The sequence below is a fragment of the Gadus morhua genome, chromosome 15, assembly GCF_902167405.1.
Source record: "Gadus morhua chromosome 15, gadMor3.0, whole genome shotgun sequence".
Lineage (NCBI taxonomy): Eukaryota > Metazoa > Chordata > Actinopteri > Gadiformes > Gadidae > Gadus > Gadus morhua.
In genome coordinates this window covers 12314044-12374991 of record NC_044062.1, presented here as the reverse complement: position 1 = coordinate 12374991, position 60948 = coordinate 12314044, and the positions used below count along the sequence as shown (strand labels likewise).

At 44.2% G+C, this 60948-nt stretch overlaps 4 protein-coding genes across 9 annotated transcripts; 2 read left to right on the top strand and 2 right to left on the bottom strand.

Annotated features, from left to right (window-relative positions):
• The first annotated feature begins 1625 nt into the window (after positions 1-1625).
• Positions 1626-4106, top strand: LOC115560468 (uncharacterized). 5 transcript variants are annotated; one of them, XM_030379902.1, is made up of 8 exons: positions 1626-1759; positions 1989-2318; positions 2428-2712; positions 2898-2949; positions 3117-3214; positions 3396-3427; positions 3650-3742; positions 3859-4106. In XM_030379902.1, the coding sequence occupies exons 1-8, from the start codon at positions 1714-1716 to the stop codon at positions 3919-3921; spliced, it is 999 nt and encodes a 332-aa protein (XP_030235762.1). In that variant the 5' UTR covers positions 1626-1713; the 3' UTR covers positions 3922-4106. The 5 variants fall into 5 exon arrangements, with proteins under 5 accessions (XP_030235762.1, XP_030235761.1, XP_030235760.1 ...); XM_030379901.1 differs by having other exon boundaries at positions 2868-2949; positions 3117-3202; XM_030379900.1 differs by having other exon boundaries at positions 2868-2949.
• Positions 4107-8381: 4275 nt separating this feature from the next.
• vdac2 (voltage-dependent anion channel 2) lies at positions 8382-13116 on the top strand. The gene is made up of 9 exons (XM_030379314.1): positions 8382-8538; positions 9970-10041; positions 10131-10180; positions 10414-10566; positions 10664-10716; positions 11113-11340; positions 11535-11685; positions 11780-11837; positions 12078-13116. The coding sequence occupies exons 2-9, from the start codon at positions 9975-9977 to the stop codon at positions 12167-12169; spliced, it is 852 nt and encodes a 283-aa protein (XP_030235174.1). The 5' UTR covers positions 8382-8538; positions 9970-9974; the 3' UTR covers positions 12170-13116.
• A 1006-nt stretch (positions 13117-14122) lies between these two features.
• Positions 14123-27827, bottom strand: LOC115560361 (titin-like). The gene is made up of 3 exons (XM_030379760.1): positions 26906-27827; positions 26482-26606; positions 14123-26349 (listed from the first exon to the last, which is right to left on the bottom strand). Exons 1-3 carry the CDS (start codon positions 27758-27760, stop codon positions 14343-14345), a joined length of 12987 nt encoding a protein of 4328 aa, XP_030235620.1. The 5' UTR covers positions 27761-27827; the 3' UTR covers positions 14123-14342.
• A 670-nt stretch (positions 27828-28497) lies between these two features.
• Positions 28498-32691, bottom strand: comtd1 (catechol-O-methyltransferase domain containing 1). 2 transcript variants are annotated; one of them, XM_030379361.1, is made up of 7 exons: positions 32368-32691; positions 31674-31795; positions 30719-30824; positions 30505-30623; positions 29910-29964; positions 29462-29595; positions 28498-28820 (listed from the first exon to the last, which is right to left on the bottom strand). In XM_030379361.1, the coding sequence occupies exons 1-7, from the start codon at positions 32420-32422 to the stop codon at positions 28668-28670; spliced, it is 744 nt and encodes a 247-aa protein (XP_030235221.1). In that variant the 5' UTR covers positions 32423-32691; the 3' UTR covers positions 28498-28667. The 2 variants fall into 2 exon arrangements, with proteins under 2 accessions (XP_030235221.1, XP_030235222.1); XM_030379362.1 differs by having other exon boundaries at positions 32413-32437.
• Between the last annotated feature and the right edge of the window lie 28257 nt (positions 32692-60948).

Sequence of the window (60948 nt, the reverse complement as noted above, 5' to 3'; positions counted from 1 at the left end):
CTGTTGGTCGTCCCCACTGTTGCACCTGCTCCAGTTGAGACTTGGAGGCCTTGTTGTTGACTTTTCCTCTGTTGAGAAGCCTCCTGGTTCTTAACATCCACTATGTCAGCAACAACTGTGTCAGCCCTCTCCTTTGCTGGTGAGCTAATGCTTGATTCAGAACTTAATGATCTGTTATCTCTTGATCTCTTTGCCTGCAAGGCTTTTTCTGATTTGAGATAGGATCGAAATGAGGATCTATCAACTTTTGAGGTACTTCCAAACGAGTTGGATCGTTGACGGTTTGGCCTGGTGTCCCTTTTGACAGTTTTGTTCCGTCTTCCCTCGTTTATTTTCATAGATTCTGTAGCTTGCATCTTCTTTTTCCTCCAGTTGTTTTTTTCCTTGGTCAAGGTTTGAGCTTCAGGAGGGGACTCATCTCCTTTTCCCTCCGGGGTTTGGGAGATGATCTCCTTCACCATCTCAGGCTCTTTTTCCTTTGACCCGGTTTGCTCTTTTTCTTTTTCTTCTGCGTCTCTTGCTCTTTTTCTTTTTCCTTTTGACCCGGCCTCGACCCCCGCTGCGGCGGCCTCGACCCCCGCTGCGGCGGCCTCGACCCCCGCTGCGGCGGCCTCGACCCCCGCTGCGCCTTCCACCTGTCTCTCTCTCTCTCTCTCTCTCAGGGCGTTCCGTGCTTCTATGCGATCACACAGATCCTGCCTGTCCTCTGCTAGCCCTAGCTCCTCTTGAGGGGAAAAACGGTCTGTCTAGTTACTGGACCAGATGAAATGAGACGGAGAGGTAATAAAGTCTGTCGGCACGAGGACCTTGGATTTATTAAGTAAAGTAGCAACGGTTATACAGAGTCATAAAGCGTGAGAAATCGAATATGTCTAAGTCCCTAATCAGCGCTGATGGTTCGTCCAGAGCTTCGCCTCCGTGGAAGGTCTGCTTCAGAAGAAGATCCAGAGTCCCTGTGTGATACAGTTTTATGCTGTATCCTCCTCTCGATGAGGTGTGTGCATTTGAGGTGTGTGTGGTTCTGTGTGTTTTTGCTTGGCCTTGGCTCCCAGGCCCTGGGAGAGCTTCGAAATGTCTCCTGTGTGATAAATTAAAACGGGGGAGCGCCCCCCCCGAAGTGTCTCCTGTGTGATAATTTAATGTGGCTCTCACGTTCTTGAGGATGACTGGTGCATTGTCTGAGTGTCTACCATTTGCCTGCTTGGGAAATGGGGCCTTGGCTCTGGCCTTGACCTGACTATATTATCATGTTTGTGTTATGTGTTAAAAGTTGACTATATTGTAATGTGACTGCTGTTACGTGTGTGCGCTCATGTGATGTGCTCATCAGGCTAGGGTAGGAGTTAGCTATATTTGTAATGTACATGTGATGTACTCAGCAGGTTATTTTTCCCAACACTCTTCCAACTCCAACCTCCCCCGTCTGTCGTTTGCTACCTCCTTTAAGCCCAAGCACCCCTGCTTAATGATCCCCAGGCTAGCCTCGTTAAGGGGAGGAAGTCCATATATGGCTTGGGGGTGGAGCCAGCAGGTGGCCAGACCTACCACTCCCCTCACTCCTCCCTGGCGTCTGCCACACTACGTACTTATATAATAAGGAAGTTGCATCCTGGCTAAAAAATTAGGAAATAGCACATCACTAGCCACTACTCAAATAGCTCTGTCACAAACACTCGCAAAGGCAATCAGTTCCAATCTACCGTCTTTGTGCACATGGCTCCTTTTCTTGTTATCGTTGTTACCCTCTGTGGACTCACAGGTGAGTCGCATTTCTTGAGTTTGATACAGACAGTTGATAAATCTCTTAAGACTATTTTAGATCATGATTAGATCAGATTTAGATCAGATTTTAGTTCATTGTGATCTTCATCAAAAAAGGTAGGCCTATTAAGCATAGACAGTTGTCTGTTTGTAATCTATTTTTGTATGTTTTTGTATGTATTTTGTATCATTCAATTTGAAAAAATACATGTGTGGTTTGTGAACAGGAACTCACAGCCTCACTACGGTGAGTGAAGAAGTGTCTGTGAAAGTAGGGGTCAGGGTTTCCATTCCATGTCTATACCAACCAAGCCATAAGAACCATGTTAAGTACCTTTGTAAAGGAATGGCTTGGTTGTTATGTGATATAATAATCACAACCAACTCAGGGAGTAGTTTTCCAGAAGGCCAGTACACAATCTCTGATGACCCGGACCAAGGGGTCTTCACAGTATCCATCACAAGCCAAGAGGAGGGAACGCAAACCTACTGGTGTGCTGTGGAGATACCTGATGCCTTAGATGAGGGAACACGTTTCCAACTTTTAGTGTCCGAAGGTGAGTGTGTTTTGGATTAAACACTTAGAAAAAACAACTAGGATTTAAATGTTTTTTTTCGTAAGAAGGCTATTTGAATGCTCTCTGATAGAAGTTATTTCTCTTTCAGGCGACTCCAGTCTGTATGTGGATCAACAGGAAATAATAGGATTTGATGGAGATAGTATAAATATCAGTTTTCACTCTAAAACACACGGCAAACCAGGATGGTGCAAACTGGGCCACTGCAAGGAAAAACAGGATGGCTTTATTGAAAGTTCACAAGTCTCAATTGATGCAAGCAAACAAGACGTTTTTGTGGTGACTATGAAGGACCTAGACATGGAAAGCAGTGGTTGGTACATTTTTTTCCAAGGGCAACTAAATATGCCAATACATCTAACAACGAATTCAAGTAAGTTTAAAAGTGTAGTGTAAAGGGATTAAAAAATATATTTTGCCAAATTGAAACATTTCCACTTGAATACATTATATATGTTATCAACAACAGGAAGTTGATTAAGGGAATTTAGTAATCTCACTATGTTGTGTTATTTCCACATTATGTAGTCACCTCAACAACTGTGAGCACTTTGTCAGGTGTGGTGTCCACTAAAAAGATTACAGAGAAGGAACATGAACTTGTTCTCAGGTCAGTTCCCTTTTGCTCTCCTCGGCTACCTCAGCCAAATGTATCTTACATCTGACCGTATTTCATTTACATGGGTAGAAATGTGTGATGGCTGTAAAAAAAATAATTGTACTTATACACATATTCTTCAAGTTTTGTCAATAAAGGGTGCTCTATTTTTTTTACAGAGACGACCTAAAGATCCTGCTCCTTCCTTTCGGCATATTGCTGTTCATTATAGCAGTGGCCCTGTTGGTTTTGTGGATGTTCCACAGTATGTTGAAACGTAACTTCCGATCTCTTGAAATTAAAATGCAAATGCAAATGCAAATATAAGTTAAATTAAATTTGTAATTTTTTTTTTATTTGTTTATCTGTTAGTTGCGTTCATATTATACAATGTATTTCTTTTACACCCATTTTATTGTTGGCTTGTTATTTTTACAAAAATAATTATTTTCTTTCAGGGCGAGCCGAAAGAAAACGTATAGCAATCACAGTAAGATGAGGCTACATTTTGATTTCCTCCCCATACCAACCTTAAAGGGTAAAACAAACCCTTGAACCAAAGCTCTGGCCCAGAGGGGGCAAGTTTGGATTCTACCATAAATATGTAACATGTAAAATGCAATTTGAAGTCTATTCTTTGACAAGAAAGTAATACAACAACATCTAAACGAATGTAACACGATCTGATAATGTTGTCTCTTCTCTGATCAAGGGATCGTCTGAGCCAGACGTTTTTTATAGTAGTGTGATGCCGATGCATTCCAGGGCAGCACAGAATAAATCTACTGGTGACATGAATCTCAAGGTAAATCCTCTTCTGTCGATTCATTTAATCCATGCATTAATTTATTGAATCATGCATTCTTTCATTTGGACTTCCATTCTTTTATTCCTTAATTTTTTGTTTGCTCATTTATTCAGAATAACCCAAACGAGGATGGAAATATAACATACAGTGTTATTGGCCCCCATCCAAGAATATAAATCATCCATGCCATTCAATTGATCATACGCTTGTGACTTCAACACTTAAGATGATTTTCATTCGCATTTTGAGTAGGCTACTATTTATCTTACATGTATACAATATAAATGTGTCCTCCCTGTAAACTATCCACACACACACACACACACACACACACACACACACACACACACACACACACACACACACACACACACACACACACACACACACACACACACACACACACACACACACACACACACAACACAATATTAAACGCACTATTACAAACACACACACACACACACACACACACACACACACACACACACACACACACACACACACACACACACACACACACACACACACAGCAAGGATTTGCCCCAGAAAAAGATGAGACATAATGGGTTTCTTCTTAAACCCAAATGTTTTACAGTTTTGATAGTTTCATAACTTAAGGTTTTTTAATGCATCTTCAAAATGTATTTGCTATTTATTTTCGAATAGGCCTATGTATTTAATAGTATGTTAATTAGGTGAGTGCTGTATGCAGCGCTCAACTATTGTTCTTCTTGAGTGTTATTCTTTCTTTCTTTCTTTCTTTCTTTCTTTCTTTCTTTCTTTCTTTCTTTCTTTCTTTCTTTCTTTCTTTCTTTCTTTCTTTCTTTCTTTCTTTCTTACTTATTCTCTACAAATCTTGGGACCTATCTCCTTCCTAAAGTTTCCATAGAGAATCCCTCCATTATTTTAATGTTCAGAATAGCTTGGAATCGTGCGTTACTTTTCAGATTTTTAAAATATTTTATACTTTATTCTATATTCTACTTTTAAAATATTATTTTTTACAATGGAAGTCAACGGGAGATCGTTCAGCTCTTTAACGACATGATGGCTATTTGTTCAGCATTTTTCAACTCTTTCAACTTTTTAAACTATACAGCTTTTTCCACATTTTTTGCATGGGAGCCATTTCCTATGGTACTTCAACTGTTTAAGACGTAACTAAATCAATTTTCAACCGTTTATCTTTGTTCATTTAAAAAATCTACACACTTGTATCTTCAATAATATCCAAACGGAATTTCAATATAATTTATACTTTCTTCAGAATCACTGTTTTAGTTTCATACCGGCTTCGATTTCAGCTGTTCTCATTGAAGACGTCTGTCCATTCTGACACTCATACTTCTTAAGACATCGTAACTCAATCATTTAATCAAACATTTACCTTCGTTCAATCCATTTAACAAATCTACACACTTGTATTATCAATATTATCCGAACGGAATTTCGATATCATTTCAACTTTATTCAGAATCACAGTTTTAGTTTCATACGGGCTTCTAGTGATGGGTCGTTCACGACCGAATCAGTTTGAGTGAACAAACCTTTAACAAGATCGACCCAAACTGATTCTTCTCTCTCGTCGTTTTGTCTTGTTCGTTCTCAGATTCAACTCCTCCCAGACCCACTGACTTGCTGACTCGCTGTTCGTTCACTGACTGTGAGTGGTGAAGGGGGAAGAGGCTTAGGCTACGTTTACATGATAACGGTCTGAACAGCAAAAAAAAGACGTAAAAGTGGCGTCTTCACTTTTTATTCCACGTTTAGACAAGCATTTTCGGGAGGAAATCTGCATGCATACGGTGACGCAAAAGTGTTTGGATTTCGATTGGGTATGGATGTCAGGCAGCTAGGTGGTGCTGTGATGCACTATCACACAACACCACCATGTCTGTGCGCATGCGTAGAATCTTCCTTTTTCATATCTGCGCCTCGAAAACCAAAGCATAATTACAGATCCTTCTCTGTTCAGTAATACTATCTGTACATATCCTGTACATTTCGTGGAAAGACTCCTGTAAGTTTATTAGAGCTTCCAGAGCAGCTTTACGGTCCGACTCATTGAAAGAATCCAACTTGTTAGAGGTTTCAGGGAGGGGGCTATAACGCCCCCTCCCTACCGGACTGAGGCGAACCGAACCATACCGCACCCTGCAGTGGAAACGTGGCATTAGTGCGTGATTAAAAGTAGGCCAATAGAGCGGGAAAAAACGCCCAATCTGGCAACACTGCTGAACGTCCTCACACTCCAGCGTCAACGTAAATCAATGAGACCTACTGAAAACGAAGATTGGAATCAATGATTCTTTTCCTTGATTCAGTTCGCGTCGGTCAGTTGCCAAGAAGAGTCGTTCAGAATCGTTCGTCCATTCGTTCGTTCGTTCAGTCGAGTGTCCGGTAGCGGAGAATCGAATCATGTAATAATGCCGCGTGGAAAAACAATGGAAAAGTTGAACGCCACACATTAAACGAAGAGCTACCATGGAAGTCGTCCAGCAACAGTTCCTGGCCTTAATGCTTTTCATTTGGCAGTTAATCAACTTCGAAATGCAATCTACTGTTTCGAGGCTTCTGTTTGTTTGTTTTTATCCCCACGTCGCCCGGAAGTGACGATTCTGTCAACCAATCACGGAGGAGGTGTGTAGCCCGAATTTTCCGGCACCCTTTGAGGCGTCTCAGTACCCCAACGGAGGAGTACTGAAGACGAGGGCAAAACGAGTCCGGCTCAGTCCGGGTCACGCCCACTTTTGGCGGTGGAAACGCAATCCGTACCGCAACTTTGCGAACCGAACCGTACCGCACCCTGCAGTGGAAACACGCGATTACTCTTGAATCTTATTTGTTTCCAACCATTTTAAAATTTTTAAATGGTGTGAAAGTTTACATTGATTACTCCATTTAGACTCAAATTCAAATTGAAGTTCAAATCCCTTCACTTGATCCCTTCACTTGCCATTTAACATTTCTCTACGTCTTAAACTATCTGTCTTTATTATAACAGATTTTCAACCTCACATTTGCGCCACAGCACTCACCGCATTCTCTGCAGGAAGTGCATTTTCAGTCATTAATTGTTATCTAAATGAAAAACATGTAAGCAGTTCCAAAATAAAGTTGTTATTTTCTTCAATACTCTACTGTACTATATTCAATAATCAATAATTAATGATTCAATAAATAACTATATACATTTGTGATTATTATTATGAGGCATAAAAGCATTAAAACATTTCGGGAACCTAAATGAGCTCGCTTTGCCCTTTTGTTTAAATTCTATTCTAATTTTTTTTGTCTTATTCCTCAATTTATAAATTACCTAGCTATTTAGACCTATACATTGAGCAGCATAGCCTATTTCCTACAAATCTGTCCTCTGTAAGGCTAAAGTAAAGAAAAAAATATGGGGGCCAATAGCATAGCACAAGTTGGCATATTATATGCAACTACTACATACTTAACATACACTAGTTTGAATAAGGTTTGACATGACGTGTTGTGTGATCATGGAGTGTCATGTGATCACTCAAAAAATTATTTTACATTTTATCGGTATTATGATAAAAAGATTAACTACGGATGAAACAAGGCCATTGAGTATGCGCTGGCGTGCGTGTGTGTGTGTGTGTGTGTGTGTGTGTGTGTGTGTGTGTGTGTGTGTGTGTGTGTGTGTGTGTGTGTGTGTGTGTGTGTGTGTGTGTGTGTGTGTGTGTGTGTGTGTTTATTTGTGCGTACATTTGCTTTGGAGTTGTGAGTCATTCTGTTAGTGATTTGTTTGTTCTAGAATATTTTTTATTTCAATATAGCTATTTTCAATGACTTATTATGAATATAATTATAATACTAATAATAATAATAATAATTATTATTATTATTATTATTATTATGTATTTACCCCTATTTTATATTGTGATTATGGCCCTCAGTAATCTATAGTCCTCTAATATAGTCTCCTATTGTACAATATTGTTCCATGCACAAAATAAATAAATACAATACAAATACAAAATGTAAAGGCGTAATTATCTTGACTGAATTGTACATATATTACACATCAGAATGTCAGTGTGGTTTTAATGTATACAACACAAGTAATATTTCTATACAGGCACATATTCGGCTTGCCTGAGATAGGGTGTGACACACGTGGGTGTGACCCACCACAGGGTGTGACGTGTCCTCGGATGATTACTGATTGGTTAGGATTCCAGCGGAAGTCTCCTGTGTCAAGTCAATGTAAATTAGCTTCAGTAAGACTTCCTGTTAGAGGCTCTGGTGCAGTCAGATTTGGGATTTACGCTGTACAAAGATTAACAACAAATTATTTCCTAACACATCCCAATTGCCGATTCAAACACGGCATAATGAAATAGCGCATTTCTTAATCATCCATAATCAAACCATTACATATGATATGCCGTGCTTAATTTACAAGCTCTTCTGTTGCTGTGTTTCTAGGTTTGTAATATACATTATTCCGTCAGCTAACCCTATACAATCATAAAACAAATTAACTTGGTTTTCCTCATAAATGAATGAACAATAATTTTCTCTTAAATATCTACAATAATATTCTATGCAATTAAGAAACTTGAAACCAGAGGACTTTTACTTTGAATAAAGACAGCCTTCCAGAAAGGAAGGGCTCATTTTCTGATTTAGGGAACTTGACTCGGCTCAGTCTCCTTCAGCTCGCCCTCCAACCCTGTGAAGTCTGCATTGGCCGTGCGGTGTGAGAAACATTGTATTTCAAAGTCACTTTAGTACCCTGCTAGCACCAACGCTTACCGGTAAGAAACTCATGTATTGGTCTGCGTGCGTTGACACGTAAACATGACAGATCTACGGATAACTCTGGTTTATGTCCTGGAGTCCCGTCTCCACCGGTAGGCTGCAGGCTAGTAAAAATAGCTCGGCTAGCTTTGCAAAGCATGCTGCAAGACTTACACATGCCGCTCTTTCCACAAGTCGGCCAACCATGTTGTCTAAATAACCTATTGAAGTACACGTTTATACTATTACAATTATGCACCCGCTGCTGTATATCTACCTTGTTTAAAAGCTGTTAAAAAAAACCTGGTCCTTGACTATTAGCTCCAACTCTATCCGTATTGTACCCTTAGCCTAACAATAGTCGACTTTCACGATATTGTTAGCTGATGACCATCAGAAGTTATTCATCAATGCTTAAATTATGTTGTTATCATTATTATAGCACTTTGTGTGCATTCCTTGGTTACGTAAGCCAACCGAAATGTAAATCGGTTTAGTTAGCAGGGGGACCTATGGGCAATGTCGACCAGTGCGTCAAAATGGTTTCTATCGGTTAACCTTGTCCACCTGCTCGCCTGACATTTAGCTACACTGTTCCCCTTAGGATAATGACTTGTTTATGGGAATTATTTGTCGCCAAGAACCAAGTGGTTGAAAAAGTGTTGATCATACTTTTAGCTATTGGCATGTTCCTTAACTTCCTTCTGACTCGGTGCACATTATTTGGGTGGCGTCAACATGCACATTCATGCAAGATCTTATAAACAGCGTCCTGACAGTTGGCCCCGTACTAAAACGTATGATTTGAACCCTCCCATGAGCTGGCGAAGTGCTAGATGGATGACGTTCAACATTGTCAAGCCTATTCACCACCAGCCTGTTGTATTAGGGATTCTGCAGTTGGACAACTAATGATAGCATTGGAGCCTACAAGATGAAACCTAGAGTTCCGAACATTAGTGCCATGTTTACTACAGGAAGTAATATTTTATCCATTCTTTAAGGAAATGGTCCTAGGTGTATATCCTTTGATATGAGGATAACGATCACAGGGTGGCCAACTGCCAACTTCCCTGGACGAACCAGATTCAAACTATACTCTATCAATGTCGCTTGCTATTGGTGTTAATAAAAAATACATTGAGAATTGGAAAAACATACCTACATTAGTATTGCTGATCATTTTAGTTTGAGTATCTTAGTCATGGAAGCGCAGGTACAGGATAAACTCATTCAGATTACTTCAAGTACCTCTGAGAACCAACATCTGTAGTCCTCAATGTACACATAATTTTTTTGCTTCACCCGCCAGAAAGGAAATTGAAAAAAAATATTTACACATCAGTTTATCGTTTTTTTTCTTATTGCATTTATTTTGTTTTGTAAAGTTGGTAAGCAAATATGATAGATTTGTATCGTTGGTATTATTATATTTTCTTACTCCACAGCTAAAATGGCCGTGCCTCCCTGCTATGCTGATCTGGGCAAATCTGCCAAGGACATTTTCAACAAGGGCTATGGTATGTCATCTAAATGTTTAAACCCGTAACTTTGGTGGCTCATGGCGGTTTAAGAGTTGGCTTTTAAATTAAATATTTCTGTTCTTTAGGATTTGGCCTGGTGAAACTGGATGTGAAGACCAAGTCCTCAAGTGGAGTGGTAAGCATGTTTGTTTATTTTTTAATTGGTAATAATATGAAGTTGATTACTTGATGAGGCGCAAGATGGGGGTCACCAAGTGGAGTAAATCCCTTAATTTGGGTTCTTCTTCCATACATCAGGGGCTTGACATGGTAGCGCTTTCTTCTAGCCTGCCGTTACATTCATACGTAACCAACACCCCACCCTCCCCCCTCTTGACACTTGTTTACATCTGACCGCTGACCTTGCAGGAGTTCAAAACAGCTGGTTCCTCCAACACCGACACCAGCAAAGTGGCCGGCACCCTGGAAACCAAATACAAGAGGTCGGAGTACGGCCTGACCTTCACAGAGAAGTGGAACACTGACAACACCCTGGGAACAGAAATCACTATTGAAGATCAGGTAACCAGCAACGCATATTCATGCAACGTACAGTAAACAAAAAGTTTGAACTGAACACATGAATTGGTGATTGTCTAACTTGATGGTTTTCTTCCAGATTGCCAAGGGACTGAAGTTGACCTTTGACACAACCTTCTCACCAAACACTGGGTAGGTCCAGGTCCAAATCCATTGTCTGGTTAGCATAAGCAGTTTTTAACCTGAACACTGGTAAAGGCAGCTTGGTAGAATCTCAAAATGTCCACTTGGGGGTAGGGCATTCACATTGCAAATACGGTTATGTATTATTGTGCCCGAGTTGAAAATGGCCTCCATCTGCGCTGTGATTATCTTATTGTTTATGGTTTCTCTATTGTGCCTGTTCCACATTTTCTTTTGTGCTGATCAACTCACTGCATATGCAATTTTGAGTCTGAAGAGAGTCGTTCTTGTAAAGTCACTACCAACTAAATTCAAGCTCTGTGGACTGGGGAGTCTGAAGAGAGTGGTTCTTGTGTACAGATTCATTACTTAATTCAAACTCCTTTCTTCCCTTTTCCTTAAAAGGAAGAAGAGCGGAAAGGTCAAGACCGCCTACAAGCGCGAGTTCGTCAACCTGGGCTGCGACGTGGACTTCGACTTCGCCGGACCCACCATTCATGGTGCCGCCGTTGTCGGCTACGAGGGCTGGCTCGCCGGGTACCAGATGACCTTTGACACAGCCAAGTCCAAGATGTCCCAGAACAACTTTGCTGTGGGCTACAAGACGGGAGACTTCCAGCTGCATACCAATGTGTAAGTATAGAAGACTCCTCTGACATGACTGTTTAGTGTTTATCTGTAGGGTACCTCTCGGTACACAGGACGTACACCTTCCGATATATTGTGGACCTACCTCCCAATATACTATCGTTTTTCAAATGTGCTACTGAAAGATGTAGTTTTGGCTGCGATAATAATCTCCTCTCATCCCCATTTGTTTTCCAAAGCAATGATGGTGCTGAGTTTGGAGGCTCCATCTACCAGAAGGTGAGCGACACGCTGGAGACATCCGTTAACCTGGCCTGGACCGCTGGCAGCAACAGCACGCGCTTTGGCATCGCCGCCAAATACCAGCTGGACAAGGATGCTACCCTTAGTGTAAGTCACTGCCGCTACTTCTGCCAAGCTCTGATTTGTATGATGGTATTGTGGTCCTGACTTGTGGTTTTGCATTTTATTTTTCCCTCTCTAGGCTAAAGTGAACAATACCAGCCTTGTTGGTGTTGGCTACACCCAGACTCTTAGACCAGGTAAGCCGTAGCCCTTTTTATTTTATTTTTTTTACTTTTGGTCGGCCTTTAAAATTATTCATACAACTTCATACAATTCTTTTAAAGTGATATGCCACTTAGAACCAATGAAATCTAAAATATATATTTCCCTTTTTTTTTCGTCACCAAATTGATTTTTCTTTTAATGTAGGCACTTTCGTTTAATGTTATGTCTTAAGGTTTAATTCATAAGCTAATGGCTTCTCTCTTTGACTGCAGGTGTCAAGCTCACCCTGTCGGCGCTGGTAGATGGCAAGAACATCAACGCTGGTGGTCACAAGCTCGGCCTGGGTCTGGAGCTGGAGGCCTAAGGCTTTTTTCAAACATGGGGAGAATAGGGAATATCAGAAGAATCTGGCCTTAAATGTATTTCCACCTCAAACCAGCAAGGGCATTTCTTGAAGGGATTGGTTGAAAAGGCTAGGACAATGAACGGTCATTAAAGAGTACCACTTTTCCAACAGGTGCTCCCCTTATTGGGAAAATTCACCTTTCTTTTGGGAGGCGGTGCTTTTTACTTTATAGTCGTATCCATTAAACTCTGCACTGTTTGTGGCGAGTGTTGTCTTTTGACTTTTAAAATACTTTCTCCAAGTCAAAAAACTGCTTGTGATGTTTTTGTCCCCTCTGGCCCTCCTTGCCTTGCGCTAATCCCTCAAAACTTGTAACCTGGCGAGCCAATCGGCGAGTTTCAACGCAACCTGTCCTTGGGTTTTGTCATTCTGACCGTCTGATATTCCCCCTCGTCATCTGAAACGTAACCTTTTCGTACGCAAACCATATTAAGTACTCTAGGCTTGTTCCTCTTCCTTTTTATTTAAAATGCTGTTATACCTTCCTTCATTATGCACTTGATGATACACCTAACACTCGAGTTGTGTTCTGCTTGGTCCTGGCCAATGAGGGTTGGAGATTTGATTTCTTGTGAAGGCTATACTTGTGACCCTCCCTTGAATAGGGCAATTTTTGGGGGGTATAAACAAAAATAATGTATCTGAAGTTTGAGGAAACCCTTTTAATAAACGTTGGCTGAAACAGGCAGGCTTTTTCTTCTGTTTATTCACTTTAGCAGGTACCCGGGCGCATACTTGAGGTTCACAGTGATGCCAAACTAGTTTGTTGTCCTGTTTGGGGGGTTGAAATTGTGGGCCCTTGGTCATGTGCCTTGAACTTGGCAGTAGAGACCACCACACCCACAGGAAATCTGGAAGGTCCTAATGTGTGTTACTTTTGAATAAAGTCTTTGAACTCAATTTTGTCCCAAGTGAAGGCCTACTTTATTTATTTTTTACTCCAAACTTATGCATGATTGCTGTAAGAATATTGTTATTGCAAAATGTGCACATATGTTAAAGTAATTCTCAAGCTTGTAATTTGTGATCCTGGTAAATTTGAGGCAATTGGGTGTAACCGATCACAGCTCCAAATAACGCACCACAGTGCCAGCACTACTACCATGGACCTATTAAAGAAGCAGTTAGGGCTAGGTCTAACCAGCAGTTCAGTGACTACCACTCACCCAACTGATGGTTCCAGATGATGGTAGAATACATTCATGTGTATAAAAATGTGAGAAAATAACCGTAGCAATTCATTTATTTTGCATCATTTAATCTTAGACCCTTAGTGAAAATATAGGCTATTTGTACTTCACGTATGTAAATTTGACCAATTTCAGTCTTTCACTTGACAAAATTGTGAGGACTAGGCTTGGCGGAATCTTCTGATGGTACACTTGTTTCCGACAGATGGACTAATCTGAAACACAAGTAAGCCTGACAGTTAGCCTGCCACCGACCAGGTTAGTTTGGTCGGATAAATGGCCATGGTTACTTAGCGGAGATCCCAAGTCACGTTAATGGAACGGAACTCCAAACTGAAAGTAGCGAGGTTCAGCAAAATAAGCCCAGTTTTGCATTTAGCTAGGTTGATGGATTACCCCTCTGGTCTTCCAGGTTCACATTGTTTATGAAATATATTAACTTTAATATCTGCATGGTCTCACAAGGCTGTGTTTAGCAGTTGCAGTATGAAAACACATACCTTTGACTGCATCTGTCCTATTTTGTTTGACATCCACATTCAAACCAAATAATTAAACGTTATGTAATTCGGGTGATTGTTAGGCTTCAGTTGGCAGCATGTCATTCAGAATTAATGTTATTTTTTAAAAGGCTCACATTGGGGTTAAGTAATGGGAAAAAACTATAAAACCTTGAATGGAAAACACCATGTCATTTTGAATTAGTTTTATTGGTATTTTTTTCAGGCAATGTATAATTTGCTTCAGTTCTGATGTAAAGCAGCCTACATCCAGCATTTGATTAATAGATTAACATCATGCTGTTTAAACATTAATATTTTCACAGTGTTGATGCATATCATCAGGTTTCCAAAGGGCTATTGCAAAACATTGTAAGCATTTGACCATGTCTTGTTCACCGATGACATGGTCATGATGTTTAATTTTCATCTTGTCTTTGGTCACATCTGGTCTTTTGCCTCAACGACATCTATTGGTTTAGTTTTCTCATCTTCAGCCTTCCCATAATCACCACCATCCAAACTGGAGGTTGAAATATCTTGATCATGGCCTGAGGGTTTGATCTTCTCGACCTGAGACGATTCAGTGGTCCGGCATTTAGAAGGCTCTTCACTAGACTTGAGGTCTAGTGAGCTTGGAGATGTTTCTGTTTTCTGGATTGTGTTGCTTGTTTCTTCACTAGATTTTGGCAGCCCTTGGTAAGCTTCGTTTTTTGGGATTGAGCTACTTGTTAGACCCTGCTGTGATTCTTTGACATCTTCTGTTTTCTCCACCTTCACCTCAGACCAACCACTGGTTTGGCTTTCAGTAGCTGATCCACTAGAAAAGATTGGTACAACAGGCTTTTGAGAGGTTTCTGCCTTGCAGATTGTGCTGCTTGGTATCTCCTGTTGCAATGCTTTGACATCTTCTGTCTTCTCCACCTTTGCCTCAGAGTTTTCAGTTTCAGTTTTTTTGAGCGTGGTGCTTCTTTTCTCTTGCTCTGATTCTTTGACATCTACAGGCTTCTCTGCCTCAGACGCCCCAGTGGTTTGGCTTTCAGAAGGTTCTCCACGAGATTTTAATGGGACTTCAGGCTCTTGAAAAGTTTCAGTTTTCTGAACCGGGCTTCTTATCTCCTGCTCTAATTCTTTGAGATCAGCAGTTTTCCCCTCCTTCACATCAGAAAAACCAATGGGTTGGCTTTTAGAGGCTCCTCCACCAGACTTGGGAGGTTCTTGAGAAGTTTCAGTTTTCTGAACTGGGCTGCTTGTTATCTCCTGCTCTGATTCTTTGAGGTATACTGTTTTCTCAACCACTATATCTGATGTCTCACTGGGTTGAATTTCTGATAGCTCTTCAACACACTTGACTGGGACTTCAGGGGCATGAGAAGTTCCTGTTTCTGTTTTCCGGACTGGGCTGCTTGATATCTCCTGTGGTAATGCTTTGAAATCTGCAGGTTTCTCCACCTTTGCCTGAAAGATACCAATTGGTTGGTATTCAGAAGGTTCCCCACTAGGCTTGAGAGTTTCTTGAGATGTTTCTGTTTTCTGGACTGTGCTACTTGTTACTTGCTCCTGCTGTGATTCTTTGACACCTTCAGGTTGGTCCACCTTTACCTCAGACGATCCACTGGTTTGGCTTTCAGAAGATTTTCCACTAGGCTTGAGGCTGTCTTTAGGCTCTTGTGGTGTTTCTGTTTTTTGTACAGGGTGGCTTGTTATCTCCTGTTGTAATTCTTTGTGATCAGCAGTTTTCTCGACCTCAGAAATATCATGGATTTGGCTTTCAGAAGGATCTCCACCAGACTGCCGGGGGACGTCAGGTACTTCAGATATTTCTGTTTCCGTTTCATGGACTGTGCTGCTTGGTATCTCCTGTTTTAATGCTTTGGCATCTTCAGTCTTCTCCACCTTTGCCACAGGTGATACTATGGGTTGACTTTCAGATGGTTCTGCACTAATCTTGAGAGGTTTTTGAGAAGTTTCTGTTTTCTTGAGCAGGTTGTTGGTTTTCTCCTGCTCTAATTCCTTTTGATCTACAGTCTTCTCTGCCTCAGATGCCCCACTGGTTTGGCTTTCAGAAGGTTCTCCAGTAGACTTTAAGGGGACCTCAGGCTCTTGCAATGTTTCAGTTTTCTCAACTGGGCTTCTTATCTCCTGTTCTAATTGTTTGAGATCAGCAGTTTTCTCCACCTTCACATCAGAAAATCCAATGGGTTGGCTTTGAGAGGGTTCTCCTCTGAACTTGGGAGGTTCTTGAGAAGGTTCAGTTTTCTGCACTGGGCTGATGGTTTTCTCATGCTCTGATTCTTTGAGATATACCGTTTTCTCTTCCTCTACATCAGATGTCTCACTGGGTTGAATTTCAAACTGCTCTTCAACAGACTTGACAGGGACTTCAGACGCATGACATGTTTCTGTTTCTGTTTTCCGGACTGGGCTGCTTGATATCTCCTGTGGTAATGCTTTGAAATCTGCAGTTTTCTCTACCTTTGCCTCAGAGATACCAATGGGTTGGTATTCAGAAGGTTTCCCACTAGGCTTGATAGTTTCTTGAGATGTTTCTGTTTTCTGGACTGTGCTACTTGTTACTTGCTCCTGCTTTGATTCTTTGACACCTTCAGGTTGGTCCACCTTTACCTCCGACGATCCACTGGTTTGGCTTTCAGAAGATTTTCCACTAGGCTTGAGGCTGTCTTTAGGCTCTTGTGGTGTTTCTGTTTTTTGTACAGGGTGGCTTGTTATCTCCTGTTGTAATTCTTTGTGATCAGCAGTTTTCTCCACCTCAGAAATATCATGGATTAGGCTTTCAGAAAGATCTCCACCAGACTGCAGGGGGACGTCAGGTACTTCAGATATTTCTGTTTCCGTTTCATGGACTGTGCTGCTTGGTATCTCCTGTTTTAATGCTTCGACATCTTCAGTCTTCTCCACCTTTGCCACAGGTGATACTATGGGTTGACTTTCAGAAGGTTCTGCACTAATCTTGAGAGGTTTTTGAGAAGTTTCTGTTTTCTTGAGCAGGTTGTTGGTTTTCTCCTGCTCTAATTCCTTTTGATCTACAGTCTTCTCTGCCTCAGATGCCCCACTGGTTTGGCTTTCAGAAGGTTCTCCAGTAGACTTTAAGGGGACCTCAGGCTCTTGCAATGTTTCAGTTTTCTCAACTGGGCTTCTTATCTCCTGTTCTAATTGTTTGAGATCAGCAGTTTTCTCCACCTTCACATCAGAAAATCCAATGGGTTGGCTTTGAGAGGGTTCTCCTCTGAACTTGGGAGGTTCTTGAGAAGGTTCAGTTTTCTGCACTGGGCTGATGGTTTTCTCATGCTCTGATTCTTTGAGATATACCGTTTTCTCTTCCTCTACATCAGATGTCTCACTGGGTTGAATTTCAAACTGCTCTTCAACAGACTTGACAGGGACTTCAGACGCATGACATGTTTCTGTTTCTGTTTTCCGGACTGGGCTGCTTGATATCTCCTGTGGTAATGCTTTGAAATCTGCAGTTTTCTCCACCTTTGCCTCAGAGATACCAATGGGTTGGTATTCAGAAGGTTTCCCACTAGGCTTGATAGTTTCTTGAGATGTTTCTGTTTTCTGGACTGTGCTACTTGTTACTTGCTCCTGCTTTGATTCTTTGACACCTTCAGGTTGGTCCACCTTTACCTCCGACGATCCACTGGTTTGGCTTTCAGAAGATTTTCCACTAGGCTTGAGGCTGTCTTTAGGCTCTTGTGGTGTTTCTGTTTTTTGTACAGGGTGGCTTGTTATCTCCTGTTGTAATTCTTTGTGATCAGCAGTTTTCTCCACCTCAGAAATATCATGGATTAGGCTTTCAGAAAGATCTCCACCAGACTGCAGGGGGACGTCAGGTACTTCAGATATTTCTGTTTCCGTTTCATGGACTGTGCTGCTTGGTATCTCCTGTTTTAATGCTTCGACATCTTCAGTCTTCTCCACCTTTGCCACAGGTGATACTATGGGTTGACTTTCAGAAGGTTCTGCACTAATCTTGAGAGGTTTTTGAGAAGTTTCTGTTTTCTTGAGCAGGTTGTTGGTTTTCTCCTGCTCTAATTCCTTTTGATCTACAGTCTTCTCTGCCTCAGATGCCCCACTGGTTTGGCTTTCAGAAGGTTCTCCAGTAGGCTTTAAGGGGACCTCAGGCTCTTGCAATGTTTCAGTTTTCTGAACTGGGCTTCTTATCTCCTGTTTTAATTGCTTGAGGTCAGCATTTTTCTCCACCTTCACATCAGAAAATCCAATGGGTTGGCTTTGAGAGGGTTCTCCTCTGAACTTGGGAGGTTCTTGAGAAGGTTCAGTTTTCTGCACTGGGCTGATGGTTTTCTCATGCTCTGATTCTTTGAGGTATACAGTTTTCTCTTCCTCTACATCAGATGTCTCACTGGGTTGAATTTCAAACTGCTCTTCAACAGACTTGACAGGAACTTCAGACGCATGAGATGTTTTTGTTTCTGTTTTCCGGGCTGGGCTGCTTGATATCTCCTGTGGTAATGCTTTGAAATCTGCAGTTTTCTCCACCTTTGCCTCAGAGATACCAATGGGTTGGTATTCAGAAGGTTCCCCACTAGGCTTGAGAGTTTCTTGAGATGTTTCTGTTTTCTGGACTGTGCTACTTGTTACCTGCTCCTGCTGTGATTCTTTGACACCTTCAGGTTGGTCCACCTTTACCTCAGACGATCCACTGGTTTGGCTTTCAGAAGATTTTCCACTAGGCTTGAGGCTGTCTTTAGGCTCTTGTGGTGTTTCTGTTTTTTGTACAGGTTGGCTTGTTATCTCCTGTTGCAATTCTTTGTGATCAGCAGTTTTCTCCACCTCAGAAATATCATGGATTAGGCTTTCAGAAGGATCTCCACCAGACTTCAGGGGGACTTCAGGTACTTCAGATATTTCTGTTTCCGTTTCATGGACTGTGCTGCTTGGTATCTCCTGTTTTAATGCTTCGACATCTTCAGTCTTCTCCACCTTTGCCACACGTGATACTATGGGTTGACTTTCAGAAGGCTCTGCACTAATCTTGAGAGGTTTTTGAGAAGTTTCTGTTTTCTTGAGCAGGTTGTTGGTTTTCTCCTGCTCTAATTCCTTTTGATCTACAGTCTTCTCTGCCTCAGATGCCCCACTGGTTTGGCTTTCAGAAGGTTCTCCTGTAGACTTTAAGGGGACCTCAGGCTCTTGCAAAGTTTCAGTTTCCTGAACTGGGCTTCTTATCTCCTGTTTTAATTGCTTGAGATCAGCAGTTTTCTCCACCTTCACATCAGAAAATCCAATGGGTTGGCTTTGAGAGGGTTCTCCTCTGAACTTGGGAGGTTCTTGAGAAGGTTCAGTTTTCTGCACTGGGCTGATGGTTTTCTCATGCTCTGATTCTTTGAGGTATACAGTTTTCTCTTCCTCTACATCAGATGTCTCACTGGGTTGAATTTCAAACTGCTCTTCAACAGACTTGACAGGAACTTCAGACGCATGAGATGTTTTTGTTTCTGTTTTCCGGGCTGGGCTGCTTGATATCTCCTGTGGTAATGCTTTGAAATCTGCAGTTTTCTCCACCTTTGCCTCAGAGATACCAATGGGTTGGTATTCAGAAGGTTCCCCACTAGGCTTGAGAGTTTCTTGAGATGTTTCTGTTTTCTGGACTGTGCTACTTGTTACCTGCTCCTGCTGTGATTCTTTGACACCTTCAGGTTGGTCCACCTTTACCTCAGACGATCCACTGGTTTGGCTTTCAGAAGATTTTCCACTAGGCTTGAGGCTGTCTTTAGGCTCTTGTGGTGTTTCTGTTTTTTGTACAGGTTGGCTTGTTATCTCCTGTTGCAATTCTTTGTGATCAGCAGTTTTCTCCACCTCAGAAATATCATGGATTAGGCTTTCAGAAGGATCTCCACCAGACTTCAGGGGGACTTCAGGTACTTCAGATATTTCTGTTTCCGTTTCATGGACTGTGCTGCTTGGTATCTCCTGTTTTAATGCTTCGACATCTTCAGTCTTCTCCACCTTTGCCACAGGTGATACTATGGGTTGACTTTCAGAAGGCTCTGCACTAATCTTGAGAGGTTTTTGAGAAGTTTCTGTTTTCTTGAGCAGGTTTTTGGTTTTCTCCTGCTCTAATTCCTTTTGATCTACAGTCTTCTCTGCCTCAGATGCCCCACTGGTTTGGCTTTCAGAAGGTTCTCCTGTAGACTTTAAGGGGACCTCAGGCTCTTGAAAAGTTTCAGTTTCCTGAACTGGGCTTCTTATCTCCTGTTTTAATTGCTTGAGATCAGCAGTTTTCTCCACCTTCACATCAGAAAATCCAATGGGTTGGCTTTGAGAGGGTTCTCCTCTGAACTTGGGAGGTTCTTGAGAAGGTTCAGTTTTCTGCACTGGGCTGATGGTTTTCTCATGCTCTGATTCTTTGAGGTATACAGTTTTCTCTTCCTCTACATTAAATGTCTCACTGGGTTGAATTTCAAACTGCTCTTCAACAGACTTGACAGGGACTTCAGACGCATGACATGTTTCTGTTTCTGTTTTCCGGGCTGGGCTGCTTGATATCTCCTGTGGTAATGCTTTGAAATCTGCAGTTTTCTCCACCTTTGCCTCAGAGATACCAATGGGTTGGTATTCAGAAGGTTCCCCACTAGGCTTGAGAGTTTCTTGAGATGTTTCTGTTTTCTGGACTGTGCTACTTGTTACTTGCTCCTGTTGTGATTCTTTGACACCTTCAGGTTGGTCCACCTTTACCTCAGACGATCCACTGGTTTGGCTTTCAGAAGATATTTCACTAGGCTTGAGGCTGTCTTTAGGCTCTTGTGGTGTTTCTGTTTTTTGTACAGGGTGGCTTGTTATCTCCTGTTGTAATTCTTTGTGATCAGCAGTTTTCTCCACCTCCGAAATATCATGGATTAAGTTTTCAGAAGGATCTCCACCAGACTGCAGGGGGACGTCAGGTACTTCAGATATTTCTGTTTCCGTTTCATGGACTGTGCTGCTTGGTATCTCCTGTTTTGATGCTGCGACATCTTCAATCTTCTCCACCTTTGCCACAGGTGATACTATGGGTTGACTTTCAGAAGCTTCTGCACTAATCTTGAGAGGTTTTTGAGAAGTTTCTGTTTTCTTGAGCAGGTTGTTGGTTTTCTCCTGCTCTAATTCCTTTTGATCTACAGTCTTCTCTGCCTCAGATGCCCCACTGGTTTGGCTTTCAGAAGGTTCTCCTGTAGACTTTAAGGGGACCTCAGGCTCTTGCAAAGTTTCAGTTTCCTGAACTGGGCTTCTTATCTCCTGTTTTAATTGCTTGAGATCAGCAGTTTTCTCCACCTTCACATCAGAAAATCCAATGGGTTGGCTTTGAGAGGGTTCTCCTCTGAACTTGGGAGGTTCTTGAGAAGGTTCAGTTTTCTGCACTGGGCTGATGGTTTTCTCATGCTCTGATTCTTTGAGGTATACAGTTTTCTCTTCCTCTACATCAGATGTCTCACTGGGTTGAATTTCAAACTGCTCTTCAACAGACTTGACGGGGACTTCAGACGCATGAGATGTTTCTGTTTCTGTTTTCCGGGCTGCGCTGCTTGATATCTCCTGTGGTAATGCTTTGAAATCTGCAGTTTTCTCCACCTTTGCCTCAGAGATACCAATGGGTTGGTATTCAGAAGGTTCCCCACTAGGCTTGAGAGTTTCTTGAGATGTTTCTGTTTTCTGGACTGTGCTACTTGTTACTTGCTCCTGTTGTGATTCTTTGACACCTTCAGGTTGGTCCTCCTTTACCTCAGACGATCCACTGGTTTGGCTTTCAGAAGATTTTCCACTAGGCTTGAGGCTGTCTTTAGGCTCTTGTGGTGTTTCTGTTTTTTGTACAGGGTGGCTTGTTATCTCCTGTTGTAATTCTTTGTGATCAGCAGTTTTCTCCACATCCGAAATATCATGGATTAAGTTTTCAGAAGGATCTCCACCAGACTGCAGGGGGACGTCAGGTACTTCAGATATTTCTGTTTCCGTTTCATGGACTGTGCTGCTTGGTATCTCCTGTTTTAATGCTTCGACATCTTCAGTCTTCTCCACCTTTGCCACAGGTGATACTATGGGTTGACTTTCAGAAGCTTCTGCACTAATCTTGAGAGGTTTTTGAGAAGCTTCTGTCTTCTTGAGCAGGTTGTTGGTTTTCTCCTGCTCTAATTCCTTTTGATCTACAGTCTTCTCTGCCTCAGATGCCCCACTGGTTTGGCTTTCAGAAGGTTCTCCTGTAGACTTTAAGGGGACCTCAGGCTCTTGAAAAGTTTCAGTTTCCTGAACTGGGCTTCTTATCTCCTGTTTTAATTGCTTGAGATCAGCAGTTTTCTCCACCTTCACATCAGAAAATCCAATGGGTTGGCTTTGAGAGGGTTCTCCTCTGAACTTGGGAGGTTCTTGAGAAGGTTCAGTTTTCTGCACTGGGCTGATGGTTTTCTCATGCTCTGATTCTTTGAGGTATACAGTTTTCTCTTCCTCTACATTAAATGTCTCACTGGGTTGAATTTCAAACTGCTCTTCAACAGACTTGACAGGGACTTCAGACGCATGACATGTTTCTGTTTTCCGGGCTGGGCTGCTTGATATCTCCTGTGGTAATGCTTTGAAATCTGCAGTTTTCTCCACCTTTGCCTCAGAGATACCAATGGGTTGGTATTCAGAAGGTTCCCCACTAGGCTTGAGAGTTTCTTGAGATGTTTCTGTTTTCTGGACTGTGCTACTTGTTACTTGCTCCTGTTGTGATTCTTTGACACCTTCAGGTTGGTCCACCTTTACCTCAGACGATCCACTGGTTTGGCTTTCAGAAGATTTTCCACTAGGCTTGAGGCTGTCTTTAGGCTCTTGTGGTGTTTCTGTTTTTTGTACAGGGTGGCTTGTTATCTCCTGTTGTAATTCTTTGTGATCAGCAGTTTTCTCCACCTCCGAAATATCATAGATTAAGTTTTCAGAAGGATCTCCACCAGACTGCAGGGGGACGTCAGGTACTTCAGATATTTCTGTTTCCGTTTCATGGACTGTGCTGCTTGGTATCTCCTGTTTTGATGCTGCGACATCTTCAATCTTCTCCACCTTTGCCACAGGTGATACTATGGGTTGACTTTCAGAAGCTTCTGCACTAATCTTGAGAGGTTTTTGAGAAGTTTCTGTTTTCTTGAGCAGGTTGTTGGTTTTCTCCTGCTCTAATTCCTTTTGATCTACAGTCTTCTCTGCCTCAGATGCCCCACTGGTTTGGCTTTCAGAAGGTTCTCCTGTAGACTTTAAGGGGACCTCAGGCTCTTGCAAAGTTTCAGTTTCCTGAACTGGGCTTCTTATCTCCTGTTTTAATTGCTTGAGATCAGCAGTTTTCTCCACCTTCACATCAGAAAATCCAATGGGTTGGCTTTGAGAGGGTTCTCCTCTGAACTTGGGAGGTTCTTGAGAAGGTTCAGTTTTCCGCACTGGGCTGATGGTTTTCTCATGCTCTGATTCTTTGAGGTATACAGTTTTCTCTTCCTCTACATCAGATGTCTCACTGGGTTGAATTTCAAACTGCTCTTCAACAGACTTGACGGGGACTTCAGACGCATGAGATGTTTCTGTTTCTGTTTTCCGGGCTGCGCTGCTTGATATCTCCTGTGGTAATGCTTTGAAATCTGCAGTTTTCTCCACCTTTGCCTCAGAGATACCAATGGGTTGGTATTCAGAAGGTTCCCCACTAGGCTTGATAGTTTCTTGAGAAGTTTCTGTTTTCTGGACTGTGCTATTTGTTACCTCCTCCTGCTGTGATTCTTTGACACCTTCAGGTTGGTCCACCTTCACCTCAGACGATCCACTGGTTTGGCTTTCAGAAGGATCTCCACTAGACTTGAGAGGGAGATCTGGCTCTTTAGATATTTCTGTTTCCATTTCATGGATTGTGCTGCTTGCCTCATCCAACTGTAATTCTTTGAGCTCTTCAGTGTCCTCCACCCTTACCTCATAAATACCACTGGGATGCATTTCAGACAGTTCTCCACTAGACTTGAGTGGGACTTCAGGCTCTTGTGGTGTTTCTGTTTTTTGCACAATGTTGCTCGGTATCTCCTGCTGTGATTCTTTGCCATCTGCAGCTACAAGAGTCTTCTCCAATGGAACTTTTAATTTTAGAAGTTTAGTTTCTTCTTGATTATCTTCAGACTTTATATCAATTTCTACATTTTGAGGATCTGTACCAAGAGTTCTCTCTGTCCCTTCACTCTGAATTATAGGCTTTACTGTGTCTGTTTCACTGATTGCTATTGCTGCTGGTTCTGTGCCGCTAGCTTCCACTAATTTGCTCTTAGATGGGCTTGGATGGACATGGCCTATGATATTTGACAGGTTCTCTGGGTCTACTGCTATCTCAGAGGAAAGACCCAACTTAATGTCTGTAGTCAAATAAGTGTGTTCGTCGATGGCATAATCTGACAAAGAGAGAGACCCATCTACATGTCCAGATGGTTTGTGATCTCCCTCATCCATGGTCACAACTGACCTGGTTTCCAATTCTGGTCTTATTGAAGGAACCTTCTCTGCTGGTTTTTCCTTCACTGCCTCGAAAACGTCCATCATTAACATCTCTCTTTCAGAATCGTCCTTGTCTTCCGCCATATGCTCTAGGGTTACTTTGGGTTGCAATAGTTCTACCTCCATAGTGTGCTCTGTAATAGGATCGGATTCGACATCAGCAACTTTCTGTACTATTTCTACCTTTACTTGATCAAGGATATCAGATAACCCAAGGTCACTCTGTGAATCGTTCACTCCTACTGTATCTTCTAAGGGTTCTGTGGGTTTTAGCTGTTGTTCCTCCTCAAACTTCATATCAGATTGTGGTTTTATTAAAGCAACACTCTCAATTGGTTCTACCTTTACTGCCTCAACAATATCAGATACATCTTCATCTCTCAGTGAATCTTTCTCTTCCTTTGTTACTACTGTATTTTTTGTTGGGGCTTCTGTCATTTGTGACTGTTCACCCTCCATGGTGACCTCTGTCAAGGTCTCTGATTCTGGTTTTAGTGAAGTCACTTTCCTTACTGGCTCTACCTCCAATGTGGGAACAATATCAGTAAGCTCTTGATCTCTGACTAAATCTTTATCTTTCTTTGCTTGAAATGTATTCTCTAGGGTTTCTGTAGTTTTTAATAGTTGATCCGCCACAGTGACTTCTGAGCTGGTGTCAGATTCTGGTTTAAAGGAAACCACTTTCTCTGTATTTTCTACTTTCAATGTTTCAATACTTTCAGATAACTGTTGATCTGTTACCGAATCTTTGACTTCCTGCTCGTCTGTATGTTCTAGGGGTTTTAATAATTCATCCTGCTTGGTCTCCTCTGAGCTGGTATCGGGGACTGAAGGGGCATCCTTCTTAATCTTCACTTCATCAACAATAGCAGATACCACCGGCTCTCTCATTGAATCATTGTCCTCCTTGGCTGATACTATATGTTCAAAGGTTTCTGTGGTTTGTAACACTTCATCCTGCATAGTGACTTCTGACCTAGTATCATATTCTGGTTTTAAGGAAGCACCTTTCTCTACTAGTTCTAACTTCCCTGCCTCAACAATATCCAAAACCTCTTGATGTCCGATTAAATCTTCTTCTTGCTTTGCTTCTACTGTCTTTTCTAGGGTTTCTGTGGCTTTTAACAGTTGATCCACTATTGTTACCTCTGACCTGGTATCAGATTCTGGTTTTAGGGAAACTGCTTTCTTTACTGGTTCTACTTTCACTGTGACAACAATATCAGATATCTGTTGGATATCATCCCTCGATAATGCTGTACTTTCTAAGGTGTCTTTTAACAGGTCTGTCTCCATAAGGAGCTCTGACTTTGTATCAGATTCTGGTTTTAAAGAAGCAACGTTCTCTTGGCTCTCTTCTGCCTCTTTTTCTACATTGTCTGCTGACTCACTTCCATCCATAACTCCATCTATATCTCTGCTCTCTTGTTGGCTGGTTTCCTCTGCTCTGCTGGACTGTTCACTATGTTCACTACATGGCAATTGCATGTGTGTTTGAATGCGTGTTTCTTCATCACAGCTCACCACACCTTCCTCATCCTCCTCTTCACTCTGCTCTACCCCATGATGCTGCTCATCGTGACACTCCGGCACACCTTCCTCCTTTGGACTATCTTCCACACCCTCACCCTCCTCTTCTTCTTCATCCTTTCTCTTCCTCCCACTCTCACGTTTGACATCTTTTTCCTCGTTTTGATCTCGAACCATCTCTTCCTCCTCTTCTTCCGAGCAAGTCTCTTCAAACTCGGACATCTCTATTTCCCTGGTGGTTTCGGTGACGATCTCCTCCACAAACTTGTACTGGGGCTTCTGGGTCCTCCTCTGCTCCCCCAGACAGGGTAGGGTGTAGATGGGGGACTGTCTGTAGATGTAGGGGGCGGGGAGTTGCTGCTGGGAGTCCGAAACGGCCAAAAGACGACTCTCCTCGCCTTCCAGGAGTTTTCTGTCATGTAAAAGGAAGAGGAATTGTCTTAGTTGATACGTCCGTTCACACAGTGATATTTGTCTTCATCCTAGCTAAAATGTTAGGCATTTTGATTAAAATATTTTAGTTCAGGATTTGCCTCTGTCTTACCTGTAAGAGAGTATTTCCACATCCAGAGCCATTTTCACATTCAGTAGGTCGTGGTATTCTCTCAGGTGACTCGACATGTCAAATTTGATATTGATGAGCTCGTTTTCTAGCTCTTTGATAGTGTCCTGAAGAAACAATGGAAACTTTGTAATTTACATTTCCCCAATATAAATATGTTATAAATTATTAGTTGTGGAAATGTTATATTATTATAATAATGTTATGTTATTCACACATTTTGAGGACTATATTTAAATATATGGCTTTTAGGAGCATATAGAATAGCATTTACACATGTTCTTTATTTATATTAAAAATAAAGAAAAAACGACACTCACATTTCAATAAACGTATCATCGGTAGGCCTACTTATAATAGGTCTATTTACATTTAGGTTTATAAATGCCCTGAATATGTACCTTACCTGATAATGAATGATTTCCTCGTTATGGCATTCCTCGATCTCGCGAAGTTGCCTTTCCAGAGCTTCTCTTGTTCCTTTAACGCAGTCCAGCTCGACACTCTTGCTCTGCAGTCTCTTCCTGTATTCCTGGATCTCCAGCTTGGACGCCTTCAGCGCCTCGCGCTTCATTTCAGTCGCCTCGGTTAACTTTGAAACCTGGATGTGATAACTTTCCTCCGCCTTGTGGAGGTCGGACACGGCGTGGTCTTCCAGCTGTGCCCGGATATCCCGGAGTGCGGCAGTGAGTTCGGGACACCCAAACTCGTTCGCTCTAACAGAGGCTCCTTCTTGCGCATCGTTGAGTTGTGCGATCAGCTGTGACACCTCAGAGTCGTGGTTCCTCTTCAAAGCGTCGATTTCCTCAGAGATGGCCTGGGACTTCTTGTCGAGCTCAAGTTTGGCCCGATACGCGTCGTCGATGTCCCTTTTCAAGAGGACGATGTTGGTCTCGGCGTCAGCTCTGACGCTTACCTCGGTGTCGTATTTGTCCCTCAGGTCGATCAGGTCCTGCTCCAGGGTCTGGTGCTCTACCTCGATCTGGTGTTTCTGGTGTGTGATGTCACGCAGCAGCTTTCGCAGGTCCTCCAGCTCGGGTCCGAAGGTCTGCTGCAGAGACGCCGGGGTCTGCTCTTTCTGTCGGATGTCCTCGATCTCTCGTTCCAGCAGCTCGTTCTGGTGCTCCAAGTGACGCACCTTCTCGATGAAACTCGCGAAACGGTCGTTCAGGCCGTGAAGCATCTCTTTCTCGTTCGTCTTCGTTGTCTTCGTTGGAAACGTAGCGGTGACATTGTCTTTCCAATCGTAGTCCCCCATCATGGGGGTATCGCTCTGCGATGCTGCAGTGGTGGTGGGCTTGTAGTGAACATATTCGGCTGGAGTTGTTCGATCACGCAACCCCGGTTTTCGCTCCATCCTGTGGCTCGATACGGTGTATAAACTACAGGGTGCTTCTTTTGGGCTTTTATACCTGTCACTATCCGCAAGGTGTGCACAATTGAACTGTCCATGGTGCTGAAAATGTATGGACTCAGCGATCTTAATATAGCCTGAAGTGGGAACGCGTTGCTTGGCCACTTCACACAATCACTGTTCGTTTAGACGCATATAATTTGACCTAAACTGATGCCAATATGTTTTTGTGTTTGTTTGATATATGTTTATCCCTTGTGACTTCAGGACATAGACCTAATATGGCATATTATTGACACGTATTATGACTTAATATTGAGCAGTTAACACAAGTGACACAAACAAACAGGATCTCTCTCACTTTAAGGCATAATATACAGCACCTTAAATGTGAGGCCTTTATCATGCATTTGTTGATGTGGTACACTAATGAATACCTTAATGTATCAAGCTTGGATTTAGGCCAACGTTTCCAACAATAGTGTGCAAGGATTCCATTACAAGCGATTAATAGCACCTTGGAGAACACTAACATAGCTTATGGACATTGGATTATTCAAGGGCTTACTTTAATGGGCAGATGAAATCATTTTATTTGTTCGTGAAATACCTCCCCTTCGAGACTGACCAATAACCAAGACAAGTTCATTCATTGTCTTCTGATTTATTTTGTCACTGTGATAACAGAAAGAAATATCAGAGAGAGCCCATAACATTTTTGTGTTTTGACATTCATTCATTTTGTTTAGCATCAATGATATACTATATTATCAAATTAATGTATGGAACTGGAATGCTTGAGTAGTTTGGGAGATCAGCGCTTGAAGGCCAGGGTGAGGCCGTCCCCTATGGTGAGCATGCTCAGATCGATCCGCTCGTCCTTGTGGAGCTTCTTGTTCAGGGCGTCCAGATTCTGGGAGACGAGGTCATCCGCGGCCGGGTTCACCACCAGTCCACTCCACAGCACCTTTAAAGGAACAGTTTAGTTGGGGTGAGTACCAACAGGTGTCATACACATTTGGCCTATTAAGCCCTTTGAGACTGTAATTGTGATTAAGGGCTATACAAATACAATTGAATTTAATTGAACAACGCACTTTGTTACTACTTGGTGCGGTGATGTCTTACTGAAAATATTTGCCAACCCAAGTTCTTACATTCACACCTACAAAATGTCAAAGTGAATGTACATGCATCACTCATGCACAAAGTGGTTAGTGCTCGTGACTACGAATCATAAGGCTTTTGTGTACACACACACACACACACACACACACACACACACACACACACACACACACACACACACCTTTCAGACCTAACCTAACCTGTCGATCATTTATCCAAACAAAGTGTGATAATCGTCCTCAGTGTGATTAACCGAGTCCAAATACCAGCAATTGCCGCTTAATGTATTTGGTTCAAATATCATTAGAAAATTACGACTTACGTTTTTCTTGGGATGTTTGTAAGATAGAGCAAGCAAATTTAAGGAATCACTATGCACTCTCGTATCTTGTGATGTCATTGGCTATTATTTAGGACATTTTGGGGAGGTGAAAGTATTTCTTTAAGGGGTTTCATTGTTTTATTGGAGGCAACACTAACGTTGTCGATGGCGATGATTCCTCCTTTTCTAACCAGTTGAAGACTCCTCTCATAGTAGCCGTCATAGTTGTTCTTATCTGCGTCTATGAAGATGAAGTCGTAGGTTCCCGCCTCGCCCGCAGCGATCAGCTCGTCTGGATACACATACAAATTAAATTAAATTAAAATAAGGAGCGCATGTTGGTAAGCTCAAGTTTATTGAATATATATGGAAATGTTGTGTCGTACATTGCATGAAATTTACCATCAGGAGATTTGGTTTAGCCATTACAAGCCATCTCCAAAACCACCCTAGTGACATCGCAGGTGGGAGTGTCTTGGTGGCCACACCTACGTGTGATGTAACTATAGGCTAGATTTTGAAATGGCGAGTAATGTGATAAATATCAAATAATAATCAACATCAGACCTGGTTGTAAAATAGGAATTCCATTAATAATCAACAAACCCAAAGTTTGCATAGCCGGTTGAATACGAACATCGATTTTACTTTCCACACCAGCCTATGAGACAGAGACAAACAACAAACAGTTCACGTGGGTTAGGAAATGATATTAAAGATGCATTGCTTTAGAGAAAGAGTTACAGGTTTCTATTTCGTCTTGACGAGGGCCTGAGGAGCATGGATTTGTGCTTGTCATTGCATCTTCACTCATGAGATGGCACTTTGGGCTCTCTCTCTCTCTCTCTCTCTCTCTCTCTCTCTCTCTCTCTCTCTCTCTCTCTCTCTCTCTCTCTCTCTCTCTCTCTCTCTCTCTCTCTCTCTCTCTCTCTCTCTCTCTCTCTCTCTCTCTCTCTCTCTCTCTCTCTCTCTCCTCACCTCACCCACGGAAGCAGTTTGTTCGGACCTGCTGACCCACCCACTGAGCGCCCCGTGACTGTGTGGGTTTCTAATCAATCTCCCCAAATTATTATACGCTGATTTAGTACTACCCATGGGAGGCCTTCCAATTGAACATTGATTTTGAATGCAGTGGCACACTCTTTAACTCAAGACATTTGTTGGATTGGTTTGTGCTGTTCTGTAAAATTGAGATAGTCACCTCTTTGAAAAACGGCCTGGCAATGTCCACATAGGCATTTTCTATCTCACAGGCCACCACACGTCCATTCTCGGGAATAGACAAAGCCATGTTCAGTGCATTGTACCCTGTGTACATTCCTGTAATGAATAAATCAATCAAGACACATCAAACACTACAACAATATTTTTTTAATGAAATCACATAGGTTACGTGTGTGTAATCGGCTACTCACCAACTTCGAGAGTTTTGTTGGCTTTAATGAGTTTCATGAGATTGCCCATGAACTGGGCCTGTTCTGTGGCAACAAGCATTATATTCCACCTGTCCTCTAGAGTTCTCTGAAAGTAAGAACATTTACAATAAATAACTTGACGTGATCAGTTTAAGATTTGCCAATATATTAATTCCCTATGGTTAATTTCATTATTATACTCAGGGGTGCACATAACTGGTACGCATCCGCGCCCATAATCAGGGATTCGTAACGCCACTTGTGTCACTACCGCGCTTTTGCGAAACCGTCAGGTCATCCAAACAAAACTACACGTGTATGTTGTCACCACTCAATGGAGTAGACTGCTGTGTGAGATTTTAAAAAAATAAAAATACATTGAGCAGGTACTTTGGCGTTTCGCCACCTGCAAAGAAAAAGGCTAACGGAATCGGAGCAGAGGAAAATAGTTGTTTTTTCTGAAAAGTGACTCAAAGATGTGCCAAATGATGAGCGCACTGAAAATGCGCTCCGTGCGCTGTGCACCGTGCACACACTAGAGAACAGACTCAGCTGATCGCACCGTTCCTTACTGTGAGACATCCAATCGCTCCGTAGTCAAGCTGCTGCGGTTTTATTTCCAAAAAGTTTGTCGGCTTAAGAAGTTTTGTATTGAAAATGGGATCTCCTTTGTGAAACTGGGTACGTTTCATTACGTCAGATGTAATTAAATAAATGCTACGTATGGGATGAGAACCAAACACCATCTCCCGGTACTCACCTGAGTAACTCATTTAAAAAGGTATGTGCATCCCTGATACTACATTATCAGTAAGCCTACTTCTATTATTTAGGCATCCATTGCACTTTGCAGACCCCTGGTGGCGTAAAGGCAGAGCTGAAAGGAAGCACGAGTTTTTTTTCTCTCGCTTGAACTGATGGCTGGTGGCCAGAACCGTAAAGTAAAGATACGTACTTGCTTGAGTTTAGCGAGTACTGGATGTTCTCTGAGTGAGTTGTTCACTACATACTGAAGCACGGGGTCATCTTTCCCCCCGCTGTGGCTCTTTCCAGGAAAGGCAGACATGACGTTCACGCCTTTTCCCCAAAACAACAGCAAAAACAAATACAACAATGTGAAACCGCAAGTGCTAAAATGTGGCAGTTAAAGGCAGAGCTCTTCCTCTAATCACTATTAATCTTGCGTAGACTATATCCAGCAATTCACTACTTGGACTTCAACGTTGATGTGGACTTTTGATACCGATTTTTCTTATTTGACCGCGCCCCGGAAACGCTACACTTGACCACGTCCTCTTTTGCCTTTCTTTATGTCAGCATTAATAGAATCTGATATTAATATATTATTATATTTTTATTACCATTAAAATATTATACTCGTATTTAATTAGTAATCCTTATGTTTTTACATAGGCTTCATAATAATAAAGACGCTAGATATCTTGCATCAACAAAGACAACACGTTATAGATATAACCAGCAACATGCAACCAATAGACAACAACCGTAGGCTTATAGATCAACAATACACTACACACTTATGGACAATGACAACGTAAACACTATAGACAGCTATTAGATAACACCAACAATATAGTACACATTTAGAGACAACTGTATAGTAGGCTACACAAATTGTCAGAACTTACCTATAAGAGCAACAGCAAGTCCACTGCAAAATAATAGTTTCATACCTTGTGCCATAGTTAAGAAGAGTTTTGAACAGCTTTCAGCACTGTGGCCTCTTCAAACCGCCCTTCATTCTGTATTTATAATGTATTTGCTCAGGATTGAGTAATGTGTGGAAATCCGGTCAATACTATCAAGCCTTGTGGTGCAAAGGCTGATTTAGGTACTTTCGGGGTAGAATATATAAAGAATGGCGATCAAGAAAAAAGAGTATTGCAAAATAATTCATGATTATATTTATCCTATTAATTGACTCCTTATTTTCAATAATCAACACGGTTGATTGGCACCAGTATAGAGATGATACAATAGATCATTCTAAAGGCTAAGTCCCCTTGTCCCCTTGTACCGTAGGCCTATCCAAGGCCAACCAACACCGGGCAATTTGTTTGTTGTTTGTGCAATATTGGGTAAATATGGAAAAATTCCAAGGTTTAAAACTGTTACATTGAATATAGTAGAAAAAGCTAATAAGGGTGAGTTCAACTGTGTGTGTGGAAATCGACATGTGTAGAAAAAACAAAAGATTATACTATACACTATAAAAGTAGATATTGATTAACTATCTAAATAGACAGTTAATCTAATTAGCACTAACTCAAAACGCCGTGTCGAGTTTTTGACATTATATATATATAGGCCTATGGAAACCATGTGAAACGAAAACAAAACATATTTGGTTATTCATAATCACCATATAGTTAATTATTATGTTTTTTCAAGATATTCATGACATGTAATGTCATGAATATCTGGAAAAATACAATGTATCACTACAAAAACAAATAATCAACCTTTACAATTTCTAACTGAAATGGTCTGCACTTAGCGGTGGCTGCCAGAGGCTGCCTCTCTTAAACAAATGTTGACATAAATGTCAACGTTTGGCACTCATGTCTGTATTTGTCTTGCAAAATAATTAGACTGAGCAACTGAGAGAGAGCGAGAAAGAAATCTCTGAAAATGTTAACTGAAGTTGCCTTGAATCCACTGATGGTATTATGAAGAACATTGATCAACCTTGTTTGCCTACTTCATTCATCAGATTTATCCACGTGTAAATGTGACGAAGAGAAGGTCGAAAGGATCAAAGGGACGTATGGATACATGCCCACAGGAAAGACCATATATTTGACATCGTAGGTCAGTGTCCAACGGGACAAGCTTTAGTTTATTTTTCCTAAAACCTAAGCAACATTGCCACCCAGCGGAGGTTGTGTTAATCACTGCAATCCTAATTTTGGAAGACAGTGACATCTAATGGTAAGAATTTGAATTACTACGTCTCATGCTCTCGGTCACATGTCGACATGCTGCAGCTGAACAGTACAGTTCATGGTTTGCTGACGAAAATTATTAATCTGCCCCTTCTTTGGCTGGCTATTTATTGCACTAAGCATAAGCATAGAATAAAGGACTATTTAGGCTGAAAATGTATACATCATACTGATAAGGCTATTCACAAAAGTGCCATATATGTTGACTTATGAACGTATAGTTTAATGGTTGTAAATGATAGTAGGCCTACTATCTTAACTTTTTAGGAATTTAGCAGATTGTTACTCAAAAGTAACTTTTGAGTAACAACTTTGCTTTAGTAACTTTGCTTTAGTTAGTGAAGTGAAGGTAGACTGTGTCTGTGGATATTTGGGTTTGAACCCAGAACCTTCAAACTAACCACTTACTGGTTTCCTTTGAAGCATTTGTCTTGTGAGAACTCCGTCTTCTTCTGCGTGGATGTGTATGTTTCCAAAACATTAATAGGAGCTATAAATAACACCAATAGGCCCTGAGAGTGTATGGTTGGCGCTTGACTCACAGCCGGAAGGAACTGGGTCCGATCCCCCAACGTCTGCAGCCTAACTTGCACGGTCTAAGCCCCTACCTGCTCCCTAATGGCATATCTGAATTCAGTGTATGTCACTTTGGATAAAAGCCTCAGGTAAATAACTGAATAGTAAATATATTTCAATTCGCCTTGTTGTACTGCTGCTAAAAACTTTTACTTTGTATCCGGGGGGGGGGGGGGGGGGGGGGGGGGGGGGGGGTTACTTTGTAAAGAGAATTGTTTGTTTCTTTCAGAAGCCCCTCTGCTAAATCGCGGCAGGTCCGGTGATCAGTGAGTCCCATCACAGCAGTGACACCACCAAAGTTTGTTTACAGCCTCGCCAGCTAAAGCTATAGCTGCCGATGGATTTTAACTAGAACAGTGGGGGATACAGTAGAGTGTGGAGACGGTTCAAAGAGGAAAAGTGTTGGGATGTGAGTAGGATAGGGAGGTCTCTCCAAGGACACACACGCTTCCTCTGTCAACTTCCTTATTAAGAATGCACGGGGTAGCGATCCCCACTGCCTACAAGAACATATCAAGTAAATGAGCCGTGACAACGTGGGATGTCTCGGAAAGAACGGGAAAGAAAGAGTTTGAATGTTACTGGAGGAAAAAAAACAAAAAAAACGGGGATACCTCAGAGCGCGCGCGCGCGCACAACAACACACACACACCACACAACACACACACACACACACACACACACACACACACACACACACACACACAACACACACGCCGCTTAGACCCCTCTTGGTGATTTTTTTCTTTATTCCCCCTTTTTCTCTCTCGCTCTCTCTCTCCTACTCCCTCAGTGTCTCTCTCGCTCTCACTCACCCCCCTTTCTCTCTGTGTCTCTCTCTGTGTCTCTCGCCCGCTGCTTCAGGCCCCCCTTGCTCGCGTGACGCCTAATTGTTTTTGCTACTTGTGCCAAGTACCTTCTCTTCCCCGCCACAGTGTACAGGACAGGCCCCTGGTCCCCGTGCTGCTTTTTGTGTCTGTTTAAGGAATGAAAACAATGTGTGTTGCCATCTGCAGAGAGAGGAACCACGCCACTAGTAGCGGACGCACATCTCCCGGGCGCAGCTGGACAGAATGGCCACGGCGACACACAATCATTACACACATTCAGGCGCACACACGCACTCACGCATGTGCGCACACACACATCCACGCACACCCACACACGCACATGCTCACATGCACACACACTAGCCTTCTCTCTCTCTGTCTCCTGCGCGGAGGTAAAAGCTTTATGGCGGTAGAGTAGTAAAAAAAGAGACACACAAATGCTAATTTTGAAACAAAATTATTCAAGAGGTTCAGCGTTTTTGATATGCGCTACCACGGTGGGGAAGGTATAGGGATGCTTTAAAGACACACACACAACCACACACACACACACACACACACACACACACACACACACACACACACCACACACACACACACATAACACACACACACACACACACACACACACACACACACACCAAATGACATTCAACTCCAATGCAGTGGCCAATGTATAAACGTCCATTATCAGAAATAATAATAAGCAAATTATCTGTTTTACAATTTTGTGTCAGGGTGTGGCTTGTTTAATTAATAAACTCAATTAGCGGATTTCCCAGGTGTATTGTTGTCAGGTTCACCTCTGACCAGCAAGGGGCAGTGTTGTTAAGCTTATCCACTATTGTCGTATTGTTGTTTTACTCAGCGTAGTTTCACTGAACCACGAACAGGCCTTCTTCACGGTGAGTGTTGCAAGCTCAGGAAATGTTCCATGGGTTGCCATTGTTTTATCAACTTCTGACAAACAAATAGTTTCACATATTATGAACGAGCTGGTGTTGTCACTCGACCTTTTACTTACATCACCGGGTTGGATACTGTTTGTTGGCAGGGGCGTCAGTCGTCAAATTATAGAGTTCTGCTAGCATGAATGCTAAGTAATACTAATCACTACGGAGAGGCTACGGCATCAACACGGCTGACAGACATTTTCCTGGCGTTCGGTTAACGTTCGCGGATTTGTCCGTCCGCGTGACAGCTCCGTCTCCCGACATTGACAAGTCTGTTCAAAACCTTCTGCGATATGCCTTCATGGGTTTGCACGGTCACCCCAACAAACACGCACACACACCACACACACACACACACACACACACACACACACAACACACACACACACCACACACACACACACACACCCACACACACCACACACAGACACGCACGCACACACAGGCAACTTGAGATGTGTTGACATTGATTCAGTCAAATGGGCGACTCTTTTGAAGACTCTTGTTGTCTCTTACACACACACCACACACACACACACACACACACACACACACACACACACACACACACACACACACACACAGCGTTTATCCACTACGCTATTTAGAGTTACAATGACGTTCATAACAAAATATGAAAATATTTCCCTAATTTTCAATCAGGAAATCTTATTGAAAACGGGGATTTATGGCCCCTTGTATTAATCTACCCTTGGCCGGGAAATGGGGAGGAGGATAAGCACTTTCAATTTTCTATGATCCCTTCATGTAGGCTCCTTTTCATACCTCCCCACGGAACAAAAAGACAGATGATCTATAGCTACAGTGCACAACACGGCTGATTGGCAGGTTGTGCTTGTTGACTTTTAAATCACCTAAGCATCTATTCCATTAACCCAGGGTGTAAGAAATACAGAATTCAATTTCCCCCTGCACCAGACAACGCAGTGACAGTCTTGGGAAAAGATCAAGCAGCTGCACGGGGCACGTTGAGCCTAGGTGAGGAAACCTGGAGACGACAGCAGTGTTGTCACCCCTGAGCCAGCAACAGCAAATGCCAATATCGTCAGAAACTATTACCGGATGAGCCATAGTTGGAATGTCTGTTATGAGTTGCCCAGGTAAACAGAGCTAGCCAGTATGGCGCAGAGCTGATATCTTTATACGTTTATACTAAATACCGGAAGGAAATGTTTTTCTCTCATAACTTTAGGCTAGATATATGTGCTACCTACTGTAAAGGGTCCCTTTATCCTTTTCTATATCCCTTGACGCTCATTTTCTGCACTTTGTACAGCACCTTCCTTATCCAATGTTTTTACTTAGTTGGTTTAGTTATATTAGATGTCCTGGCCATAGCCCCTCCATCCACCCAGACTCACTCAGTCTGGGGGAAGGAGGAGTAGGGCGAGGATGGAAGAGGAGGAGGAGGCTAGGTCTTGGGGCATAAGGAGGTCGGAGGAGGCTGGGTGTCGGGGAGGAGAGGAAGGTGGAGGACGATGAATGAAGAGAATGAGGATGAAGAGGTAGAGAAGGGTGTAGGAGGAGAAGGATGGAGGAGGCAGGAGTGTCTGTGTAGGAGCGGGGGGGGGGGGGGGGGGGGGAGAATGAGGCTGTGTGTGTAGGCATGGCGTCACTGAGAGGAGGACGCATGGGATGTGACTGCTGTATGCCCGGGGCAACTGGGGTAGATGTGTGCCTGTGCATCGGTTGGTGTGTGTGTGTGTGTTGGGGCCATATGTGTTTGTGTGGGTGGGCGTGCTTGCAAGGCCTGTGACAACGGCACGTTGTGTGTCCGTGTCATTGTGTGTGTGCGTCTTTGTGTATGTGTGTGTGTGGTGCTGGGGGCATGTGTGTGTCTGGGTGTGTTTGGAGCTGGGGGCATACGTGTGTGTGTGGGTGGGCTTTCTTGCAATGCCTGTGACAACAGTGCATGTCTCAGTATGTATGTGTGTGCGTGTGGATGTATGTGTGCGCGTGTATGTGTTTGTGTGTGTGTGTGTGTGTGTGTGGGGGGGGGGGGTTGGTGCATGGCGTGTCGGAATTAACAGGCCTTCAGGGAGGTGGAGGCGAGGGACAGTGGCGTGCTGCAAAGGGGGGAGGTGGGGGGGGGGCAGTGGTGGTGGTAGCAGGGGGGGGGGCGGGAAGGGGTGGCGCTTGGCTGAGAGATGTCTCAGTACAGCCGGCGTAATGGAGCCAGACACACAGCACATCTGAAGTTAATCCAATCAGGGGAAAGGCGCGGCGCGCTCGTCCGCTCAACACACACACACATAAGGTCAAGAGCAGCTTGTATTAGCGGCCTGATGTCAGGCACAAGTGGTGTAGATAATTGACTTTCAATGTGTCTCAGAGGCCAAGAGAGGCAGAGACGGGAAGGGACAGCGTCGCGGCGCAGGTTTAGCCGAGCAGATGTAACGCAGCAGGCCAAAGCCCTCTCGGTGTACAGACGTTGTTTCATTACAGTGTTTAGCGGAAAACGGTGAGCTCGCATCAGAAGTGCGTCGATTTTTTTTTTATAGGATTAGCTTGGTAAAGGAGCACAGACAGCCCGACAATTGTGTGTTTTGTCCATAGAATGCTAAAGTCCCCCGAACAAAGAAAAGCATTTGTGTGCATTTACATTTTTTTTTATAGAGCAACTACACCCTGTAGTGTATATTTTAGAATACACATTTAGAGAGAGAACCAATCACTTTACTGAATGCATGCACAGGCACCGCTGTCTGTTTTCTGCACCTTCCAGATAAAAACACAAACAATGCCAAACCAAAAACTAGCGGTGTATATGACGCGTACCTAAATATTTGATAGGATTACGATGACAACGGACCGCCATAACAAGGCCCCACGCGCGCCGAACGCTGTTGCATTGTTTCACTCATAAAGCCCATACAAGGAGGGCGGGCGTTGGAATGAAAAAGGGGGAGAGGCGAGCACAGGTTACACGCCCGTAAAACCCGGGGACTCAAAAACAGCAGTGCCGAGCCCTTTGAGAGCCGTGTGGTATAGTGGCTCCTTCTCATCGACGCAGTTTGTTCCGGCGCCGCGATCAAATGTAACATTTCTAAAGGGGCCTATTTGCTCTATTCCCCGTTTCCTCTCGTGTATTAGCAGATGAATGGGCATGCAGGCGGCTCGCTCGCTCTATGAAAACTACTGTGGGCCCGCCCGGGGAGCTAATGTTGCATGAAGACCCATGCTGGATTGGTATTGATGGGGGGGAGAGAGGCAGACACTCTAAAAGCCCAACAGCCATGATTTTTTCATAAGCCAGCAGAACGGGAACAAGAAGTCGGGTCGGCTGACGGGTTACGGCGTCTGCATCCCCCCATCCCCCCCCCCCCCCCCCCCACACACACACACACACACACACACACACCAACACACACCCCGCTTGAGGATAAGAGGTCGTTGACACATGGTGGGGGATGAGGGAGTAGGGCAACGCACTGCGCTCCTTCAGACACACGTGTGTGTAGAATGTGTGTGTATGCAGAATGTCTGTGTGCGCATTTGGTTGCGTGGGTGTGCATCCAGAATGTGTGTGTGTGTGGATACCCAGAATGTGTTTTTGTGTGTGTATACAGAATGTGTCTGTGCATGCAAAATGTGTGTCGAATATCTGTGAATGCACAATGTTTGAGTGTGTGTGTGTGTGTGTGTGTGTGTGTGTGTGTGTGTGCGTGCCTACTCCCCCCCTCCCCTCCTCCCTCCTCCCTCCCCCTCGTCTCTTCTATAGCCGGAGAGGATTTCATTGGAGGACGCGAAGTGTGTAAACAGCAGAATGCACGTCAGATATGATGCGTCTTGATAGCTGTAAAACATACCCAAGGAGCGCTCCTCACTTATTATCTCTGAGCGGAGCCCCCTGCTGAGCGGCGTCTCCACCCCCCCCCCCCCCCCGCGCCACAGAGTAACCTCTGAGGAAACCATTGAGGATTCTGCCATGAGCCAGGGAGAACGAAGAGGCGGCCCATTTCTCCTTTTTGTGTTTCTGTTTGAGGGGAGAACAGCGAGAGAAAGAAAAAAGAAAAGTGGATAAAATAAATATTTTTGTGGGCACCGCACAGCCCCCCCAAAAATACGAGCACATTGGGGGGAAATAAAGATGATGGATTTGTTCTCTGACGTGTGTGTGTGTGTGTGTGTGTGTGTGTGTGTGTGTGTGTTGTGTGTGTGTGTGTGTGTGTGTGTGTGTGTGTGTGTGTGGTGTGTGTGCGCGTTCAGGCTCTGCAGAGTTTTGTATGCTGTGACTGCTGTCAAATTTGTGTGCTTGTACCATGTCATTTGTACGCAAAACACACACAAACACATACCCCCACACACACACCACCAACACACACACACACACACACACACATTACTTGTGGATTATTGGAAGTCCATGGGTGTTTGCGTTTGTGTTTCTGTGCGTGTTTTGTAGGTTAATGCAGGCACTTGTTCGTGTATGCATTTGTGGAAAGAAAGAAAGACAGACCTAAATTATTAAGGGAGGCGGAAAGAAAGAGAAAAATAAATAACTGTGGATAAAAATGAGGAAAATTTAGAACCATGGAGAGAATAACAAATAAATTAAAAATAAATAAAAAAATAGACAGCGAAAGTAAGGAAAGAAACTAAAAAAGCGAAGCCAATAAAGAAAGAAATGCGAAGAACAGGTAGAAAGAAAGAAGGAAAGAGAGGAGGAGGTAGACCGTGAGAGCCACAGAGGAAATAGGCAGCAAGGGCTCGGGGGGAGGGCTGCGGAGTGCAGGCAGAGGGCCTGATAAGACAAGGGGCCATTCTTCTTCTCACCAAATGAAGGTAGTAAAGCTGACTGGGAGAGCCAGGGCCTCGCCCCGGGACCCTGGGCAGCCTCTCTGAGGAAACCTGTGACTAACGCGGGCAAGCATGGCCATGCACACAGGTAGCAAACCCAAGGCATCACACGCAAAGCATCACACAGGCACACACACGCTATGCATCACAAATGTACGCACAGCATCACAAATGCACTCAAACAAACACACACACATAGTCACAAATGCATGCACACAAACACACACATGACAACACATGCACAGACACAGAGCATCACATCTGCACACACGTAGCGCAAGCACAAACACACTATCACACAGACGCGTCATACACACACATACATCCACAACAGCCCTACCTGTGTAGCCTGCATGCAGAAACTGTGTAATGGCTGGAGAAAGAAGGGAAGGAGGTAGAATGAGTCTACTGGAGGAGGTAAACAATGCAGGTAGCCGTGCACCCTTGGGGTTAGGGGGAGACGAGGAGGAGGGGAGGGGAGGAGGTGGTGTAATGGACCCCCAGCAACACGGCGGCCCTCCTCTCACAGCTCCACCCAGGGCCTGTGAGCCCCGTCTGGGGTATACGGTGGTGGCTCCCCACTCCACTCAGAACACATCCATCAGGCCCACATTACTCTAATCCAGAGGTGATACATTAGGCTGAGGGACCAGGGGGAACGCCGCGTGGATCTGTGATGGATCCCTCCAGAGGCGCGGGAGGTCTCTATCTCTCGCGCTCTCTCTGTCTCTGTCATTCTGTCTCTCCCTCTGTTGCTCTTGGTCTCTCCAAACCATCTCTCTCCCTCCTTTCCTTTCATTTGTTTTCAATCCCTCTCTCAACCTCCCTCTCTGTCTCTCTGCTTCTGTTCTCAATCCCTCCCTTTCTCCATCCCCTTTCCTCCTTTCTCTGTCTCTCTCTCTCTCGCTCCCTCTATCCCTCTCTCCCTCTATCCCTCTCTCTCTCCCTCTCTCCTCCCTTCACTTCACGTCATTACTTGAATTTATTCAGAGGTACTGCACTTTTACCTCGCTTTCGTTTCTTTGGGCTTTTTATTTCTTTCCATCCTTAATCACAGTGCCCAGTGGATGGAGACATATTTCCACGGAAGAAAGCGGTGGTGTTGGTGGAGGTGGTGGTGGGTGGTGGCGGTGTCGTCGATGGTGGAGGAGAGGCTGGTGCACGCGCTCTCTTATGAAAGCAGTACATTACTTAAGCACTTAGCGCGCCACCCGCCCAGCGAGCAGAGACGAAGCTGCTCGCAGAGTGCTGCCGGTGTGTTTATAAGACTATATTAGTGTCTCGCCGGTGCCTTGATAGAGCCCGTACCATCAATTACCGCCGGGAACTCGATCTCCGCGCTTACATAAAGCCCCACCTCGGGGTTATTAGGAATCCGATTTATTTGCTCCGCTTATGTTTATTATTGTGTTTTATGGTTGATATTTCCGTGTTAAATATCATCATCCTGGTCTTGGAGAGCATGCGTCTCGTCCCCCCACGGGGGGGGGGAGCGAGGAGATGAGGGGGTGGTGCTGGTGCTGGTGCTGGGAAGAAGGGGTGAAATGGTTTATGGCGCAGTGAGTGCCAATAAACAGACAGCACACAGTGTTTTGGATGTACATCTTTCATGTTTTATGCATGTTGAACTGGGTAGTTTGGATCACACTACAACAACAACAAGGCCAACTCTCGGAGCTCTGAAAGAGTATTTTATCTCTTCTTCTTCTTCCGGACATCAGGCAGCTGTGTCTCCCCGACATGTGCGAGACGGACAGGGATGGAGTTCTGTGTACGGGGGAACCGGGGGAGAGGGGGGGGGGGGGGGAACCCAGTGGGATTCCTATCTGGGTTTACTAAACTGTCCGTGTGTTTACCTGCCAAGCTGGGAGAGGGGCCCAGGGCACGATAGAGGGGCCATAATGGAATCATGGGAACACAACTCTGGCAAAAGACAAAATCTCTGCCTACCTTCATCCCTATCCCCTACCCCCACCTCCTCACTACCAGGTTGGGGTTCTGGTAGTCTGGTCATCCCCAGGGTCGTACTGGGGGCCCAGCACGTGGTGTCTTGGTATTGGGGAAAGGAATCTTCCGTTCTCCAGCGGAGGTATCTTGAGCTGTAGATCTGACCCAGAGCAGAGGAGAGACAGTGGGGGGTGGCGGCGTGGCCAACTCCCCCCACCCACCGGCACTACCACCACCCCCAGCTCCAAAAGGGAAGTATGCCAGATGGATCTTATCACCGGTACTGGTAAAGGCTTTTAAGCAACAAAAAAAATTTCAGTACAGGGGGGGGGACTACTTGCGGTTTTTATTGAGTACATATCGTACTGTAGCAGTAGCTCCCATTTTGGGATAGAGACTCCACTTGGGGTTGATTGATATGCATTCAGGGTTGCAGGACATTGCTGACATAAGCTGTGGATATTTGATGAACCATTTTAGCAAACCATATATTTTATATAAGACGTCTCATAGACGTCCTATGTATACCAACTGACTGCCTTATTTTTCATATATTCAAAATACTATTTACTTAAGACCGCGATGAATTTATGTTCACAGAGCCACAAAAGATCAAGTAGGGGTCGAAAACAAAAGTTTCCGAGATAGAAATTGTTGATTGGTTATTGAAAGTTATTGATTGGTTATATACTGGTTGTGTTTGATTCACTCTTTCTGTAAAAATGTTCTGATGAAATATGTCTCTTTATTTATAAAACTAAAGCCAACTTAGTGGGAATAGTTAGTCGAATTTGTTATATAATCCTCACTATGTCATCATAGCGAAAACCAAGAACTGCATTTGATAATGAACTTGAATGGGGAAACCAGTTCAGTTTACATGCCAGGTGCAAATGAGAGAAAATGTGTGGATTTCTTTTCGCATTCGCGTTTCCAAACCCAGCGTGCCTGTCTGGGCTGTGAATCCGTCTTTGATAGCAGTCACACGGAGAGACAGACAGCCCTGTGTCGAAACGATGGCATCAAAAACAAACGATTGACAGCTACTGACAGCTGTCTTCCTCCTAAACACACTCCCCGGCTCCCCTGTGCTCTCTATCTATCGCTCTCTCCCTCGCTCTCCCTCTCTTTCTCTGTCTGTCTGTCTGTCTGTCTGTCTGTCTTGCTCTCTCTCCTCTCTCTCTCGTCTTTTGTCTCTCTCTCGTCGCCGCTTGTTGTCGGGGGAAATGGTGGAGACTCTTCGGATAAAGTGGGGGCTGTCGTGAACTGGCAGCTGTCACGGCGCGATATTTAGACTCGGGCCATACAGAAACATCCATGAAGTTTTTATACAATTTTAAGGAAATATGTACTTTTAGTTTTGAGCAAGAAGTTGAATCTCTCGGTGATTAACTTCACGTTGTAGATCACTGCGGTTTCAGAGCCTCATATATATGCCAGCTAGAAATCACGCTCAGTTGCAAGAGTGTTCCTGTGTATTCGGTGGCATAAACCAACAAAAAAACTATATTTTAAAGGACGAGTGTGTAGAATTTAGTGGCATCTAGTGGGGAGGTCCCAGATTCTTTTACAACAAAAAGAAACAAAGAAAAAACCTCACCCCTCCCTTTTCAACTTCAACGGTGGCCTACAAAAAAGCAACAGAAGTTTTAGTCTGACCAATGTGGATTTTTCAGGGCTTTAGCCTGCGAATAAATTAAATAACAATCAGGTGTCTTTGTCATAGTAACCATGGTCACTGTACATGTTGTAAGTCATGGTGGATGTAACAGCCTACCTACCCAGTACTCTTGTTGCATCCATAGTGGTAAACTACATTCATAAACCTTTAATTATCGGTGTCTGATATTTGTATTGATCATCACATCAAAAGCATACGAATGAATGTCTCCGAAACTTGGATGTATTGAAGAATGGACGTCGCACATCACTGTCCCTCCGCAAAATGCCATTCACTGCACTATTTCACACATGGATTAAAAGTGAAACATTATAATTGAATCCTCTAAATACATTGCATACTTTGGTGAAAGGAAGAGGCATAAACTCGTTGTGACTTGAAATATGATGTGCGTCGAAGACAGGGTAAAGCTTCTCAGACACTTAATATATATTGGAACTCACTCACACCCGTACCCACATGTGTGCATGCACAAACACACACGGACACATACACACAGACACACACAAACAGGCACACGCAAACACTCTTACATGTATGCATCCAGACACTCTCACATGCATGCACACACCAACTCACTCGCACAAACACACACGTGGACACACAGCCACGCGCACACATTTCTGAAGCCATGGCCTTGTTTCGTCATCTCCCCCATCAGTCGTGGTGTTTTCCCCGTAACACGACTCAACCTGTGGCACCGCCATCATCGCATGACACACTTACCTTTCCCTCCAAACTATTCCTCTTCATCACCGTCGCGTCAACTAATCAACGTTGAAAGCAAGCAATCCCTAATAGCATTCAGCCTCCCCTCCGCTCCTTTCAACTCTATTCACTGTCATTATGAAAATGAACCGGAGCAGCTGAGAGCTCAGATGTTATTTCACATCCTGACAGGACGTCTCTTAATGTCTGCTGTGGTCTTCGCCTCAGCCCCTTCCGCCGAGGGATTCAGTCGCTTAATCACCATTCATAGTTTACACATCCATCCATCTATCTCAGTAACCAAATAGCAGAGTAACCGAATATCACGCTCTTTGGGAGCATCGCCTCGTGTTGAAAGCAGCAAAGGCTTGTGGGAAATATAGTGTGATAGTGTTGCGCTCCACTGATCCACTGGTCTCCTAGTGGTGTGACACAAGATTTGCTGTGAAGCCCGGAGATTATCAAGTGTCTGTCCAGAAGGTTGTTTTAGGTGACCAGATATACTGCGGCCACCAATGTCAAATGTGTACTTTCAGATGATTTATGTTCGGCGAAACCTAACTTTGGTTATTATTACAGAGGCGACGGAAGTCTTGGCCGGTACACAGAACCTTCTGCTCTGACCCCATATCCATACATTTAGACTTCCAGACAAGTTGTTTTAACCCAATCTGCCTGTAATATCAACATGACAGTGAACGTATACACATTTCAAATGATTCCTGTTGAGTAAAGCCTACATTTGAGAATTGGCTTGGTGGCTAGGTTGTTCCACTTCCTGTCAACAAGGTATTGGGTTTGAGCCCCAATGTCTGCAGCCTGACCTGGAAGTACCCTTGAGCAAGATGCTAAAGCCAAACGGCTCTTATGACATCTTCATTCTATCATCTTCATTACCCCCATTATAACCTGAGACTGGAGTATACATAAAATATTACCATGTGCAACATAATATAACTGGGGGGGTGATTTATGAAACATACTGAAATTAATTAAGAGAAACGTTGGGTCATGTAATAGGATACGGCCTGAAGAATAAATATGATCAGGTATAATAACAAAAACATAAAATAAAATAATCTGAAATTAAAAAGCAAAAAGAGATTGCATATCCACCAATAAATTAACTTGAATTAAGATTTCAGAGAAGGGAATGCTGTGACAGCTTTGGCAACTAAACTACTTGTGTCTGCACACATGCATCATAGAGAGGGAGGGAGGGAGGGAGGGAGGGAGGGAGGGAGGGAGGGAGGGACGGACGGACGGACGGACGGAGTATTTCACTTTTCAGAGTTTTGTCCTTAATTTATCATCCAGATGTACCTTAGGGAGGACAGAATGACATCCCCGCCTCACCCCTAATCCACATCTGGCTGCTGGACATGTTTGCCGAAGGTTTATGTGTGTTTACAGAGAAGGTAATTACCTGGCGCAGACATGCAGCTGTTTCAAAGGAGAAAAAACTGAAAACCCAACAACATATTTTATGGCGTATGGTTTTTGCCAAGGGTAATACATTAGCAAAACAAAGCTCCCTTGGCTTAATTTGTCAATTATTGAATCATGATTACATTTTCCTTCAAATACCATTAGCTTTATGGCTTCACACAGTCGTTTTATGTTGAAGTCAGGGCTTTTCACAAAGAGGAGGACAAAAAAAAGAAAGAATTAATTTAAATCTCAATGATGCGGCTGGATTTCTTCCCGCAATTTAGCTAATAAAGCGCACAAATGATTCACGGCAGAACGAATGCATAATTCATAATTAGATTACTCTCAGATGGAGGGGAACTTATTAATTGTGAAGACACATATGCATATGCTCCGAATGCTCCTATAATTCATGCACGCCAATGGCCCCGCCCTCCCCCCGCTGCCGCCACCACCGCAGCCCTTCTACGATCTCATTGGCTCATTGCTCACTCATCTGTAGTCCTCTGCTGCTGGGGCTACTTACCGCGCTGTGGCGACACGTTGTTGCCACAAATTATTCAAGTGCACGGACGCACAGGCAGACCTCTTCCTAAAGGGATGGTCACGATACGGGTCTGCTTCTAGAGTGTAGGGGGCAAGAGCTGAATACATTGAGGATGTCACATGTGAGCAGTAAATAATAACTACTCACCAACCACTCACACCAAACAAACAAACAAGAACAAGAAAATGGCTGATGCATTCCAAAGATGCAGGGGAGGGTCTCTCTCTCTCTCTTTCTCTCTCTCTCTCTCTCTCTCTCTCTCTCTCTCTCTCTCTCTCTCTCTCTCTCTCTTCCTTTTTTCGCATCTCTTCTTTTTCTTATCTCGTTCTTACTTTCTTTCATTGGTCGTTCCGGTATACAACCAAAATTTACCATCCCTCCCTTTCTCTGTATTTTATATTAGAGATTATTATTAATACGATACAATAACTGCTCATCATACTCCTACTCCAACAAGCAAGGCAATAACACTACCAAGGGGTTAGGAGTTCAAATTGGAGTTCATACACCCAATGCGCAGAGTATATGCCCTTAATGTTCTTGTAAAATGCTTTGGATGGGAACATCCACCTCATGGCACATATTGTGCTAAGAAGAAAGGCAAGAATTATTATTATACAAGAGTTATTATAATTCATACCGCTGCGCTTGAGCATACCACATTTCTCGAAAAACCCACCGCAATTTGTGTTTTGGCAAAATTGTTGCAGTCTTAAAGTCTGAGTACAGACCAGACAGTCTCTTGTGTTTATGATCCATGAAATCTATTTTGATGTTTTGGATCTTTCTAGCACAACTCACTGTCTGGTTACCTGCCACTTGTTGTGGGGCTAGCTGTCGTCAATCAGTGATTAACCTTTAGGAGAGCCATCACTCTGTGATCACTGCGCGGAGCTCCGTACCGTAGGAGGACACTAATACATGTAACTGGGTCAAATAGTTTTTCGGGTGTAACCTACTTGGATAACCCGAACGGCGAGTTTATATTATGTTCCATTAACGCTTCTCTAAGTCGTCCTACACGGAAAAAAACATAGCTACTGACAGCACAACACTTTAGTGTGTCAACCGAAAAATGTATAACAGTTGACATTTCTTCCGGCAATCTATGCCACTCAAAGTTATGAAATATTATCTGCCGCAACAGAGAATACAAAAACAGGTTTGTTCTTATTAAAAAAAAAAAGAAAACGCCACCATTTTAAAATCGAGTGCAGTGCTATTTAAACGACACACACACAACTGATTCATTCAACGTCTAAAACTGGCCTCCTCTTCTTCTTCCCCTTGTAAGTGGCATGCCTTCATAACGTCCCAGCGTGGAGTCACCCATTAAGTCAACAACGGGGCCTGTTGTTGTTCGGCCAACCGGCTCCAAAACATGGTCTGGGGGCCCATTGCATCTGGTAATATTATGGGGGCCTTCATGCCCAGGGTTCAGGCAAAGTCTGCCAGAAATGTAGTCCAGCCTTGACACTATAACAGCCCCTACCCCCCCCCCCCAACCGAAGATAAATAAGGGGCCATGCTCGCTGTATTTTCTTTTAATGGACTCAGATAATAACCATGCCTTTAGCATCCAAGAGGAATCTCCCATTATCTATTGATTCAGTCTGGGCCTGCATCTCCCTGACTTACACCCTGCTTCTAATTCCCATTACTGGGAACACTGTCGCCTTATCACGGGGAACAATAAGCCACTTGTCAGGCCTTCCAGAACATATGAGGAAGCATCTGCCGAGCTCAGAAGAACTCATGACTCGCTTGTAAAATAGCTCTCTCTCTCTCTCTCTCTCTCTCTCTCTCTCTCTCTCTCTCTCTCTCTCTCTCTCTCTCTCTCTCTCTCTCTCTCTCTCTCTCTCTCTCTCTCTCTCTCTCTCTCTCTCTCTCTCTCCCGCGCTCTCTCTCTATCACCTAACCAATCCCCCCCAACCTCTCTATTTCTACCTTTCACTTTCTCTCTCTCTGAGCGGATCAAACCTCTCCTTCCCTCTCCTTCTCCCTTGCTCTGTCTCTTAGCCAATCTCCCCCACCCACACACATACCTCTCTCTCACTCCATCTCTCTCTTGCTCTATCTCGTAGCCAATCATCTCTCTCTCTCTCTCTCTCTCTCTCTCTCTCTCTCTCTCTCTCTCTCTCTCTCTCTCTCTCTCTCTCTCTCTCTCTCTCTCTCTCTTTCTCTCTCTCTCTCTCTCTCTCCCTATCTTCTCTTTTAACCAACCACCCCTATCTCCTGCTCTCCCTTACATTCTCTCCCTACTCCCTTTCCCTAATATCTCTCTCTGTCACTCTCCCACCCTCTCTCTCTCTCTCACTCCCCCTCCCTCCCTCTCCCAGTCCTCCTCCTCCTGACCTCTGTGGAGGGGTGGCCGGTGGGCAGGTGGCGGTTGAACATGATGGGAACATCAAGGCAACCGTGATCATCGTGAGATAAGTCAGGGTGGACGAAATTGAATTTGCCTCTAAAAACCACAACCAAAAGCACGGGGATGGGTGGTGCGGCGCTGGGAGCGCAGTGTTCCAGATGACTACAAGATAGGAGATAGATAAGAGGAAGGAGCACCAGGAAAATAAAGGCTGGGGGAGGAGGGTGTCAATGGGGGTGTCAATGAGGGAGGTCTCCCGCTCCCCCACCAACCCACGACCACCACCGTCCCACCCTGCGGACACCCACCAACCTTCTCCCTCTCAAAAACAGAAGCCCATCTCCGGGGAACATAAAGCTGTCAAGCGCAGCGACTGTGCGCCATTCCTCTCCTTCCTCCTCACCTGCTTTTTTTGCATTTTTTTTGCTTTTTGCTTTTTTTTATTTTTTAGGTGCGGGGGGCCCGGGCCTGTTATCTCCCCCCTCCCCCCTTGCCACGTCTCTTCCCGCTCTTTAAGACAAAGGGTAATAAAGCCATAAATTGCGCAGTCGGCGAGAGGTATGGACATTCTGTCTGGCAGACGCTTCTAGAACTGCCATAAAGCACCCCCCAAGTCATAGATAAAGATTTACAGTTATTTAACATCCTCCTCTTCCCCTAAATCACTCTGATAAGAGAATTAAGTGATGTCTATAGGTTCTTTGTCCTTAGTCTATCGATTTCATCACCCCCCCAACCCCCACCCTCACCTCCCTCCAAATCCCCCCCACCCAAGAAGGATCCGGAACGTTATAATTATCGAGCCCGCCGGTTTGATGTTGAGGGTTTTTTAACAGGATAGGGGAAACACACACACACACACACACACACACACACACACACACACACACACACACACACACACACACACACACACACACACACAGGTTCAATAGTAATATGGTTTAAAAAGGAAAAGGTAGCCCCTTCAATTGGCTAATGGGGCTTCCACTTATATGATTGACCTTGTTTTGGGTCCTCAGACATAGTCTAGGCCCTGCTGGCAGTTGGTATTGACTTGGTGATCAACTCCTTTAGCTCTTGTGTGTCTGTTTGTCTTCCATGTGTAATCTGACGCGTGGCGAGGACATGTAGTTCCACGAACACAAAGACTTCTTATTCGCTCCTTTGCCAACATCATTTTCCAGCGGTTCATAACTTTTCCCTTTCTGATGTTTTGTGCTCAACTGATCTTTAAACCACTCTGTGCTTTCATCCGGTCGTGTCCGTTTGCATTCGACAAATCAGACAAAATCTGTGTTTGAGAGGGCCTTGGCTGACATGGTTGTGATCAACACTCAGCAAGCGTTGATCATATCTCAGTGCTTGGTCACTTGTCGCTATCTGCTCTGCGTTTGATGGTTTGAAACAGCTTATTTCAACCAGCTGTGTCGGTTTGCAAATAGTTGAGGCGGGGGCTTATCCTGCGGATCAGTTGACCCTGGCTCGCGGCGGACGTGCCTGCCGTTTGGTCAGCGCTTTATGTCCTATAAATAAGAGCAGTAAAGTGTGTGTCCCACTCCAGACAGTTTAGCTTGCTTATCAGGCTTTATCTTCTCATCAATCTGTTACGGGAATGGTAAAATTTGCTCTTCAATTGATGTTTGATGGTGTGTGTGTTCGTGTGCGTGTGCGTGTGTGCGTGTGTGTGTGTGTGTTTGCGCGTGTGTGTGTGTGTCTGTGCTCCTGCTATCCAAATGTGTTTCTTAACCTCTGGTTTACGAGGACTCTTCCAGAGACGCTTGGTTTGTCTTCGGGGGCCGCGGGCCGTATTGGAGCCAGTCACTGTTCAGCAGGCGAGATACAGAAGACAGATACTGCAGGTTGTTGCTCCAGCTCCATGCGCCTGTTTATTCATGTTTGCTCCACATGGCTGAGCACCACTCACCCAAATCACACACATACACACACACCCACACACACACACACACACACTCAACCATGCAACGAGGCAGAGACATGATACAGAACGTGATAATTGAACTTTTCACTGTATATGTGAGTGAGTATTGAGCAAAGAATACACACACACACACACACACACACACACACACACACACACACACACACACACACACACACACACACACACACGCACCAATACACACAAACTCTCTCACACACACACACACACACACATACCTATACACACTCTCACACACACACACGTATGCCTGAGGCGTTGACGAGGGCCACAGACCCACTTACCAGCGTTTGACAGTTGGCTCCTTAACAAAGACACAGGGAATATCACTACATCATGTTTACCTTTGATAGCCAGCCAGCTCTGTCATTCATTAATACACCTGGTGCCTGCTCCGCTGTTCCCCCTCACAGAGGCACCAGGAGGCAAAGGAAAAAGGACTCACAACAGCCTACCTACGGGTCACACAAAGCACCCTAACACACATCCCAAAAACCACACACACCCTTGCTTTTCTTCTCTCTTTACAATTTGCCGTTTAGTAATTTTAGTGGAGGCTTTTATCTTGTTTCCAAATAAACCTACAGTGAATGTAATGGTTTAGGGCTGTGGCATCTTGCTCTGGGATGCCTACAGGTTAGGCTGTAGGATCAAACCAGACGCCTTTGGGTTTTCACCAAAAACACGTTACTTGTTTTCGTTTGGGTTTGAAGCTCAGTTGTTTGCCGTGTTGAATTTATTATAAGGGAAGTAATTAACTTCTATTCAGTGAAGTCCTTTGTTGTGTTTTTTGGTTTGTTGGGATGACTTGCATCGTATGTGAATGAGGAGGTAAATCCGTGGTTGAAACCCTGCAGAAGAATATGATGTTGGAAAAAAAGAACGAAAAAGCAGCCCCACCACCCATCCTTCAGCGCCAAGCCTGACGCTGTAGAAACGCACATCAACCATGGGAATCAATGAGCTTTCACCCGCAGCCTCATTTTTCCTTCAGATTGCTTGGCTACCATGTTGCCAGGTTCGGTATAAAAAAAACAAAACAAGCGCGTTTTATACGGTTTGTAAATTACTGCCCAGCCGAGTACAAAGCATCTGTAAACCACTTGTGTAAATTATTGTCGATAAATAGCAATGGATCACAGCTAGCGGAAAGAGGGCTGATTTATAATTTGGCGCTGACTGCGGCTGGATATATTGCCCAGAGAGCTGCCGCCGTGTTGGAGCAGTTCTGAGACACATTTATCATCTTGTACTGACGCCGCGCTTAATACCTGTCCGGTTTATGTTTCCCGCTGCAGTCGCAGACACTGACTGACTCCACTGTCAGGATCTCCAGTATCTGGTTATCATTTCCTCCGACGTTTATCGGGCTTCTTTCTTAAACGCAGCCGGAGAATATTCGAGACGTGGAGTCGTGGCCATGCCGAGCGCTGAACTATATCTATTGATGAGTTAAAGATATCTATCCCTGATGCATTTTAGCGGTGTGTGGTACAATAAAATGTGTTTATGATTGTGTAGAGCAGAACAGACTTACTCGAAGGACGCGTTCCTATCCAGTGCAGGGATGAAGTATAGCAAACTCAAAGTACAGATATGTTTCTAACCAAGGACAGAGGGTGTGTCTCAGATAATATTCCTCGTCAATTTGGCATCAGGCATTTGGCAACACACTGAATAACAGACTGAAACCTATAACAGGCTACAGTTAATAATGAATAATACATGCTAACCAATTAGCAATGCTAACCAATGACCAATACAACCGATGCAGCGGAACAGATCATTAACATCATATAACTTAGTTAAGCTGTAGGATTGTGTAGCGAGCGTGTTTCGTTACACATGGTGAATCTATACAATGGGCCCACTGTACACACAGACACTGTACACGCAGAGAACAACTTCCAAGAGTTCAATCTTTTCTCCCGCATACGAGCCCGCACAGACAGACACACACGAGCATTTGCCGACACCTCGGGGGGGTCATACGGTCCGTGTGTGGGACCGCAATAAAAATAAAGATTGCGTTTGTATCCTGTGGCCATCGCCTGGCCTCCATTGGGCGTCATGGGGGCCGCATTATTTACATCCCACTGAAACCTGACAAGCATTTAGGGCAGACATATGCTCGCCTTCATAATGGTTAGTGATATTTCTGTGCGACGGCCACACAATTAACAAGACCCAAGCAAGGATACCCTTAACCCCAGGGGGTGGGGGATGGGATCCCTCTGACGTGAGCCATGAGCCCCCCCCTCTCTCTCCCTCTGTCTCTCTCCCTCTCCCTCCCTTCTTTCTACCTCATCTATATAGGGCTACTTGTTCACTTTATTTCTCTCACCCCTTCCCCTTTCTTCCAGTCTTCCCTTCTCCTATCCTACCTTCCTTCCACCTGGTCCTTAGACACATCTCTATCTGTCCTTTTACTGCTCTACCTCCATCTGCATCGTTCGGTGTCTCGCCGCTTCCACCTTTGAAGCGGTCTCTGTCTCCCTCCCTCCCGCCCGCCCAACTCTCCCTCCCTCCTTCCCTCTCCCTCTCCCCCCCCCCCCCCCCCCCCCCCCCCCCCCCCCCCCCCCCCTCCCTGTGTGTGTGCGTGTTGTGCTCGGGGTCCGGTTGAAGTGATTTATCTTAGCGTGAAAAGACTTGTGATGATGCCGAGACAGGGGGGCCCCAGGGCCCGGGGCGCTGAATGCTTGGCTGGCGTTTGCATGAAGTTCACGGCCCTGCAGCCGTGATGAATGTCAAGTACAACAAATGTCCTGTAAATAAGACAGAGCACTGCCAGAGCCGGCACCCAGCGCCTGCTTACTGGCCTGCCAGAGCAGAGGCACACCATTCAGAACGTGTGTTTGTTTGTGTGTGTGTTTTTGTGTGTGTTTGTGTGTGTGTGTGTGTGTGTGTGTGTTTGCGTGCGTGTGTGTGTGTGTGTAGGTGTGTGAGTGAGTGACTGAATGAGTGAGTGTGTGTGTGTGTGTCTGTGTCCATGTGTGTGCCTGTGAGTGAGGGAATGAATCAGTGATTGAGTGAGTCTGTTTGTGTGTGTGTGTGTGTGTGTGTGTGTGTGTGTGTGTGTGTGTGTGTGTGTGTGTGTGTGTGTGTGTGTGTGTGTGTGTGTGTGTGTGTGTGTGTGTGTGTGTGTGTGTGTGTGTGTGTGTGTGTGATGGGATGTTTTTGTGCATGAGTGAGCTGGGTATGCATGTGTGTGTAGGCGTGTGTGTTTATCCTCTTTGGGATAAACAACTGGCAGCTTATTCTGGGTGTCATGGACACAAGTTACAGCTTAACACTGCTGAGGAGAGTTTCACTCTGTGGGCATTTTACCAGAGCTGGCCCAAGATGGCAGGAAGTGAAGGCAGATAAAGTCCATGAATGGACAAACTCCCTGTTTATCAGATGCTAAGAACAAAAAAAAGGATATATTAAATACACATTTTTCTATTAAACTTACCATCCTATGAAGAAGTTCTGAGTAGTGTTAATGAATAGGAGCTATGTTTGCTTTGTGGCGTAACACACACAACATACTTTTACCATGTGCTCATCCTTACACACAGGAACCACATGTTGACCCCGAGCATGTGTTCTCACAGCTAGCTCTCCAACAACACTTAATAAACAATTTTCAAACACATGCCTGCACGCGCTCTTAGAGCAACGGGAGGCCTCGCACACATGCTTCCCTCCGTTCATTTACAAAATAAAAGCGTAGACTTTTTTTCTCTTTTACAGAAAACGTTCCTCAGAGGAAGACATGCACATTCTCAAGGTGAAGGCTGTGTTTTTATCTCTTTACGAGACGCGGCAAGTGACTTTATCGTATTCTGAAAATGTCGTTTGAAGAAGCCTTCTCCCAAGGCATCTCAGGATTTCAGGACACATACTTCAGGAAGGGTTTTATTCCATCAGCCTCCTTATTTTTTTTGTCGCGGGGTGAAAGAAGGAACCGTGTTCTATCAGGGCTTCATGCTACTTGAGTTATCTGGGGAGGCGCAGAAATGCATACATCACCTTCACCGTTGTCAGACCCCCCCCCCCCCCCCCAACCCACCCAGTTGATAAACTGCATTTCCTGTCGAACAGAGGACGTTGAAGGTTACGTCTGGGATTTTAAAAAAAAACGAAGAGGAAGAAGGACAAAACAACTCCCCCTCCCCCCCCCACGCACACACTCCTGTTTCCAGGTGGTGACAGTGAAATAGTGACACTTACATCCTGAATCATCTCAAATTATTTGAAGAACTCAACACGGCGGATCATCAACTCTCCACTCTGTAATTATCGTAAACAACGTCTGTCCCGACAGCTTTCCTGTCCCTATGACGCTAACCAATCAGGGGCCTGTACACTTTATGTACGGTAAGGCCTACACATGCACACACACACACACACACACACACACACACACACACACACACACACACACACACACACACACACACACACACACACACACACACACACACACAGCGACGCTGCATAGTTAATTCTGAAGAGATTTATTGCACACAATTTAAAGGTATTCATAAACATTTGCCGACATAAAACCGAGATGCATTTAAACAGGCATAAATTAACGCGGCGGTTAGATTGACACAGCGGCCATCAATGTTTGTTACTCTCATCCACAGAGCTTTTAAAGAGGACTCCAGCCCCGGGAGCATGGCCATGTATACATCCCGACTTCCACAGCACTGCAAAGCTATGAGCACTCATGGTTTAGCAGTCTTTCATTAGCTGGAGACACGGCAGCAAAGGGCAATTTATGAGCCTCTGGCAGCCTGGCTGATTAGAGCAGCCATTGTAAAACGTATTTTGGCATGTCCAGAGGTTTTTCTGGAGGTTTTTCCACCCCCCCCCCTGTCACACAACACCCCATACATCAACATGAGAACAGAGAGAGGAATGAGTTAGGGAGGAGTGGTGCTGATGATGGCGGTGTCAGTGAAGGACAGGCGATTTCATTCTCCAAAGTCTACCATTTTGTTGTTGTTTTTTCTCCTGAGAGGCTAAAGGTAAAATTGGCTGGAATTAAAAACAGTAAATCCTAACCTAACCGACAGTTGATAAGGAAGTACTGCTTTCCATATTCCGTACAGTTGAATTCATGCATTTGTACAAACTCCTAGAATTCGCCTAAATCAAACAACCACTCTGATTGGTCGGCAAATCGCGTGGCTTCCTCTCCAACCTACTCAGCACAAAAGGCCCACGACTTGGCCTCTCTCCAGAATTTAGGACGTAGCCGCTAGGTCTCCTATGCCTGTCACCTAACTTTCAGCTTGATTTGTGACAGGCACTGACTGACCAGAACAATTGCATTAACCATCGCAGTGAGCTCCCTAGCCCCCTCTTGCTGTCAGTTAGCCCCCCCCCGCCCACCACCACCACCACCTGCCCCACCTCCACGGCTGACACCATGTGAGATCTTTATTGAATTACAATTATGACATGACAAGTCTCCTCATTGTTCCACCTTGCAGATGCTGCCTGGACACGTGCCACCATCACATGCTCACGGAGTGAGTCATGTCTTGGAGGGACTGGTTGGGTTGTGTCGGCTCCGCCCGTCCTAGTCCTCCAGTGTAGGGCACGGATGACCCAAGGGGGAGCAGGGGTTCACTCACGGGGTGAATACACTCCTCGTACCGAGCATTGGGTATTGGATATAGATGTGTACTACTCCTATGGTCAAGTTACCTCAGTTGTATTTACAGAGCCCTTAATCACAGTTCCAGTTTCAAAGGGCTTCGCAGAGCGCGTATACGAACCCCCTCCACCCCTAAGCCCCCTGGGGTAAGTCCAAGGCGACGAACCTTGAGAAGGAATACAGAAGAGGGATCCCGCCTTTTCACGGACGGTTAGGTGTGCCAGGTGATGAATGGGCAGAATATCATGGTAGCTGATATGGTGTCCGTTATCCTTATTTTGGCTAGCTAAACGCAATATCTAACTTTAGCTCAAAAGAATGGTGTAGTAGGTTAGGGTGTTTGACTCCAAGCTGAAAGGTGCTAGGGTTTCAAACCCTGACCTCCACAGTCTACCTGTAGGCGTCCCTGAGAAGGATGCCCTAAAGTGCTCCTTAATATTCACTGTGTCTGCGCATTGATTTGACAAGCAAATAGTCAACAATAGTGGCCTGTTGGCTTAGACTCTGCTGCAAGCTACCGTGCACTGTTAAGTCCACCGTGACGCCGGCCTCTTTAGAGCCTGAGAGGTATACATTAATAAATAGATAAGCAAGCAAGCAGTCAGATCAAGTGGGGAGTAGATAAACATTTACCCGGGACCGATCTGTCCTCGGTGCATTACCGTTATTTATGACCTCTGTGTGAATGCATATATATATATATATATATATATATATATATATATATATATATATATATATATATATATATATATTATTTGACGGGGTATAGAGAACCAAACGCTCTCTGGGGTGCTATAGAAGTCACACTGGCACAGTAGTAATTCACTAAAGCGGATAACAATATGGCCCCCTGATCTGCATAGCATAACGCCCTTTGTTGGTAAAATATGTGTTGTACTTAGTGCGGGTGGGCTGAGAAGGGTGACATATGCATATAGGCAGGCCAAATGCTCCTTGGAGGATCAATAAAAGCCGCCGGGGGTTTCGGGGCGGAGGGAGGGATTTACGATGACGTCCTATCGATCAGTCAGGAGCTGACTGCTCAAAGCACTCCGAGATGCCAATGAGTATTATAACTAAATCAGACGCGAGACAGAATTACTGTACAGCCCAAGACAAACTGCCGCACTCGGCTCCTGAGAATTACTGTCGCACCTTTTTAAACCTTGATCAGTGTGCGGAAAAAGACGTAGTGGAGCGCTCGCTATAAACCGCATGAAACGGAAGAGGCCAGCGTTATTTTGACAGCAGAAGACGTAGAGAGGTGGAATAAACCAAGGAAAGTACCTGCACGGGATCGATTGCCACACTCACGCAGGCCCAGGTCCCATCGCTGTGTGCTTATGTGGAACACGACAAAGTGTACACTGTTAGCACGTATGTTGCCGGAGTTATAAATTACATCTTTTAGGGATCCCGAATAAATTCATGTATTTTAAGTCAAAATACTTCCTCCACGCTTGCAAGCTACACACCACACACCCATCAGCATGGGAGAAGGTGGGTGGTGGTGGTGGTGGTGGTGGTGGCGGTGGAGTTGGGGGGGGGATTTTCATGTACTGAGATTTACCCTCCCTCGACATTTCATTTAGTAGACCTCTCCTTCAGCATATCAGCGGCAGGGAGAGCAGCCTTCAGCGTGCCACAGATAGTCATGCATATTCTATGTGCCGGTGCGCCATAAATCTCCCTGTCCCCGTTTCATCTCGCCGTCGTTCATCAATCACGCCGCCGAGCAGGATGAGGCTGCCGCCCGCCCGACGATACATCACATTAGTACCCAGGATGTTTACCAAGATAATGGGGGACAACAGCGGCGGTGTAAAATATAGAGCACTGCATTCCTTAAATTAAAACCACTCTTCCTCGACTCTTCCTCCTCGCCCTTTATATAATCTTGGGGCGCTGCCTTTTTATTTTGAACCTACCTGCCTTTTGTCCGGTCGCAGGTTAGCAATTTCAGAGGGTGAAATCTTTAAAGTTTGTGGGGGGAAAATAAGGTTTTGGTGATTAATGTTGCTTTCCTATTGTACTATTTGTTATTTATTCATTGAGTACATTTTACCAAGGAGACTTACAGGGATTTACTCTGCTTTCCATAACAAATAACATTGTTATTACCATGTACAAATGAGTCATCTAATCAAGATAAGTAGTGTTTTCTTTGATTGAGTACTGATTTGACAAATGTAAACATCATCTCTGAGATTCTGGAGATTCTCACTCCATTAATCTCGCAAGTGCTGTAATTCACAGTCAGCATTTTCCCATTAAGTACCAGAGGCCCGTGTTTCATCCGGTAAACGTGGTAATATGTGCAAAACAGCAATCAACCCAATGAATTGCCTCTTTTTCAAGCCTGCTTGCCTCTTCTCTCTATTGGGATGCTGGCGCAACCCCATCAGCAGCAGTTTCCTTCCTGGGAAGAATTCAATGAAAGCTACATTACATAGTATCCCCTCCTATATATTAATGATAATTAAATCGCTGCATCTCTACAGGGTGAATCCCCAAGTAATGTATTATTCTGAAAATCACTAGCTGTGATGACCCCGGGCTAATGTTATAAATTCAGTATTGACAACCAACGATCGACCACCATGTGATCCATGCTCTGTAATGTGATTTAATTTCAGATAGCCACGTTTTAAGCCATCTAGTAAGACCTAGGAACGAAAAGGAAAAGTTGCCAGTTCACTGATTGGATTGCATATTTAGATTGTTTTACGTTGCCTTTTTGGCTATTTGGGATGCAGGGATTTTGCTCATACCAATGCGGCTCGGATAGGAAAATACGAGGTGTATACAATCTGGCTGATGCTGAAATGCTTCCTCCTCCTTTTCTCCTCTCTCTCTCTCTGCTATGTACTTCCACACTTCGAGATTAGAAATCTAATTTGGCGAGATGAATGCGCTCTATCCCGCTTGCCGGTGATCAGGGGATCTGCAGTGCCGAAAACACTACCACTGCCAGATTATTGAATTTTTATGGCCAGGTAATTAATTGCAGATTCCCTGTTTTGTTCTATTTCTTCTTCTCTGACATTTTAATTCCGACAAAAAGCCGGGCCGCTCCATGCGGGCCCTTCTCTGCAGATGCTAATGGTCTATAAAACATGATGACTTATAGATATGGCGGGGACTTCACTTCCCCAATGATTGTTTGAAACCTTGCTGATCACACAGAATTTAGTCCCCCTCTCGCTTATTTCCTCCCGGCCTCTTCCCTGCCTCTCTCCTTCCTGCCTCTCTCTCTCTCTCTCTCTCTCTCTCTCTCTCTCTCTCTCTCTCTCTCTCTCTCTCTCTCTCTCTCTCTCTCTCTCTCTCTCTCTCTCTCTCTCTCTCTCTCTCTCTCCCTCTCCCTCTCCCCAACCATACCACCACCCAATTTCATTTCTTGTCAATTAAAGTGTGGCTACGGTGTCCCATCTGAAGAATGGGAATCTATCAATGTGTCATCGACCGGGAATTCATTATTGCATGCAGTAACTTGGTAACTTTTTCAAAGAGCGACAGTGAGGCTATTATTCCTTAAAGACGATTGTCATTATGGGGCCAGACAGGGGTGGGGGTGGAGGGAGTGGAGCGAGTTGGGTAGGAGGGGGGGCGGAGGGGGGTGGGGACGTCCTTGGGTTGCATTGCATGCTCTGCATTTAAGGCCCAGAGGGAATCAATTCTGGTGCAGGGGGACAGATAGCCATAGCTCACGGCAGACAGGTTTGAATGCTTGTATCAAATCAAAATCCTTTGCTGGCACAGGGAACATTACTTACCCCGAGTGTC

Excerpts from the sequence above, each read along its gene's own strand:
- LOC115560468 (XM_030379900.1), top strand. The coding sequence starts at position 1,714 with ATGGCTCCTTTTCTTGTTATCGTTGTTACCCTCTGTGGACTCACAG. Across the intron at positions 2,713-2,867 it reads ACATCTAACAACGAATTCAA|TCACCTCAACAACTGTGAGC; the intron begins GTAAGTTTAAAA and ends CACATTATGTAG. Across the intron at positions 2,950-3,116 it reads GAACATGAACTTGTTCTCAG|AGACGACCTAAAGATCCTGC; the intron begins GTCAGTTCCCTT and ends TTTTTTTTACAG.
- vdac2 (XM_030379314.1), top strand. The coding sequence starts at position 9,975 with ATGGCCGTGCCTCCCTGCTATGCTGATCTGGGCAAATCTGCCAAGGAC. Across the intron at positions 11,686-11,779 it reads ACAAGGATGCTACCCTTAGT|GCTAAAGTGAACAATACCAG; the intron begins GTAAGTCACTGC and ends TTCCCTCTCTAG. Across the intron at positions 11,838-12,077 it reads CACCCAGACTCTTAGACCAG|GTGTCAAGCTCACCCTGTCG; the intron begins GTAAGCCGTAGC and ends CTTTGACTGCAG.
- LOC115560361 (XM_030379760.1), bottom strand. The coding sequence starts at position 27,760 with ATGATGGGGGACTACGATTGGAAAGACAATGTCACCGCTACGTTTCCA. Across the intron at positions 26,607-26,905 it reads AGGAAATCATTCATTATCAG|GACACTATCAAAGAGCTAGA; the intron begins GTAAGGTACATA and ends TTGTTTCTTCAG. Across the intron at positions 26,350-26,481 it reads GTGGAAATACTCTCTTACAG|AAAACTCCTGGAAGGCGAGG; the intron begins GTAAGACAGAGG and ends TTTACATGACAG.
- comtd1 (XM_030379361.1), bottom strand. The coding sequence starts at position 32,422 with ATGGCACAAGGTATGAAACTATTATTTTGCAGTGGACTTGCTGTTGCT. Across the intron at positions 31,796-32,367 it reads ACTTGCTGTTGCTCTTATAG|GCGTGAACGTCATGTCTGCC; the intron begins GTAAGTTCTGAC and ends TTTGGGGAAAAG. Across the intron at positions 30,825-31,673 it reads TACTCGCTAAACTCAAGCAA|AGAACTCTAGAGGACAGGTG; the intron begins GTACGTATCTTT and ends TCTTACTTTCAG.